A 65,978-nucleotide genomic window follows, 5' to 3' on the forward strand; every position below is an offset into this window, starting at 1 on the left:
GATACTTGATAGACTCGATTTTTTTTTATTTTGTCTTGGCTTCCAATCAGCGAGCTTCTCCTGAAAATCCTAACATGTATCTTCCTTTGTGTCCTGGTTTACGGTAATGTTCACACCAAGGACGCCCTCGTTGTTGCTTGGGGCCATTCATTTCAGGTCTAACACTTTGTCCAATAGGCCCACTTATGCTTGTTGAATTGCTTGGCCCATTATGCACTCTCTCAGCCCATCCATTTTTTAGATTTGAAGTTGACCCTATTAGCCCATTACCACCAATCGGTCCATTACCAAACTTGCCATTCTTCTTCAGCCCACTGTTTCTTCTTGACATTAGTCCACTCGAGATCAACGTTCCTTCCACTGCCATCTCATCGTTGTGGTCTTCAACATGATTTTTCGGTGATTTTCTTCTCGTCTAACCTCTGCAAACACATTGCGTGTAGTCGGTAGTGATCGTGGGCCCAAAATGCTTCATCTAACATCATCGACCTCGCGATTGAGATCGGAAAGGAACTCGAAAACCTGCTTTTTCTCAACCCTTTTTTGTATCGCACACTGTCGTCGAGGCATCCCCGCTCGAGGGCTAAGGTCAAGAACCCCGCTCGAGGGCTACGGTCAAGTTCTTGCCACAGGTTTGTCATCTCCAGGTAGTAATCTGTTACTTCTCTTTCCCTTTGTTTAGTCTGCCACAATCGAGTCTTAATCTCAAAAATTTGTGAGGCGTTTTCTCCATCCGAGTACGGTTCTTTTACTGCCTCCCAGACTTCCTCAGCCATAGGTAAGAATAGGTAAGTTTTACTTATGGAGGCATCATGGAATTGACGAGCCAGGCTCTTATCAATGCTCCAATTTCCATTTTGGTTTCTTGGTGTTGCTGGTGAGACAACCCAATTTTCCTTTGCCTTCAATTATTAATTTGATAGATTGGGCCCATTCTCGAAAGTTTCTTCCATTCAATTTTTTGACAATGAGTTGAAAGGAAGATTTTTCGGTGTTATTGGAGCCCATAAAGGAGAAGGCCTCTACCTCGTTTTGGAATACCTCCGTGGTAGATTCCTTATTATTCTCCATTATGGACTGCTAGGATAGTTGACGCCTAGCTCTGTACTATGTACAAATTAAAGAACCACACAATATTTTGAGTGAATTGTGTTATTTATTCATCTCTATGTTCATATATTTATATACAACCGTAAGAATTTAAGAAAGAAAGATAATTTTCCTTGTTCTTATTCATAGGAACGATACATACACACACACACACACAAAATTAGGATTCTATATTAGGTAATTATATAAACTAGGAATCTATATAATTAATCCCTATAATTAGGCATTGCTTTATTTACATCTCGTAACACTCTCCCTCAAGTTGGAGCATAGAAATTAATCATGCCAACTTGTTACAAATATAATCAACCCGAATTTCATTTAGAGCCTTTGTTAGAAGAATAATTCTCCCTGTCCTGGGTTGGGGACAGGGAGAAAGACAGGGGCACCACATGGCGCCCCTGTCCCTAACCCTGTCCCCAACCCGGGACAGGGAGCAGGGCTCTTGTTAGAATATCTCCTAGTTCTCCAGTCTTCACATACCCCGTAGAGATTAAATTCTGTTGCACCTTCTGACGAGCAAAATGACAATCAATCTCAATATACTTAATTCGTTCATGAAATACAGGATTAGAAATATGAAGAGCAGTTTGATTGTCACATCACAGCTTTGTTGGTATTGAAGCCTTAAGATCAATTTCGGTTAAGAGCTGATATATTCACATTATCTCACACACAGACTGTGTCATAGCTCTATATTTTGATTCTGCACTATATCGGGAAACAACATTTTGCTTTTTTTCCCCAACAAAAACACAGTAGCCATTACTAGATCTTCGATCAATCTTGGAACCTGCCCAATCTACATCTGAAAAGCATTGGATGTATGTCCTTGATTTTTGTACAGTATCCCATGTCCAGGAGCTACCTTTAAATAACACAGGTTGCTGTCCAATGGTGAATTGTTGGGGAACATATGAATTGACTTACAACACTAACAAGATACGCAATATCGGGACGAGTTACTGTAAGATAGTTCAATTTCCCAATCAGTCTTTGTACTTCTCAGAATCTCCAAATAAGTTACCATTTTTAGTAAATTACAAATTAGGAAGCATTGGAACATTGCTTGGCTGAGGTCCCAACTTTCTTGTCTTAGTTAATAAGTCAGTCACATATTTTCTCTGAGATAAGAAGCCTTTCTTCTTGTCACCTTAACTCTCAAGAAATACTTCAACACTCCTAAATCTTTTGTGATAAATTGGGCGTGAAGAAAGGACTTATTACTGCCAGTAATAACAATATCATCAACATACACAACAAGAAAATAATGTCGTATTCGGACTGTTTGTAGAAGACTGAGTGGTCAGACTTGCTCTTTTGCATTTCAAACTTTTCTACTACCTAACTAAATTTTCCAAACCAAGCACTTGGATTCTGTTTCAAATCATATAAAGACTTTCGAAAATGACACTGTCCCATACTTTCCTTGAGCAACAAATTCAGGTGTTGGTTCCATATAAACTTCCTCCTGAAGATCACCATGTAAGAAAGCATTTCTGATGTCTAATTGATGTAAATGCCAATTATAAGTAGCTGCCGTAGAAATAAATAAGCGAACAGATGTTAATTTAGCTACAGGAGAGAACGTGTTAGAATAATCCACACCATAAGTCTGAGCATTGCCTTTAGCCACAAGACGAGCTTTAAGCCTAGCTACTGATTTATTAGGATTGAATTTAACTGCAAACATCCACTTACATCCCAAGTACCATTGGCATCTACAACATATCTCCTCTATCATAGCATCACGCTAACTAGTATGAGATAAGGCTTCATGAACAGTTTTAAGAATCACAGAGTCTATAAAGGCAACAAAAGAACAAGAAGAAGAGGACAAGTGATTATAAAAAACAAATGATGAAATAAGATAAGTGCACTGCTGTTTACTTTTACGAAGAGCGATAGGTAGATCAAGATCACTAGACACTGGATCCAATGCCGAAGATGAGTTTGGTGCCGAACATGCATCAGGAGGGTTTCGTCGTATGGAATTCACCTGGTGAATAGGTGATGGTGGTGTGGGAGTAACAGGTGTAGAAGCAACATTATTTGACTGGTGACATGATAAATCAGCAAATCATCATCCTCCCCCTTACTGGAAGAAATATAAGTAGGAAAGAAAGGAATATATTCTAGAAATGTGACATCAACTGACACAAGATACTTGTTAAGACTCGGACAGTAGTATCGGTACCCTTTTTGTTGACCCAGAAACACACTTTTTAATGATTTGGGATCCAATTTAGTTACATGAGGATGAACATCACGAGCACAGCAAGTACTATCAGATATTCTAGATTCAATGGAAAACAAAGGTTTAGTAGGGAAAAGGTAAGGAGTCTCGCCAAGAAGAACAAATGAAGGCATGCGATTAATCAAGAAATAGGCTGTGGAGAGTGCATTAGCCCAAAATTGTTTAGGAATATGCATTTGGAAGAGGATTGCCTTGGCTGTTGCAAGGAGATTTCTATTTTTTCTTTCAGTCACACCATTTTGTGAGGGTGTGTCAACACACGAAAATTGATGAGGAATACCATTTTGTAGCATGTAAGACTGGAAAGAATCGAAAAAATATTCTTTGGCATTATCACTTCTCAATGTAGGTACCGAAACATTAAGATGTGTTTTAATTTAAGCACAAAAGGTACTAAAATGAGAAAATAATTTGGAACGATTCTTCATTAAATAAAGTCAAGTCACACGAAAAAATATCAACAAAGGTAACAAAATACCGAAATTCAGTTTTGGACACAACAAGACAAGGACTCCAAACATCTGAATAAACTAGCTCAAAAGGAAAACTAGCTCTTTTATTAATTCGAGGAATTGAGGACAGACGATGTTTCGCAAATCGACATGACGCACAATTTAAAGACGATGCATTCTGAAACTGAGGGCATAATTTCATCAATAACAATAAAGATGGATGTTCCAATCGACAATGTGCTTCAAAAGGAGTTTTGATACAATGGACTTGGGCACCTAGGTATCCAGAGTATAGAGACAGAGACCGTCTGGTTCATGTCCATTAATTCGAGGAATTGAGGACAGACGATGTTTCGCAAATCGACATGACGCACAATTTAAAGACGATGCATTCTGAAACTGAGGGCATAATTTCATCAATAACAATAAAGATGGATGTTCCAATCGACAATGTGCTTCAAAAGGAGTTTTGATACAATGGACTTGGGCACCTAGGTATCCAGAGTATAGAGACAGAGACCGTCTGGTTCATGTCGTTTACAAATAATTTTCTTCGTCATATGATCCTGAAAACGACAGTAATCAGGAAAAAAATGAGAGACAACAGTTTAAGGTTCGAGTAAATTTGCTCACAGACATTAAATTGAAAGAAAATTGTAGTAGACTTAATACAGAGGATGAAATTAACGAAGTTGGATTAATAGTGCCAGAACTGAGAACAAAAGATGTAGAACCATCAGCTAAAGTAACATTGGAAGGACATAGATGCGACTGAAAAGTGGAGAAGAGATTAGGATGACCTGCTATATGATTTGTGGCAACATAATCAATGACCAATTTTGAGGAAGATGAGAGAAGACATGTATTAGGTTTATCTGTCTCAGCAAGAGCAGAGATACGGTGAGATGAATTATTCAATGCTTCTTGGTACTGAGTGAATTTGGCAAATTCATCTATAGAAACTATAATGGTCTGCCCATAAGATGAGATGGGTATAGCAGTAGTAGCTGCGATATGAGCAGAGTGAGACTTATTGTACAATTTTCGACACGAGTATTTGGTATGACCCGGCTCATGATAGTAGTAGCATACAACTCTCCCTTCATTCGGACTTTGATTGACTCGACTACCTGTATCCCCGCCTCTTGTATTACCTTTACCACTGCGACTAATAAGAGCACTAGAAGGCTGAACAGATGAAGCAACAGAAGTACTAATATATGTGCGAAGTGCTCTAGTAAAAGTTTCTTGCAAAGATGAAATCTCAACATTGGAAAGAATTTGGGATTTAGCGGTTTCAAACTGAGGACTAAGGCCAGCTAGAAAACTCATCACAACCATTTGCTCCGGCTAAGCTTGGTGAACTTTCACATCCGGACTAAAAGGTAACAAGACATTCAATTCTTCATAGATTTTTTTGAAATTCATAAAATAAGCCTTGAGTGACTGTTGTTCAGCACGGTAAAAGCCCTTACAAATTTCATCAATACGTGACATTCCCTTTCTAGAGTACATAAATTCTAAATATTTCATTAATTCCTTAGCATACTCACAATGATTAATCAGACCGATTATCTCAGTGTCAATGGAATCACGGATTTGTAAGAATAATCTGGCATCATCTCGTAGCCATGTCTGGCTATTATTATCCTTTTGTGGATCTTTAATAAGACGATTGTCCATAGAGATACTCCGTAAAAAAATCCGAACTGCCTTGCATCAATCTAAGTAATTTGGACCAACCAACTTATGCTCTGTAATTTTAGACATTACTGGAATGACATCAATCCCAACTAAATTCTTTTCCTTGTCATCCATAGAAAAAAACACAAGATCCAAATAACAAATTAAAAGAAACCAACAAATAACGGGCCAAATCAATAGGCCCAAAAGAAACCACTACCTGAAATCACGACCCTTCAAATCCACAGAAGCCCAAATCACCACACTAATCACCAATTGCCAACAACAAGAGAAACCCCCGCACCAAATTTATTAGGATTCTATATTAGGTAATTATATAAACTAGGAATCTATATAATTAATCCCTATAATTAGGCCTTGCCTTATTTATATCCCGTAACAACCAAATACATGTAAATATGGAAACATAATCTCCTAAATTAGGAGAGCCAATAATTCTATCTAACTATGGAAATAATTAAATAAGGCACATCAATCATTCTAAAATAATCCCGAATTGATCAATCAGTTTTCTACAGAAATCAGTGATGAAAGATGGAACACCTCTTCAAAAACATTTGAAATGTATCTTTCATTGTTTGTTTGGTTTGTAAATTTGAATGTGAAATGTCATGAAAAAATTGGTGTTTCTCTAACCAGTAATGTAGCATAAAGAACTAACAAGATTTCTCCTTTTGCTTTTATGCAGATTGTATACATTCTAGATCAAGTGCGTGCCTTGGAGAATGAGATGACCATGAGAATCAAGCAGCAAGGACTGGACATTACTCCTAGAATTCTTATTGTATACTTGAGAAACTTTATATTTGATTTTTGTTAATACTCATAAATAGGATAAAAATAGGATATTTTGTTTGGTAATGTAGCCTTTTTTCCTGTTACTGTAAACATGTTTTTCTGTGATTCTGCAAGGTTACTCGATTAATCCCTGATGCAAAAGGCACCACATGCAACCAGAGGTTGGAAAGAGTTGGCGGGTGTAAATACACACATATTCTGCGCATTCCTTTTAGAACTGAGCTTGGAATTCTCCGTAAATGGATTTCAAGGTTTGATGTATGGCCTTACTTGGAAAAATTTGCAGAGGTAAGACCGAACTAACTTCGTCAGTTTTTAGAATTCATATTTGTAAAGTTTGTCAGCTTGTGTTTTAATTTTTCCATATTAGTTTTTTTGTAGTCCTAAGTTATGAATTAGCTACATATTTGCGCTGCACCTTTAGATCCTGCTTGAGATAAAGGATAACATTTGCAGCAAAAATGGTCAGGACTAGTTCTTTTTTCAAAGGCCCGATATGTCAAATTTTCATAAATCAGTGGCGGTGATGATGGACCTTTGCACACTCTAGTAACACGTAGATCCACCTTTTCTAAAAGCTGAATGTGTTAAAGAGAGGAGTTTAAATTGTTTACATTTATAATTTTGAACAAGGATTGCTCGATTTTTCCTGCTTTTAACACAGTTCTGGTATGAAATCGATGCCTTCTGTCCACACCCTGGCTGGAACAACTACACATATATTTTCCTCACTAATGTAACTTAATGATTTGTGTTATTTGGATCTTGTCCTGACTTCATTTTTTCAACATATCATCTTTATTATCCTGTTTGATCATCAGGATTCTGCAAATGAAATTTCAGCAGAGCTGCATGGTGCCCCGGACCTAATTATAGGCAATTACAGTGACGGGAATCTTGTTGCATCCCTTTTAGCTTATAAGATGGGGGTCACACAGGTGAATATTGAAGTTTTTTTCTGCCATAATTGATTGCATGAAATAATTTCCTGATAATTACTTTTTCCTTTCCTGATTCAGTGCACCATTGCACACGCCTTGGAGAAAACAAAGTACCCAGATTCTGACATATATTGGAAAAAATTTGAGGACAAATACCATTTTTCATGTCAATTAGAATCTCCAAATAAGTTACCATTTTTAGTAAATTGCAAATTAGGAAGCATTGGAACATTGCTTGGCTGAGGTCCCAACTTTCTTGTCTTAGTTAATAAGTCAGTCACATATTTTCTCTGAGATAAGAAGCCTTTCTTCTTGTCACCTTAACTCTCAAGAAATACTTCAACACTCCTAAATCTTTTGTGATAAATTGGGCGTGAAGAAAGGACTTATTACTGCCAGTAATAACAATATCATCAACATACACAACAAGAAAATAATGTCGTATTCGGACTGTTTGTAGAAGACTGAGTGGTCAGACTTGCTCTTTTGCATTTCAAACTTTTCTACTACCTAACTAAATTTTCCAAACCAAGCACTTGGATTCTGTTTCAAATCATATAAAGACTTTCGAAGATGACACTGTCCCATACTTTCCTTGAGCAACAAATTCAGGTGTTGGTTCCATATAAACTTCCTCCTGAAGATCACCATGTAAGAAAGCATTTCTGATGTCTAATTGATGTAAATGCCAATTATAAGTAGCTGCCGTAGAAATAAATAAGCGAACAGATGTTAATTTAGCTACAGGAGAGAACGTGTTAGAATAATCCACACCATAAGTCTGAGCATTGCCTTTAGCCACAAGACGAGCTTTAAGCCTAGCTACTGATTTATTAGGATTGAATTTAACTGCAAACATCCACTTACATCCCAAGTACCATTGGCATCTACAACATATCTCCTCTATCATAGCATCACGCTAACTAGTATGAGATAAGGCTTCATGAACAGTTTTAAGAATCACAGAGTCTATAAAGGCAACAAAAGAACAAGAAGAAGAGGACAAGTGATTATAAAAAACAAATGATGAAATAAGATAAGTGCACTGCTGTTTACTTTTACGAAGAGCGATAGGTAGATCAAGATCACTAGACACTGGATCCAATGCCGAAGATGAGTTTGGTGCCGAACATGCATCAGGAGGGTTTCGTCGTATGGAATTCACCTGGTGAATAGGTGATGGTGGTGTGGGAGTAACAGGTGTAGAAGCAACATTATTTGACTGGTGACATGATAAATCAGCAAATCATCATCCTCCCCCTTACTGGAAGAAATATAAGTAGGAAAGAAAGGAATATATTCTAGAAATGTGACATCAACTGACACAAGATACTTGTTAAGACTCGGACAGTAGTATCGGTACCCTTTTTGTTGACCCAGAAACACACTTTTTAATGATTTGGGATCCAATTTAGTTACATGAGGATGAACATCACGAGCACAGCAAGTACTATCAGATATTCTAGATTCAATGGAAAACAAAGGTTTAGTAGGGAAAAGGTAAGGAGTCTCGCCAAGAAGAACAAATGAAGGCATGCGATTAATCAAGAAATAGGCTGTGGAGAGTGCATTAGCCCAAAATTGTTTAGGAATATGCATTTGGAAGAGGATTGCCTTGGCTGTTGCAAGGAGATTTCTATTTTTTCTTTCAGTCACACCATTTTGTGAGGGTGTGTCAACACACGAAAATTGATGAGGAATACCATTTTGTAGCATGTAAGACTGGAAAGAATCGAAAAAATATTCTTTGGCATTATCACTTCTCAATGTAGGTACCGAAACATTAAGATGTGTTTTAATTTAAGCACAAAAGGTACTAAAATGAGAAAATAATTTGGAACGATTCTTCATTAAATAAAGTCAAGTCACACGAAAAAATATCAACAAAGGTAACAAAATACCGAAATTCAGTTTTGGACACAACAAGACAAGGACTCCAAACATCTGAATAAACTAGCTCAAAAGGAAAACTAGCTCTTTTATTAATTCGAGGAATTGAGGACAGACGATGTTTCGCAAATCGACATGACGCACAATTTAAAGACGATGCATTCTGAAACTGAGGGCATAATTTCATCAATAACAATAAAGATGGATGTTCCAATCGACAATGTGCTTCAAAAGGAGTTTTGATACAATGGACTTGGGCACCTAGGTATCCAGAGTATAGAGACAGAGACCGTCTGGTTCATGTCGTTTACAAATAATTTTCTTCGTCATATGATCCTGAAAACGACAGTAATCAGGAAAAAAATGAGAGACAACAGTTTAAGGTTCGAGTAAATTTGCTCACAGACATTAAATTGAAAGAAAATTGTAGTAGACTTAATACAGAGGATGAAATTAACGAAGTTGGATTAATAGTGCCAGAACTGAGAACAAAAGATGTAGAACCATCAGCTAAAGTAACATTGGAAGGACATAGATGCGACTGAAAAGTGGAGAAGAGATTAGGATGACCTGCTATATGATTTGTGGCAACATAATCAATGACCAATTTTGAGGAAGATGAGAGAAGACATGTATTAGGTTTATCTGTCTCAGCAAGAGCAGAGATACGGTGAGATGAATTATTCAATGCTTCTTGGTACTGAGTGAATTTGGCAAATTCATCTATAGAAACTATAATGGTCTGCCCATAAGATGAGATGGGTATAGCAGTAGTAGCTGCGATATGAGCAGAGTGAGACTTATTGTACAATTTTCGACACGAGTATTTGGTATGACCCGGCTCATGATAGTAGTAGCATACAACTCTCCCTTCATTCGGACTTTGATTGACTCGACTACCTGTATCCCCGCCTCTTGTATTACCTTTACCACTGCGACTAATAAGAGCACTAGAAGGCTGAACAGATGAAGCAACAGAAGTACTAATATATGTGTGAAGTGCTCTAGTAAAAGTTTCTTGCAAAGATGAAATCTCAACATTGGAAAGAATTTGGGATTTAGCGGTTTCAAACTGAGGACTAAGGCCAGCTAGAAAACTCATCACAACCATTTGCTCCGGCTAAGCTTGGTGAACTTTCACATCCGGACTAAAAGGTAACAAGACATTCAATTCTTCATAGATTTTTTTGAAATTCATAAAATAAGCCTTGAGTGACTGTTGTTCAGCACGGTAAAAGCCCTTACAAATTTCATCAATACGTGACATTCCCTTTCTAGAGTACATAAATTCTAAATATTTCATTAATTCCTTAGCATACTCACAATGATTAATCAGACCGATTATCTCAGTGTCAATGGAATCACGGATTTGTAAGAATAATCTGGCATCATCTCGTAGCCATGTCTGGCTATTATTATCCTTTTGTGGATCTTTAATAAGACGATTGTCCATAGAGATACTCCGTAAAAAAATTCGAACTGCCTTGCATCAATCTAAGTAATTTGGACCAACCAACTTATGCTCTGTAATTTTAGACATTACTGGAATGACATCAATCACAACTAAATTCTTTTCCTTGTCATCCATAGAAAAAAACACAAGATCCAAATAACAAATTAAAAGAAACCAACAAATAACGGGCCAAATCAATAGGCCCAAAAGAAACCACTACCTGAAATCACGACCCTTCAAATCCACAGAAGCCCAAATCACCACACTAATCACCAATTGCCAACAACAAGAGAAACCCCGGCACCAAATTTATTAGGATTCTATATTAGGTAATTATATAAACTAGGAATCTATATAATTAATCCCTATAATTAGGCCTTGCCTTATTTATATCCCGTAACAACCAAATACATGTAAATATGGAAACATAATCTCCTAAATTAGGAGAGCCAATAATTCTATCTAACTATGGAAATAATTAAATAAGGCACATCAATCATTCTAAAATAATCCCGAATTGATCAATCAGTTTTCTACAGAAATCAGTGATGAAAGATGGAACACCTCTTCAAAAACATTTGAAATGTATCTTTCATTGTTTGTTTGGTTTGTAAATTTGAATGTGAAATGTCATGAAAAAATTGGTGTTTCTCTAACCAGTAATGTAGCATAAAGAACTAACAAGATTTCTCCTTTTGCTTTTATGCAGATTGTATACATTCTAGATCAAGTGCGTGCCTTGGAGAATGAGATGACCATGAGAATCAAGCAGCAAGGACTGGACATTACTCCTAGAATTCTTATTGTATACTTGAGAAACTTTATATTTGATTTTTGTTAATACTCATAAATAGGATAAAAATAGGATATTTTGTTTGGTAATGTAGCCTTTTTTCCTGTTACTGTAAACATGTTTTTCTGTGATTCTGCAAGGTTACTCGATTAATCCCTGATGCAAAAGGCACCACATGCAACCAGAGGTTGGAAAGAGTTGGCGGGTGTAAATACACACATATTCTGCGCATTCCTTTTAGAACTGAGCTTGGAATTCTCCGTAAATGGATTTCAAGGTTTGATGTATGGCCTTACTTGGAAAAATTTGCAGAGGTAAGACCGAACTAACTTCGTCAGTTTTTAGAATTCATATTTGTAAAGTTTGTCAGCTTGTGTTTTAATTTTTCCATATTAGTTTTTTTGTAGTCCTAAGTTATGAATTAGCTACATATTTGCGCTGCACCTTTAGATCCTGCTTGAGATAAAGGATAACATTTGCAGCAAAAATGGTCAGGACTAGTTCTTTTTTCAAAGGCCCGATATGTCAAATTTTCATAAATCAGTGGCGGTGATGATGGACCTTTGCACACTCTAGTAACACGTAGATCCACCTTTTCTAAAAGCTGAATGTGTTAAAGAGAGGAGTTTAAATTGTTTACATTTATAATTTTGAACAAGGATTGCTCGATTTTTCCTGCTTTTAACACAGTTCTGGTATGAAATCGATGCCTTCTGTCCACACCCTGGCTGGAACAACTACACATATATTTTCCTCACTAATGTAACTTAATGATTTGTGTTATTTGGATCTTGTCCTGACTTCATTTTTTCAACATATCATCTTTATTATCCTGTTTGATCATCAGGATTCTGCAAATGAAATTTCAGCAGAGCTGCATGGTGCCCCGGACCTAATTATAGGCAATTACAGTGACGGGAATCTTGTTGCATCCCTTTTAGCTTATAAGATGGGGGTCACACAGGTGAATATTGAAGTTTTTTTCTGCCATAATTGATTGCATGAAATAATTTCCTGATAATTACTTTTTCCTTTCCTGATTCAGTGCACCATTGCACACGCCTTGGAGAAAACAAAGTACCCAGATTCTGACATATATTGGAAAAAATTTGAGGACAAATACCATTTTTCATGTCAATTCACTGCTGATCTACTAGCCATGAATAATTCAGACTTCATAATCACAAGTACATACCAGGAAATTGCAGGAACGTAAGTCTACCTTCTGCATTATCCATTGATATAATAACAACCATATCTGATGACTTTTTTTCTTGCTATGATAAAGTAGAAATTGAGACTATTATGATCGTTCTTTTCCTTATCTTCATTCCAAAATAATTTAAATGAGACAAAACTAAATTAGAGTTGATTGAAAACTAACTGTATCTCTTCTTTCAGTTCTTCTAGAGCTATTATTTTCCATTTTTGAACAGAGCAAGTTGGTGCTCCTTCGCTTCTTCACTTGGTTTTCTATATAGTACTAATTTTTTATATTGCGAAATATCACAAATTTAATTGGGTCCTGATCCAACGTTCCTTCTCTGAATAGACTGCACAAGTACTATTGTGCAATGCGTTCCAATTCTGCACTCCAGAGATTGCTCTCTGGTCATATTTTAGAGATACCACTCCAAGAATTCTTAGAGATGAAACGAAATCCAATGTTTTCTAGTGTAGGTGGGTGGAGCCTAATGGAACTGTACACCATTACATGGCTATATCGTGCATTCATATCTCTCTCCCCAGTAAGGAATTTTCTTCTTCATGTTTTTTTTTTTGGAGGGGGGGTAGGGTGTTGGGGAATTTTCTTGAATAGACAAGACAAAGACGTGAAAACTCTTGTAAGAACATTCTTCAATCTTCATTAGGGTGAGAAATTTGCAGTAGCCTGTTATCATGGCTCTCACATGGCAGGTGAACCACTATAATGCTTTTGCTTTGTGTGTTCATGATTTATTTGTTTACTACTGACCTTGGTTTAAGGGATAAGGTTTAATCCATAATGTATAATTGTATATATGACCTCCTATTGCAAGGTCTTGTAACACGATTGTACATAGTACTTAAACTACACTTTGGAAAAAATGAAATGTTCTTGATCAACTTTATTTTCATGTTATTTTTGCTCTGTTAATGCAGATGTGTTTAGTAATGGTAATTCAATGTCTCATTGGTTCTTTTTGATGATTTATTTTCAGGAAGAATACTGTTGGTCAGTATGAAAGTCATACGGCTTTCACTCTGCCAGGCCTATACCGTGTTGTTCATGGCATCGATGTTTTTGATCCCAAGTTTAATATAGTTTCTCCGGGAGCAGATGACTGCATTTATTTTCCATATTCTGACAAGGAGAAAAGACTTACTTCTCTTCACAGTACAATTGAAAAGTTGCTATATGATTCCGAGCAGAATGATGAGCACATGTAAGTGCCCGGTTGATTAGGCATTTTCTTCATATTACAAAAAATTGATTGGAAGAATGGAAGATATATATGTGAGTGATTTGATAAACTATCATGAAACTTTTCTGTGATTGTCATCCTCCTTGCATTGGTGATGAGCAAGAATTTTCCATGCAATCAAAGTTTGATATAAGTAGTGTTTTTTATTGATTTGTAGTATAATTTTCAGTTACTAAACTTGCCTAATTTTATGACATGCCCTGTGATTTTATGTTTAATGTGCTGCACTAGATTTCAATCTCGAAATTGGTACTCCTATCAACTGTATATGTGTAGAGACATACAAGACATACTATGTGGTTATTGTTTCAAGACTGGAGTCTTAAAATCTGTGCTCTGACCCCACAGACATTATTGTAATTATGCTAAATAGTTTAAATATTTGAATTTATCGGATGTACATTTCTGCTCTGTGAAAGCAACGTAATGGAGGATGTTATATGTTGATAGCCTTTTTACTTTACCTTCAACAGTACCCTGCTTGTTGCAATGTCTGATATACATTTCCTCTCCATGAAAGCAAGTAGCATAATGGAGGATATTATTTGTAGATAGCTTTCTCACTTTACCCTTCAACTGTACTCTGCTTGATGCAGCGGTATATTGAAAGATCACTCGAAACCCATAATTTTCTCCATGGCAAGGCTCGACCGGGTTAAAAACATTACGGGATTGGTGGAGTCTTATGCTAAAAATCCCAAGCTCAGAGAATTGGCGAACTTGGCTGTGGTGGCAGGTTCCATTGATGTAAAAAATTCAAATGATAGAGAAGAAATTGCAGAAATTGAGAAGATGCATTCTTTAATTAAGCAATACAATCTAGGGGACCAGATAAGATGGATAGCAGCCCAAACAAATCGAGCGCGTAATGGTGAACTGTATCGCTACATAGCCGACAAGAGAGGGATTTTTGTTCAGGTATGATTTTCGCATCGATTTCTTTATTTGCTGGAGAAAATTGCATCTAAATTCACATCTTCTCATCGATAAGGAATAGTTTTTAGAGGAGAGACAAATTATTCAAGTTGTTTATTTGTTAAGAGGAGAGAACTTATTCACCACTCATTTCTTTCTATTTATAATTTAAACCATTTGTAAACACTTCCAAACATGCTCTCTATCTTCAAATCTCCCCCTTCATGTGTAGGTTAAATTTACATTTTTCACCACAGCTGACACGTGCACAATTTTTATAAATGGGTGATGAAGGGATTTGAGCACGAGAGCTTTACTATAATGATGCCATATTGAAACACATCATCTAAAAATTTAAGCAATTATGGTTGGGGAGGACGCACTTATTTATTCAATTAGGCATGATATCTATGTTGATTTCTTAATTTGCCGATGACAATTGCATCTAAATTTGTGTTCAATGAATAAATTGTTTTACCAAACAAAAATTATTTATTTTCCATTCAGCCTGCCTTTTATGAAGCTTTTGGACTTACGGTGGTTGAGGCCATGGCCTGTGGCCTTCCAACATTTGCAACTTCCCATGGTGGTCCTTTGGAAATAATTGAAGATGGCATTTCCGGTTTTCACATTGACCCATATCATCCTGATAAGGCTGCTGAACTAATGGCAAATTTCTTTCAAAAATGCAATGAAGATCCAAGCTATTGGGTTAAGATTTCTGAAGGATCTCTTCGAAGAATTCAGGAGAGGTAATGTACTTTGTGAAGAACACCATCTCTTGAAGTTGATTTATAACTGGATTTTCTGCAGCTGGATGATTGAGAGCTTGTCTACATAATTAGGCTTTAAAAATAATGTCATAAGTAAATAAGTTAGTTTTAAAATTAATAATTTATTTTCTTGGTCAAAGTTGAAAATAAACCTTTAATTGTATTGACGTTAGAGTTACTTTCAAAGTAAGTAATTTTCTTACTTAAATCAAAGAAAAAGGAATATTTCCAAATATTTTGAAACAAAGAGATACTTGGGTAAGCTAAAAACCCCTTAAAAGGGAATTATTATTTTTTAACAATATGAACTGTGTAAACCATATTTTCTTTTTAAAAAAAATAAAAAAAAATGCCTCCTTTGGGCATCGCTAAGTATGTTAAAGAAGTTGCTTAAAGTAACTTGGTAATTTTTCAAAAACTTAAGCCCAGCATTTTCTTTTTGAATCATAGAGTGAATGGATGTCAATAAATGCAATCTTAAAATTTGAAAATCAAGACAGGTGAACTTACTTTGAATATATACAGGGGCTTTATTCAGAAACACAAAACCTATCAAGGAGACAAGAAGTTGAACAGACAGATCGCTATTTATTTTTACCTCCTTAACATTTTGTTAAAGCTTAGAGAAACATGTGAATAGTAGGTTGCAGTTTTTAAAGTTGGCGCATTTATAGAAACTGTTTTGCATTGTTGAGCTTTAATACATGGTTGTCAACCATTTTGGTGAAGGTATACGTGGAAAATTTACTCCGAGAGGCTGATGACGTTGGCGGGAGTCTATGGCTTCTGGAAATATGTATCAAAACTCGAGCGCCGTGAAACTCGACGTTATCTTGAGATGTTCTACATTCTCAAGTTTCGTGAATTGGTAAGATTACCTATCATGTTGCGAGTAGTTTTAGCATTGAAAAGGCAAAATCTATTTTTGCCAATATACATTCTGATGTAATAGATTGCATGAATAATAAATATTTTTTGAACATCACAAAGTAATTTATTTTCAGTCTGCTCGGGTATACGCAGTTTCTATAATGAATTGGCCATTGCGTGTTTCAGGTAAAATCTGTTCCTTTGGCGGTTGATGGTCCAAAGTAGAAAGGGTGCAGAGGAGGCATCTCGATCAGCTGATCCTAAAGAAATGATCAAATTATATGTAGAAGAGTGATGTTTCTGTTGTAGGGATTTAAGGAAACTTGAAGGTACTTAGACATGTTAAACCTCTCCAATGTAATAAATATGTTGAAGTTGTCCAAGATTTAGTCGACTCATTTCTTGTATATAGATCATGAAGTGTGTTATTGATCGTGAAGTGTGTTATTGAAGGTACTTAGACATGTTAAACCTCTCCAATGTAATAAATATGTTGAAGTTGTCCAAGATTTAGTCGACTCGTTTCTTGTATATAGATCGTGAAGTGTGTTATTGATCGTGAAGTGTGTTATTGAAGGTACTTAGACATGTTAAACCTCTCCAATGTAATAAATATGTTGAAGTTGTCCAAGATTTAGTCGACTTTTTTAATTTTTTTTTTTTTTTTTTTTTTTTTTTTTTGTGGTGATTTTGTCTGTTGGAAGACTGTTCGGTGTATGCTTTACATGGTGGCAGCTCATAGGAGATCCAAGAACTATATAACCAGCCACAGGTTGTATTGGAGTTGAAGGGAATGATAACATTATAAAAGTCAAAATTAGATTCAATGTAACACGATAAGATTCTCCCACCTCAAAAGAAATGTGTGCGCCATGAAAGAGAGTTTATTCTCCAGAATTCAATTTTAATTCCCTTTTTTTTTTGTTTGAATAATGTTATTTATCGTCGTGATGATAAATCATAGGTGATGTGGCAGTTTATGTGTTATAATGGGATTGGGCAATTGAAAATATATGAACCGGGGGGGGGGGGGGGGGGGGGGGGGGGGGGGAGGGGAGGGGAGGGGACACGCTTCAGTAACCTCCCCTTCGGTACATATGGTTTTATCCTAATTATATATAGTGAAAATCAAAATTGTTATCACTTAATTATGCAAAAAAGAAAATCTTTCAAAAAGGACTGATTAAATAGTTTGTAGACCGGAGGGTAAGCTTTGAAAAATTAACTTGAAGAAGTTCAAGCGAGCTTTCGGCCTGAAGAGCCTAAATCACTATAAATTCTCTTTCAAAATGCTTTAGACTGGGTAGTGTGAGGCTTTTAGTCAAGTTATTGTATCTCTAACTTTTGATTCACCCATGAGATTCGAGCAATTTGATGAGATCTAGTCGAGTTTAATTATATTATTCACGTCTGACTGTTGATAAAACGAGGATAAATGTGAGCATCTTTTGTGTAGAGAAAAAAGAGATAAATAATGTAGAACTTATAATCATCATTTTCTTTGTTACGATGAATTTTTTTACAACGGTAAATGTACGTTACTTGCTTCCTGCTTTCGTATTTATCTCAATAGTACAAGATCACATGACTCGATATAATAGTAATTATCAAGGAATCCAACATCCCTTGTATAAGTTTTACTTTGACCTCAATATAAAGAGAAAATAGAACCATCCTCACACTAGAAGGGTAAATTGGAGCACATCAAACCACCGAAGTTGATTTTGAGGTGGTTTGTGTTTTGTCACCTTGTGATCCAGTCGATCCTTCTTATCAGGTCGACACATTTGGACACTTAATTACATAATGAGCTCGCTATCTCCATCTTTAGAGCATTTTTAATTTAATGTGGATTGCAATAATCACATAAGAGAAAATAGACAATGTCCACAAAGATTCTTTTATGATGCTACATGTTTTGAACCATGTCTAGTTGATGTGATGGGGAAAAAAAAAAAGAAAAAAGAAAAAAAGATACTGTCAAGAAGACCATCTAAATATTAAGGCTATTTCTAGGTCGTGTGTATCATGATAATTAAACATTTCTATCTATTTCATTCTCATGTTCGTTATCTTTGCTCTTCCTTCATTTCTTATGCATATATTAGAGTTGAAATTCCTAAATTAATATATTAGATTAAGAATACTAAATTAATATATGTTGGAATTATAAATTTTACTTATATTTTTCCTAATATGATTACTGTGTCATAGGAAAAACTGGTTTCAACATAGATGTTTACTGAATAGCGTTAGTCAGCCTGTGTTGTCGAAGTAGGTGTATTAGGGTGGTCTCATTGTAAACTTGGTAAGAGTCAGTAATCATGTATCATTGTATCTATAGTGATAAGTTATTATATCTTTACTTTATTTAATTATGTCTTTAATGTCAAATTGGTTTGCAAGATCAAGTAGTAATAGAGATAATAGTGTTTTAAACACTTTTCAAAATGATGAAGAAATGGATCATGCATCACTTGAATCAAACGATTTCATGAAACAAATTGACCAAAGATTGCATAATTGGATTATTCCAAAAGTGGACAAAAGTTCCATCTATGAAATAGAACTGTTAGATTTTCGTCCAAATAACGTTTTCAAAACTTTTAAGCAAACTCTACCTATCAAAAATCAAAATGTTCACATTAATTTATTTTCAAAGGATGTTATCCAATCTCATAGGAAGAAATTTAAATATTTTTATGTGGGATTAGTTCAAATTGCTGTCAAGTCATTATTTTGACCTGGTTTAGATGTTCCTATTCTTTTAATTCTTATAAATAAGAGACTTTTCAAAATTAAAAACTCATTATATATATAATGAGTTTATTAACAAAAAGATATATTAAATAAGAATATATTACGAAATTAAGAGAAATTATACTTTTAACAAGAAATTTGCCTATAAATTGGAGGAAAAAAGGAATGTTACCATAGATTAAAATCATTTATATTTAATAGCCTGGTGTATATCATGGCATACACCGAGTTTTGCACTAATGTGATAATACACTATTTAGACAGCTTAAAAAATAATTTTTTTCATCCAATTATTTGCTGACAACAATGATAATGTTAGTTATGATAAGTACAATGTTTTCCTATAACATTGTTGACAATGTTAGTAGGTGGTAAAAATGTGTTGGACAGAAGAAGAAATAGCTTTTTAAAATTTCCAATGAAAATATGTCACGACATGCTGTCAACAATATTGTTAAAAATATTAGTCTTCGGGGTATAATTCAGTGGTGCAAAGGACAGGAGGAATGTAATCTCAGCCTTGCTAGCAATCGCAGTGTGAGAGTTCCGATTCCTGAGATATTGAATTAGACTCTTTGTATGCACCAGTATACAGACAAGCTCTTGTTCCTTGATCTGTTGTGGCACATCCCACGATTTACCTCCCTTACGATACTCTAGGGACGAGACAGTGAAGGCCCTCAAGATTGAGGTTCAACCTTTTTTTTTTTTAACAATATTGTTAAAAATATTGTACACCAAACGTGATTCTTTAAACAATTAATCTACTCGTACATAGTAGATAGACAAGGTTAGTTGACAAAATAGATGTTAACAAGATCTTGACAATTTATTTGTTTTGATTTCAAAATCGAAATGAGTGACATAAATTTTATTAACTCATGATTTGTCAATTTTCTTTATCAACCGTTGGCATAGCATCACTCTTCTTAAAAACACCTAGATAGCTTCTCTTACTGTTGTAGTAGAGTGGAGACGAATTGGCATGTGACACATGTAAGATTATCTTAATTTTTCCAGTCAAATTTTCAAATCTGCACTGTCTGCAGCCTTTAGACCACGTGACTCACAATCCCCCACATCACATGCTGTATATGATGTAAATCATTACCCGCCAAATTTCATCCCACATATCCAACGGTCAACATTGGGACCCGAAAACAACGGTAAATTATTCAACAATCGTACTTAAACGTATAAGAATTTTTACCAAATAATTTGACAGTTTGTCAACTAGCACAATTTGATCATATATTAGACAAAAAATAATGAATAATTCCATGGATACGTGGAATTATCGACAGAAATGATATAGGTGTCTACGGTGTATTTTCTGTGTTTATTGTGTCAAAAACTAATGAAAATTGTCAAGCAATTTTTTGTAAGAATTCTGTCAAATTTTTTTTTACTTGTAGTAAAATTGAAAAATAACTTTAACCAGTCAATTCAATGTCGAATCTCATCATCTGTAAAAATCATCTATACAAGAAACTTAATTCGTAGATATCATTCTTCTTTTTCTTTTCTATCCATGTAAAATAAAAAATAAAAATAACGTTGATTTTCATTCTTTAGGTTTGAAATTTTAATAAATTAATAAAATGTTTCTATGTTTTAAATCTAAAATTATATGGTTGAAAATGAGAAAAAACTTTGTTCAACTAAAATGTCGACAACTCAAAAACATTAATACCATTAAATTCTCGAAACATGCTATCATTATAGCCCTTGTTTGAGTCCCATTTTTTTGGGAAGAATAAATTTTTGAATAGTGTATTGATGAGAAATGTATAATTAAAAAATAAGAAAAAGATTTAGATTTGCGTGTAATATTATTTTATTTAAAAATGTATGATTGAAATGATATCAAAATACTGTTGAAAAATGAATTTTTCTAAAAGAATGGAATTCAAACAAGGGCATAATATTAAAGTCACAATCCTCCATTACTCTATAAAATACTATAACACATCCTTAATAATAAGGTATACATACATCATAGACCGTGCAACCTTAACAACTGTGCACATATTAATATTTTATGGCTCCAAAATTCTTTAGTCACAGTCACGCGACCCAACCCGAACCCAACAAATTAACCCGTTACAGTTGTGGAAAAACATAAGAACCACAATTAGCACTAATCAACAATAAACTGAAAAAGGAAATCTAAAAGAAAAGGGCTGTAATTTCATAATTTCTTAGAGTTGGCCAAATGAGTGAGCAAGATATGCCAAGGATCCAACAAGGGGTGCATTAATATAAGTGGCTGGTTCCGATTGCTCGTAATCTGACCGTTGATCCGGGAAGCAATCGCGTTGATCGGGCCCACCGACAATGGCCCCCATCAGGATGTTGGGATTGGGGGACGGAGATTTCATTACACTGAACCCTGCGGAGCACTGGATTTTTGCTGGATGTGTGGCTGTGGAAGGGAGTGATGATCCCCTGTGGTGGATCCTCAGTGGATACCTTGCACCGTAGCCCACCATGAAGGACATTTTCAAGGGATTGTCTCCTAGCAAATAGTCCACCTGTACAGAGAACATTAAAAGATTATACAAAAATAAGTTGTTAAACAAATAATTTTCTCAAAAGTATCATAGCATGAAACTTTGTATACCTGTCTTTTGGCAAGTGTTCTAAGCTTCTTCGGTGTGACAGTGACTCCACCACATTTAACCACCATGTGGGCAGAGGTTAAGTACTTGGCATAAGTGACCAGCAGGAAAGAGGTAGAAGTTACATACTGCATATTACTGTCATTCATCTTAAACAAAAGCCCACCTGATAACATTTCCCTCCACTTGATTAGAATCGGTCTAAACTCTTAAGGACTCGTATTTGGCATGCAGTACTAGAAAAGAATCTAAGTCGGGTAAAGGGATGGACGGGGGTAGGGGGGCCAAACCTGGGGTGTACTGAGCTGAGGAGTAAGGGGTCCCTGGAATTAGGGAACAAATGTAGTTATCTGCATGACTTTTGTAATCATGGAGGGATTGAACCTTCTGGACTAGAAATGCCTGAAAATTGTAACTTGAACCATCAATTGATCGTACAAAATGACTAAAAAAGTAGTTATTTAGAATGAATGTGACCTTTGAAAGAAGGATTCTTGCCCCAACATGCTTGTTGTCCCAACCAAATGTATTGTCAGATTCATCGGCACCAAGGGTCAGTCCATTTGCTTGAATGTAGTTAAGGTACATTCGATTCTTGGTGGCCTTGTGCAACCAAGCAGCACCCCACAATAGCTCATCCTTGAATGATCAGAATCAGTGACAAATTCACGGCAAACTATCGTGTTCCCCATAAATTTAGGGATGGCTACTAATGCAAAATGCAAGAAAAATAACACATGAAAAGAATCACCTGATATCCAGAAAAATCACAATAATAAGGGCAGACATATGGTTTCAGACCATTGCTATAAGAACCTCTGTACTTATCAGCAAACTCAAACACCTACAAACCAAACTTAAAAGTACATTAAAATATAATAAAATAACTCAATCTTGTTGAATTAAATTGTTGGTATTTAAATTATACCCTGATGGCCCTTGTGGCAAGGAGCTTGGAATAAGTGGGGTCACTTCTTCTAAAGACTAAAGAGGCTGCTGCAAGAGCTGCAGCAGTTTCAGCTGCAACCTCAGTACCTGGGGTATTTTTGTCTATCTTAAACACACTTCTTGGAGTGTCCATATCCTCAGGTCTCTCCCAACAAGCATGGTCCTTCCCTGCATCCCCCACCTGCCCAAAACACAACTCAATTTCACATACTATTGCTGAATAAGATTCGATACGGCTTTGTTTGGGATAAAAACGTAAGGATTTTGAGAAATGCCTGAACATAAATGGTGTCAGGTTGAGCAGTGGCTTTGAGAAGATAATCTGTAGCCCAGCGAATGGCTTCTTTTGCATTCTGCAACTCTCCTTTCACAAGACCACCAAACTCAATGACACTCCAAGAAAGCATGGTGGTAGTGAATGCCATTGGAAACCCAAACTTCACATTATCCCCTGCATCATAATACCCACCCACCAAATCAACCTGCATTGTCATTTAAACTTAAAAATAAGCAAAACCCAGTTAAAATAAAGCAAAAAATCCCAAAACTGATCATTTTTTAGCAAAAAAATAAGAATAAAAATAAAAATAAAAGAAAAAGGGAATAAGAATACATGAGCAGCAGAGCCATCTGAAAGCCCAGAGTTTCTCCTCCAAGTAATCCTTTGATTAGGAGGAAGTCTCCCCGATCTCTGTCCCTCAAAGAACATAATAGATTTGGTTAGTGCATCTCTGTAGTTGTGAGAGGCAATATGGCGGTGGCGGACAGGGTAGTGCTTGGCGGCGGCGCCCAGAAGTTGAGTGGAAAACAGAACAAGAAACAACAACGTAAAATAAGTAAACAAAGAGGAGGAGGAAGAGTAAGCCATTTCTGTGCTGCCTATAGTGTACACAAAATCCTAACCAACCAGTGAGTTTTTGCAGAGACAATGCAGAGAGGTCGATGCTGTATTTATAAAGCAAAAGCTGCCCCTTCAACTTCCTGCTTGGCAATAATGATTAAAGCTTCTTCCATGGTTTCTTTTACTTAACAATAATTATTTTCTAATAAGTAAAATTATTGGGTTTTACATTTTTCTTTTGATTGTTGGTGAACCATTTATCATCTTTTTCTTTTATTATTTTTTAATTACAATACCTCTCTCTTTTACGTAGTGTCAATTCAGAACTCCTCCTCAACGGTAACGATCAGTGTGACTTGTCACGTGAAAGCTTTAATCAAAATGACTCTTGGATAAAATTGCATTGGACATGAAGCTTGTAAACCAGTTCTATCGGACTTGATTATCAGGTGGTTTATACTATGCTTTAGTAAGACATAAGTAAATTGGCCGATACGGCCAATTTTGAACTTGTCCAAGTCTGACTATTGAGTTTGAAAAGTGTTAGAATACGGTGACTCGAATTCTATTTGTCCCGGCTTGAAAAAATTGCAGCGCGACATATATGGTGAAACCAAGACTAAAAGAATTTTTGGAGTCTGCGGTGGTAGTGGAGCCCAATCCCATTTTATTATTCTATTGGGTCTGTGGTAAAACCAAAATGTATGACCTGTTTTTATTATATATGAATTATATTAGTGTTTCATTGCATTATTCGATGTAGTCATCAAAACGCTCATCACTCGTACTCATCTTTCATATAGTAAATTTCTTTGTCCGTGGTTTTTTCTCATCTTGAATTTTCACGTAAATCCATGTGTTCTTCTTACCATTACTGTTTTCTCACTTTTTCATAACAGAGTCCAAAAATTCTATTTACATTAGGATAAAACCAATTTTTTGTTGGTAGCCCGTAGGGTTTGTCGCTTGGAAAGTGGGCCCCTACACGTTGGCTTAGTTCAGTTGTGGCTTGCTAATGAAAAACCAAAAATGGCCATATTTTCTTCTGCATTGCAAGGTGGTTCGCACAACACACATTTATGTTGAGACCTTCCAGAAAGTTAAAAGAGTGAAGAAGTTGAAGTATACATGATTCAGAAATCAGAATGCTGTCGGGCAAAAGACATGAACAAAAGCATGGGTTATATTGGCAAGATTTTGAGTAAATTGATTTGGTCAAAAGAGGACCATAAGCATGTGGATTTCTGCACTTGAATCAAGAGGATATATGGATAGGTGTAGGCTTACTTGTGGAAACTATCCACAATATGCCATGAAAGCTTATCACCTTCTATCTCTTGTGGTCACCATCTACAAGTGAACTGATTTAAACCTAGTTTGAGTCCTATTTTTTGGGCAAAATGTATTTGAGAACATTATTTTGTCAGAAAACGTGTGGTTAAAAAGTGAGAAAAAGTTTTCAATATACATGTAAAATTATTTAATTAAAAAATGTGATTGAAAATGAATTTTGAAGAAATGGAGACCAAAAATAGGCTTTAATTACCGGAATATAATCGTCATTCATATATTTTATTTTATTTTATTTTTGTAAAAGGGTGATCATATCTTTTGCACATTGAAATGAAATATAGTTTTTGCTCGAGGATTAATAAAAAGGTCATGTTGGGTGAATTTGATCAATTTGATCTTTTGGTCTCTCTTTTAGGGTCCGTTTGATAGCATTAAATTCCATAAAAAAATGTCACAACAAAATTCATGGAATTGGCCAAAAAAATGTTTTAAGTATTTGTACCTTAGAATTCGAACTTCATTTCCACTTTCGTATCAAACAGCCAAAGTAGAAAACGAATTCTTTAGATATGACATTTTCCATTGAATTCGTTTCAATCAAACGAACCCCTAGTTCATTTTTTTCTGGGGCATTCCCCACATATATCATAGTCATTCATTCTAACATGAGGGAAAAAAATCATTTTAAGATGAACATGTAGTTGTACTAGAATGTATTATTAAATGAAAAAAAAAATGAAAAAGGGATCATATTAACAAGAAATTAAAGAAACCACGTCTTAGTTGGAATGAATCTTACACATACAAAAACATTCCTTATTTCGTAAACATGTTAGAAGAGAATAGTATACATGAGTAAATTCGGTATTGCTGCTAGAAAATTAACTTGATTTTGTTAAATTTTTTGGTAGATGTTACATAGAATCGAATTGATAGATTAAGAATAATTGACATTACCTATTTCTTTCATATGCTTAAAATCAACAACGGAATGTCATTAGAGATAGTAAATGCGAAAAACACATACCTTGTGAAAACGCAACCTATGATTCTATGGCATTACGACAAAGCAGTCAACAATTTGCAGAAATCCTTAATTTTGCTGTCATTGTACATAATTTAGTTTTAAATCTCTTTACTTTGCCCTTTACATCTACGCCATGTTCTTGTGAGAGTAATCTAGTCTTTGTAACACATGCATGATTGAGAAATTGTATTATTTGAAACCATCATGTGAAAAAAATCTACACAGCACATGTTAAAAGTCTTTTTCTCATGATTTTCTGTCGTGTCCGTTACTTATAACTCTCATATTAAATAAAGAATTAAATAATAAATAGATATATAGGACTCGAGTTATTCTTATTAAGATTAATCTTTAAGATGAAATACTAAATCTTAATATAATATCATAGCTCATTAAAGCTAATTAAACAATCAATTTGATCTTATCAAAACTCAAACGACCATACAAATTTTAAGATACACACAAGCTACTATCTTGCGAAAACATATTAAGGGATAAATCCTACATCAAATAAAAATACAAACAACAAGCAAATAAGGATTTTTGATGACTTTTAATAAAGTTGGGATTTTGAGATGAAATACGAGTCTTAATACGACTCGCTTACTATTCAAGTAGTTGAATATTTTGTATATAAGGTATAAAAATTATAAGCCGGCTTTTGATTAAAACATAAATCGAGTCTACACATAATAATATACATGTTGAAAATATGATTCCTTGATAAATATTTTTCATTTCAAAAAGTTAAGCTTTTAATGACATAATCACTTGGTTTGTGGGCTATATAAAAGAAATCAAATTTTGTTTTAGAATTTTATCTTGAAATAGATAGTATTGAGTGAAAATATTAGAAAGTAGACAAGTTTTGTCTTCCCCCAGTTTACTTTGCATTGAGAACATAGGACGGAATACAATGAAAGAATTTACATTTCTTTGAAAGAAATATTATATTTGTAACTTACATGGATATATGTCAAACTTTTGAATAATAAATTTGAAAAGTTCTATCCACCAAAAAAAAAAAAATTATTTTTATTTTTAATTATTTCGTCTAAAAATTTAAGTTACTCCATAGAAAGAAAATTAAATAATTTATTTATATACATAACATGATTTTCAAGTACAATTACATGCATGTTTTATTCAATTGTTGTTCTAGTATCATGTCGATTCACATTGTCTAAGAAGATGGAATTATTAAAAAATAATTTATTTATTCACAATCTTGGAGGAATTGCATCATTGGTCTACATTATATTGCACCGTAGCAGGTTGATGATCCCCAAGCGAGTCACTAATTCACTATAATGAAAGATTAATATAACTTGATTTATGTTGACAATTGATATTCTTTACGTGTTGTTTTTCTCTTTCGATATAAATTAATCCAATTTTTATGTACGACCCAACTATATGTTTATGAATGTCAAACAACTCTTTTGGGCAATGATGTATTAATCATTGGACTTCAAGGGTCCTTTAGCCTATAATTAAAGAATTTATAAGCCTAGTTATTTCACACGCGTTCATCCATTGTCCCGACCCAAGTGAAAAGGTCACCATTTTGAGACTCAAGTATTGATCCTTAGAATTGTCTTCCATAAACGTGAAACTACGGTCACATCACGAAACAATCACTTCGATACTTTTTTCCAATTAGAAACCATTTACATCACATACAAAAGGCAGGAATTTTTATTAAAAATAGATTGTTCAGTAACGAACACATACCTTTTTGTTTGAGCTCAGTTCTGAAGATGTCTTCGGGGAGAGAGGTAACAGGAGAATCCAAAGAAAATCAGTAGTTGGGAAGCGATTGTATAACGGAGATTGTGTATGAACAAAAATTCTTCCAAAATCTGTTATTTTTACCCTCGAATCCAAAGAAATTACTTGTTGGAGAAGATGAATGTATTCTTCCACAATCTGTTACTGTTTCATTCGAATCAAAAGAAATTACTAGTTAGAGAGGACGAATGTATAATAAAACTTAACGATGACATGATAATAATTAGACAACCTATCGTAATAAATCATATTAACTCTGTTTGGATAGGTGAGTTACATGGTAGATAATTAATCATGTCAAAGTTTGTTGTGTATAGCAATAACTGCCTTATCCTCAATTGAACTGTGGAAGAACAAGACAGGGAAACAAAACCACCTCTAAAAAGAAAGGACAACTTGTAAAGCAACCTACCCATGACCATGTTTCTCATCTAAGACATACATACATTTTACATTGCTTTACCTATATATATAATAACTCTGGCTATTTGGGGTCGAAACCACTCCAAGCTCCACGAATCACCAAATTGGGATCAAAATAATCTCCTACTCCATCAAAATAACGTCGATTTGAATCTTTAGAATCTTTGAACCCCTTAGAATCAAACTACTAAATGCAAGTTGACTTTCCTCCATGCATTTATGCTTCAAGAAATACGATACTCTGTGTGTGTGTGTATATAATTTACAAGTTTTCATATTCATCAATTCATTTGTTCATCACTTGTCAAAATGATTGAAAATAAGCTACTTCTCTCTCTGTTAATTATTTTTGCATTCTTTTAGCAACTCTAACGTTATCTGCACAATCTTCAGCAGATAACGTTTCGCCAGCAAATCCTGTCCCTCCTTCAACTATATGCAAATCTACCACTTATCCTACCTTCCGCAAATCAGTGCTCGTTCCAAATTCCAATCCCTCGTCCAATGCTTATGATTACAGCCTGTTTTCCGTCCGAAAATCCTTATCCGCAGCCTAGAAATTTCTTACGTTGATTAACAAGAATCTACAGAGGTCGAGAGTTTTGACAATAACTGCAGTCAGGGCATTGGAAGATGGCAAATTTTTAGCTGAGCTTAACATTGATTATCTGATGAATTCTTTCATCACAGTCAATGGAACTTTGTCGAAAACTCTTCCCGTTTTGAAAGCAGACGATGTTCAGACACTTCTGAGCGGTGTTTTAGCCAACAGTCAGACTTGTGTCGATGGCCTTCAGGCAACAGCCTCAGCCGGGAGTGTAAGAAAATGGATTTTATCTCCATTGACTAATGATACAAGGTTGTTCAGCGTTTCTTTAGCCCTTTTCACAAAAGCCTGGGTTCTTAAGAAGAAGAAGAAACCTTCACAGCCGACAGGGAACCATTTGACATTCCAAAATGGCAGATTGAACCTTAAAATGCAAGAAATCTTAGACGCCGTCAGCAACAGAAGTCGAATTCCGACGGCAGCAGTGGCTACTTTCTGATATATACCACTGCTGGTATTTATGAAGAATATGTGTCGATTGCCAAGAACTATAAATATTTGATGATTATTGGCCATGGAATCAATCAGACTAAATCATAGTTTTGTTGATGGATGGATTACATTCAACTCGTCAACCTTCGGCGAGTCCATACAATTTGAACAGTCTTGAATTCCTTGCTGAGTAACTTTTTTCCCTTTTTCTCTTGTTCGTGCAGTATTAGAGCCAATATGAAATGTGAACTACAGAAATATTATTCATCTGAATCACGTAAAATGAATGAGTGTACAAAATATAAATAGGCGCCAAAAGTAACTACCAATACAACTAACATCCAGCTGGCACAACTAACATGCTAACTGCCTTTCAACTATACAAACAGCATCGTTTCTAATACTCCCCCTCAAGATGTGCTGTAAATGTCTTTCGCGCACATCTTGGATAGCAAAGGATTAAGGCTGGATGGAGGCAAAGGCTTGGTAAAGATTCTGCTAGTTGATGTTTTGAACGGATCGGCAGAAGTTCAATGATCCTAGCATTGATTTTGTCATGGATAAAATGACAATCGATTTCTATGTGTTTTGTTCTCTTGTGAAAAATCGGGTTAGTGGCAATCTGAATTGCAGCATGATTGTCACAATATAGCATGGCAGGGGATGAAACATTAAGCTGAAAATCTTTTAACAAGTGGCTGATCCAAATGATCTCACTGACGGTGGAGGCAAGAGCTCTATACTCCGCTTCAGCTGATGGTCGATATATGGTTGGTTGTTTCTTTGACTTTCAAGAAACTATAGAGCTGCCAACAAAGATACAAAAATCGGTAGTGGACTTTCTTTTATCAATGCATGACCCCAATCAGCATCCGAAAAACCTCAAAATTGAATGACTAGATTAGAATGCAATTATGAGGAAAACAAAAGACCCTGTCTAGGATTGCCCTTCAAGTTTCTCAGTAGGTGATGAATTGCCTTTAGATGTGTCATCCTTGGTTGAGACATGTATTGCCTCAACTTATGTATCGCAAAAGTAATGTCAGGTCGTGATAGTGTCAAATATATCAATTTCCCAATTAATCGTCGATAATGAGAGGCATCTGGAAGTATGTCTCCTTCATGCATGCTGAGAGCTGATTTTGGTTCCATAGGGCTGTTGACTGGTTTGCAATCTAGGTTATCGGTATCTTCGAGTAACTGCATTGTATATTGTCTTTGTGATATTACAATTCTTGATGATGACCGAGCAAAATCAATCCCCAAGAAGTACTTCAAGCAGCCTAGATCTTTGAGCTTGAATTGAGAGTGTAAAAATGTCTTTAAGGAGTTGATAGCCTGAACATTTGATCCAGTTATAACAATGTCATCCACATACACTAGCAAAGCCATAAAATTTTCTCCAGAGCCCTTAGTAAATAGGGAATAATTTGCCTTAGACTGAGTGAAACCATGTTGTAGTAGGGCATGAGTAAACTTCGAATTCCATTTTCTAGAGGCTTGTTTAAGACCATATATGGACTTGTGCAGCTTGCAAATGAGCTTTTCCCCTTTTTGGATGGTTTAAGTAATTCATAGCCAAGTGGAAAATCCATGTAAACTTCCTCAAACAAGTCACCATTTAGAAAAGCATTATTTACATCTAACTAGACCAAGTGCCAGTTATATTGGTCTGTAAGAGTGAGTAACACTTAGACAATAACAGTTTTGGCCACTGGAGAGAAGGTGTCAAAGTAGTCTAACCCTTCTTATTGTATATAGCCTTTTGCAACAAAGTGTGCCTTGTGCCTTTCGAGTGAACCATCTGATTTGTACTTGTTTTTAAAAATCCATCTGCAGCTTACAGAGTACTTCCTAGGAAGTAGAGGTACAACAGACCAGGTGTGATTGTTTTCCATGGCATCCAATTCAAGCTTCATTGCTTCACGCCAATGAAGGGATTTGACAGCTTGATGGAAGAATTGAGGCTCAAACTGAGATGAAATGGATAATGTGAAATGTCTGTAATGTTCAGACTGATTTCGGTAGGAAATGAAATTACCAATGTAGTGTGGGGAAAGCGGAGCATAATGATCAGTTTGAAAGATCAGATTATAGTGATAGTCATGAAGGTATTTAGGAGGTCTGGTGGATTTTTTGGATTTTCGAATGTCATGATCTAAAGGTCTGATGGAATGTGATTGGTCAGTGGAATCAGAATTATGAAATTATGTAAAATGATTTGTCTCAGTAGATGAAATGAAATTAAGATTTGTAGGCTGTATATTAGGATCATTTTGAACAGGTTTTGGTTGGACAGGTAAATCAAGATGAGGAGATAATATAGGAGATGACAATATTAGATCAGGAAAAGGATCTAGCATTTGATCAGATTCTACAATGGTATGAAAATGGAATGCTTCCTCATGAAAAACAACATTTCTGGATATAAAAATTTGTCTCGATGTAACATGACGTAACTTATATCCTTTTACACCTAAAAGGTAGCCTAAGAACACACACAACTTGGCTCGTGGTTGAAATTTATTTCTATGTGCCATGAGTGTAGACGCAAAGCCTAAACACCCGAAGACTCGAAGGTTGGAATAATCAGCAGGTTTGCCATATAAGATCTCATGAGGTGTTTTATCGTGTAAGATAGGAGAAGGGTTCTATTGATAAGAAAGGATGCTGTTAATACACATTCAGATTAGAAATGGATAGGGATTCTAGACTTAAAAAATAAAGTACGAGCCACATTTAGAAGATGTTGATATTTTCGTTCCACAAATGAGTTTTGTTGGGTCTTTCAACACAGCTAAACTAATGTAATATCCCTTTTTCAGCAAAGAACTCTTTAAAAGACAACTCATGGTCATTATCTGACTTGAAACTCTTAATACATGCATTAAATTGTGTAGCAACTATACTAAAGAAACGATGCACTGCACTCTCAGCATCAAAATTTTGACGTAACATATATATATTTGTGCCCCAAGTGTGAAGGAATATGCTATGGCCCTCATATATCACAATGTAACAGATCAAACGGCTTGCTGGACAGTTTATTATTTGATTTAAATGATAGTCTTTGTGTTTAGCAATAGGACAAATGTAACAAGGAAGCTGACTATTTAACTTTGAAACATCAAAAGCTGCTAGATCTTTTAATACATCTAATCGTTTAAAGGACAGATGTCCAAGTCTATTTTGCGATATATGAGCAAAAACGTTACCAACAAAGTCATTTGAAAAGGAATCAAGATCTCTTGTATGAAGTACATATAACCCATGAATTTATCACCCTAGCCAATCATCCTCTTGGTTGTAATCTTCTGAATGAGAAATCGGTCATGAGAAAAATTTAATGTGAAGTGTGAACCAATGGTCAATGCATTGACTCATAACAAATTTAGTTTGAATTGTGGCACAAATAAAACATCGTGTAGCACCAATTTAGAACTTAGTTGGATATCACCACATAGGTTGACTATTATTCGTGTGTGATTTGGTAGAGTGATACTTGCATTATCAACTTTTCTTGGTGTCACAAAGGCATCAACAGTACAACATACATGCTTTGTGGCCCCTGAGTCTACTATCCATATCTCTTTAGTAGCAAAGACAAGATTATCAGATATGGAGTGACAAATACCTGTAGATTCTGAATTATTCTATTTGTCTTGATCAATGGAAGTAGTATTTGAGCATGAAGCTAAGCGCTTGACAACATATTCATCAGTTGTTGATATTGACTGGAATTCAGGTTTTGCATAAAATTATCCATGATAGGCTACTGATCCATTTGATAATTGATCGACAACTAATTAACATGATTAATTGCAGAGTAGTTTTGGAAATTATCCCTTGATTTTGGCTTGTATCGTGGTGGATACCCATGGATCTTGTAACATTTATCAACTGAATGTCCATGGTACTTATAATGAGTACAGTAGGGCCTTTCCTTCTTTTTGACATTTGTAAAGTTACTAATCCTAGTACCATCATTACGAGAACTAGAATTCAGCACTGGTTTTACATTGTCAGATCTTACGACAAATGCAGCATTACCATTTACATCATTTCCCACCGATTGTGCACTCAACTTCCTTTGTTTATCTTCCTGTACCATAAGTGCAAAAACTTTATTAATGGGTGGTATGGGATCCATAAACAAGATCTGGAATCTAGCTTGGGAAAATGACTCATATAACCCCATGAGAAATGACATGATGTATTCCATCTGATAGTATTTGTTTATCTCCTCAACTCCACCGCATGTACACTTTCCACAGTTGCAATTTGGTTGAAAGTTACTCAACTCTTCCCATACAGTATTCAATTTTGTAAAGTACGCGCTTATGTTACTTTGATCTTGAGTTAAACTCATTAGATCTTTCCTCAACTGAAAAAATCAAGGTCCATTGCTTTGCTAAAATCTTTCTTTGAGATCATTCCAAATCTCATGAGCTCTAGATGCATAAATGATGCTAGCTGAAATTTCCTTCGAAACCGAATTAAGTATCCATGATATGATCATATTATTGTTTCGAATCCATGAATTGATCAAATCAGGACTCACATCTTCCGGTTTCTTGATAGATCTATCGATGAAGAAGAGTTTGTTCTTCATCGAAAGTGCAATTGTCATTGCATGGCTCCATGAGGCGTAATTTTCACCTGTAAGCAGCTAAGACACAAGCACCAATTCAGGACTATCTGAATGGTGAAGGAAATACGGACTTGATGGTTTATCAACGGTGGACTTGCTCACGGATGAACGCACATCAGAAGTGACTTCAGACGATACTGATTCCATTCTAACAGAATTGTTGATGTGAATTTCACGAATGATAAACAAGAAGATGAAAGCTGGAAGGTCTTTGCTCTGATACCATATTGGAGCCAACATGAAACGTGATCTGTATAAATATTATTCATCTGAATCACGTAAAATGAACGAGTGTACACAATATAAATAGGTGCCAAAAGTAACTACCAATATAACTAATATCCAGCTGGCACAACTTACATGCTAACTGTCTTTCAACTATACAAACAATATCATTTCTAATATGCAGTTGCAGTTGGAAAAGGCTTTGTTGCAGTTAACATTACATTCCGAAACATGGCAGGAGCAATTAAACATCAAGCTGTTGTGGTCCGAAATGGGGCCAATTTGTCCACATTCTATTTGTGCAATTTCGAAGCATATCAAGACACATTAAACGCCAATTCCCTCTGAGAATTCTACAGAGAATGTGACATCTACGATACAGTGGACTTCATATTCAGCAATGCTGTCGCTGTTTTTCATAACTGCAACATTTTTCCCTGTCTCCCAATGCTCAACCAATTCAATGCCATTACCGCGCAGGGCAGAACAGATATGAACCAGAACATTGGCATTTCCATTCAAATCTGCACGATTCAACCAGCAGATAGTATTTAGACATATCTGAGGAGGCCATGGAAGGAATTTTCAAGGACAATTTACATGAAAAGTTATAGAGATGGATTTATAAATCCATTGGGGTGGCACGAATGGTTAGGAGAATTTGCACTGAATACTTCAGATTATGGTGAGTTTAATAATACAGGGGTAGAATCAAACACAAGTGGGAGAGTAAATTGGCCTGGATTTCATGTTATTCATTCGACAGATGCTACTAATTTTACTGTGTCGACGTTCCTGCTTGGAGGTGACTGGTTATTTGATACTGGAGTTCCATATGAAGGTGGATTATTATGAATCATTTTTGTGACATTTGGTCAGAGGAGAAATGAGTCAAAAAGTTAAAACTCTTATCCTATTTCAGTTGCGATTACTAAACATATCTTGCTTGTATTGGGAATCTACTTAACATGCACAGCGAAAAATTAAAACATATTTCGATTTCCACCAAGAATCGCCTTTGTGTTTAGATAGAAATTGTGATAAGATTGTACCTTTTTCAGACTTGCAAACCCAACAATCTTGATTTGCCACCCACAGCTTTCAAATTGTCTAACCTCCAACGATGATCCACACAGAGAACAAGATTGCAGCTACCGGAATTTTCTCCTCTTGTGCTAACATGAATAATTATGAGAAAATTGTATGGATTGAAAACCCTAGCCATGTATTTATATAAGCACAAACGTGCCTGGCCTAGTCCGGTCCAATATTTAATTAATCCATTTAATTAAATCCGGCCCGTGAATTAAGTAATCCAATTAATTAATTCGAGCCTATAAATAACCAACCCAATTAATTAATTTATCCAACGATTGTTAAATTAATTAATTGACAAATCTCAATCTTCCAATTCTCTTTTGTGTGTGACCCATCAGGTTCCCGATCACGATACCTAATGACGTGAAATATTATTTTGATCTAATCAAAATTGATAAATTAAAACACCTTTTTAATTTATCATCAATTCACACTCGGCGTTCCAAATTGACATCTAGCAATGTGTCAGGGCAATACATGTGATGGGAAATGTCACATGGTATGACAAAACCAAACTTGTTCGTTTACCGTGAAACTATAATCCCTTCGTCAATATGATCCGATCAATTACGAGATATGGAAGTGTGTCAATTTCGATTAATGATCATATCTTTCACTCTACTATTAAATCAATATAAGTCGAAAACTCCTTTTCGACTTATGAGTACACCTTGGCCAAGGATTTCTTCATCGACTTAATTGAATGAAATGCAGATCATAATCTCCTACTATCTAAGAGCGATGAATCCTTTATTAGTCAATCACAACGTTCATACGATTCTTGATGTACCCAAACGATGTCGTATTAGCGGTCATTTGCAGAGCAACATCCAACACCGTCAAAGTATGACTGTCCTCATATAAGGTACCATGATGACCTCAAGTCAAAGGACCAATTTCACCACCGAACGTTAGAGATTAACCACTGACACTCAGATAGTTATCCATGTGGAATCTCTCGACGGGCCTCCAATATTTTGTTCTATAACAAAACATCTACGTGTTCATTTAAGTGTCACCACACTTTAGCTTGTGAGATTATCTACTTACTTCACAAGTAAGAAATGCCACACGTGATAGTCTATCTGTAATAACGATATTCGTATCTCGTTATTACTTACGACCACGGACGATTTAAGATTTAATCAGATGTAATTTGTATCTCACAGTCACAACTCCTTGTGATTAACAAATTACAAAGATTTGAATCTACGGACTCTATTATTTATTTAATTGTCCATTAATTAAATAATAGATCTGCCATTAAATTGCATTAATTATATATCAAAAGTATTTATGTCCAAAGTTGATTGGACCTAGGGCATAATACTTATAAACTCTCACTTGCACTAGATCCAATCACTTATGTATCCAATATCATAAATCTACATGACGATCATGTTTATGCTACGACAACTCTTTGTCAGTGGATCTGCAATATTGTTAAATGTGAAAATTTGTTCTTCTCTTTACGTCATTTCTATGTATTATCTCTCTGATGAGATTATACCGCCTTAATACATGTTTGGATCATTAATGAGACCTTAGTTCCTTCGCTTTCGCAATGGCTCTATTGTTATCACAATACAATGGCATGTGATCAACAATATCAGGAACTACTCAAAGTTCATTTATGAATATCATGATCCAGATTTCAACTCTTTGCTACTTCTGAAGTAATCATGTATTAGGTTTTTACTATTGAATCAACGGTTGCTTTACGTTTGGAACCTTTCCAACATATCGCTTAAGAGTAAACCAGTTTCTCCATATGAAATCTTCTGAAGATTTCATCTATGTAAATTGAGATGAGTTAAGCAATCTTCTAGATCTACCTCTATAGATCAAGTTGCTTCTCCCATATCGTTCATGAATAAATATTTTAACAACTATTATTTCAATGATTGAAACATAGGGATGTCGTTTTCTATAATATTAGAAATACGACAATACTTTCACTATTTTCTTGTGATCACACAATTCGTCTTCAAATTTGATAAAATCAAACACTTTGATTTTTTCATTAAATCGAAGATTTCAGCTCCATAGAGACTTATCTTAACCTATAGTTACGATATGCAACTGTTGATATTCACATCCATATCAACCTTTCCCTTGTAAACTATTTACAAAACCTTATGGGTTATATTCCATCAGGAGGCTCGACCAACGTCCAAACCTTGTTTACATACGTCGAGTTCATCTCGAGTATCATGGCCTCTTGCTGTCTTTTTTAAGTTAACACTTGACTTTATTTTGGTGCAATTAGTAGGTTGATCATCCTGGATCAGTAATACATGATTAGTAATCACGGATTCACATCTCCTTGAAGGTCGAATGATCCTACTAGACTCACATAGAGCTAACATGTCCTTAGGAGTCTCTACTTCCTGATTAAAAGTATGTCCCATATCAGATATGGGATCAAACTCGGATTCATCTACCCGGCTAACTATATTTGTGGACTCTTGAACTCTTTCATGTTCTATTTTGCTCCCACTATCCTCCCATAGAGTAAACATTTTCTCTAAGAAAATGATATGTCGTGAGATGAAGACTTTCTTCACAATAATAGAATTTATATTCAAATATCTGTTTTGAATATCCCACAAATATGTATTTATCGGATTTAGTCTCGAACTTATCCGATTCAAGGCACTTCAAATAAGTGTCATGGCCCCAAACTTTCATATGAGATTAATTGGGACTATTGCCTTTCCATAACTCATATAGAGTTCTGTTAACCAACTTAAGTGTGACATGATTTAGTGTGTTACACACTGCAATCAATGCATGACCCCAAAACAATTTTAGGAGATTTGCATGACTTGTTATTAATCGCACTATATCTAATAGTTAACTATTTCTCCTTTCAGATACACCACTATGCTGCAGTGTTTATGGAGGAGTCCACTGCAAGAGAATCCCATTCTCTCTTAGATAATCTAGATTTTATTTTTAAGATACTCTTACTTGATCGAATCTTAATGTGAGGGTATATTTACCTATTTGTTTCTCTACTTCTAGTTTGAATCCCTTGAATTTTTCAAGAGTTTCATGTTTGAGTTTCATCAAGCACACGTGATCATTGATGAAATAAGAGAAACATTACCTGCCATCAATTGAAATGAGTCCATATGCATCACTATGCATTAGACTAGTAATTATGCTGACCTTTCTTCTTTTCAAGTAAAAGAAGATATGGTCATTGTGCCAAACGTGCATAATTTGTACTTGTGAAAATCAATTAATCCCGAGTATACATCTTTATGTAACTTTGAAATTGCATTTCATCTATATGACAAAGTCTCCCATGCCAGATTTTGATAATAATTAGCTTTTCGCATTTATGCTTTATAATTTCTATACTCATTATAGAATCCTTAGTATTAAAGAATATAAACGTCGTTTTGTTATTTGCCATAGCCATTAGGATCTTTATCAAGATAAACAAGAACAACAATTGTCCTTAACATTAAAATAATTCATGTCCGAACATGAAATTCATTTTAATGTTTTAGCCATGGTTGGTATGAAGCGACATTTCTCTAATTCCAATACTAAACCAAAAGGTAATGGCAAAAAGTATTTTTCTACAGACAATGCAGCAACCTTTGCTCATCTTCAACGTGTAGGTCAACTTCTCCCTTTCATAGTGGTCTACTTCTATTTAGTTTCTTCATATTTGTATAAATATGAGATTTACATCTGGTATCGAATACCTAAAAAACTAGTGAAGTAGATATAAGCCACGCTATATTCCTTCCAATGACCTTTCATTCTATAATGAAACCAAAGGTCGTTAGTTTTTGTATTGTCCTTCGCTTAGACTGTCTTAACCATATTGGGTGCTTTTCCAAAGTCCCTTTAGACTTCCTCTTAATACCTTTAGAGGAATCAATGGCTTGCACACTTCTAACTTTGTTATTGGGCATAACAGTCCTAAGCATGTTAAGCAACTTGATGAGTATGCATTCGAGCTTATTCATATCATAATTCATAATTAGTTGTGAATAGCTCTTTCCGACAGAGATTGCAAAACAAAGTCAATACTTAATTCATGGTTCATGATTGAACTTAATTGAGATATTTCTCAAGGTCAATCACCTCCAGTACCTTTGCACTGACTGAAGATCGCTCTGTCATTTTGCATCGGTATAGTTGCTTTTGTAACTCAGGTGATATAGTTGCAGGTATCACATACGTTGCAATACTATTGTCATCACTTGTTAATTATAGCAGTCACTTTTTCCTTAATCGAGTCATCACCAGATGTCTCTAAAAATGGCTACTTAAGAACAACCAACCTTCTTATGCTTGAGAACAATTCTCAAATTGCAGTGTCAATCAAGAAGATTTAATTTGGTTGTTGGCATCCAATATGCCTCTCAAATACACATGATTACTCACGATTCAATAAATATAAATGACGAAAAGAAAAAGGATAATATATAAAAGGCATCAATTAATTTAACATGGACTTTTATTAAATTAATTATGCTCCCACTGTTTAATACAAATTTATGACCCCCTCACATAAATTTATGGAGTCCATACTCGACTCCCAGTGGGCTGGGTTCCCATCTGTTATACTAAGACCTTGAGTGTACGCAACAAGCCTTAATATAACATTTGAGTAGATACTATTATCAATTGTATCTCCATACAACTTTCAGATCATTAAGCTGACAAATCTTTATCTTCATACATCTTATGTGTTAGCTTAACATGTCTCTAAAATTTATCTCCTTGAGTGTACTCAACAAAAGATAAATTTTAGTTAAGGCGAACCCATCATTCAGAAATTTCTAATATTTCATAGTGTCAAACATATCCCTAATAGACCAACCTTGAGTGTACTCACCAAACTGAGACATTTGGGACTCTAGTTTTTCACTATAACGATGGAAGACAATTATAAATGTGACTTAATATTTTGTGGAGGGATTTTGCATACAAAAGTCTCATCGTAACAATAATATATATTTTATTATACATCTACCATGCAAATAAATATATATATAACATAATATAATAGTGTAGACGATTATGGACTTTACTATCTAATCTTCCCGAGCCATAAGGAAGACTAGTTGGTCAATTCCTAGGGGGTATTTCACTGATCAGTATCAATGCGCCATCTCTATGTCTCCTCCTCTTTTTGTTTCTTCAATTAGTCTAATTACAACATGTATCATATACTAGTTGGTACGCAGGCCCATAGCAACAATAATAATAACGGACTCGCAGGTCCAAAATGATTAAGAGCTCGCTGGCCCAAAATATTAACAATAATAATGGGCTCGCAAGCCCAAAACAATTAAGAGCTCGCAGACCCAGAAAATAACAAGAATAAAAATTAATCATTCAACACGTTCATATGGTCGAGTCCATAATGGTCTATTAATAATACATTCATCACATAAATGTATACCTATATAATATCTAATATTATATACAAATTAGTTTCAAATTTCCAGCAATTAAGATTATCTAAACTCTTTTAGACAAATGGATTGGAATAATTAAATAATCATATTAATCAATTATTTAATTAGCGGCCATATCTAATTAAAATTCAATTTTAATTAAATATCGAATTAGAGTCTAATTTCATAATTATAGGGCGGAACTATTTAATTAAAATCACATTTCAATTAAATATCAATTTAACGTCCAACTCTAATTTCATAACTTAAGGCAGTTGAATTTAATTAAAATCAAATTTTAATTAAATTAACAAAATTAGAGTCTAACTCTAATTTCAAGATTTTAGGGCGAATTTATTTAATCAAAATCATATTTTAATTAAATACCAAATTAGAGTCCAACTCGAATTGCAAGAAGAAATATAGGGCGAGATAATTTAATTAAAATCAAATTTTAATTAAATGTCAAATTAGAATCCAATTCTAAATTCAAGAAATGTTAGGGTAAATTATTTAATTAAAATCAAATTTTAATTAAATATTAAATTAGAGTTCAACTCTAATTCCAAGGAAAATTTTAGGGTAAGATAATTTAACTAAAATCAAATTTCAATTAAACGTCAGATTAGAATCTAATTCCAATTTCAAGAATATATTCGGGTGAATAATTAATTAAAATCAAATTTTAATTAAGTATTGAATTAGAGTCAAACTCTAATTTTAATTGAATTAATATTTTAATCTAGAACAATATCCCTAAATAAAATAAAATTTAATTTGGGGTCAAAGTTTTAATATTTAAGTTAAAATCATATTTTAACGAAAATATAAAAAGTCGTCAACTTTAAATAAAATTTTAATTTAGGTCAAAAATAAAATTATGGGTCAAATCCATTTGAAATTCAAATTTAAAACCGTTTTAAAATTCAAATTTAAACACTTTCAAAATTTGCAATTTGACCCAAGTTTAAAACTAAAAATCAAACCCTTCCAATTCGCTAATTGCAGAACATGTCCTCCTTTTAAAAATTGCACATTGACCCCTCTTACTTTAATTGCGGGTGCCACCCCGAAATTTCCCAAATTGCAGGAGAAGCCCTCGTCCCAAAATCACCATACCCGAATCTGAGAAAAGGAAACCCTAGAAATTCGCCTTTATTCTTCTTAGTTTTTAGGGGGCGGCCACCTTCCCTTTTGTTGCCGGAAGCCGCGCGTAGCCGCATAGGGATGTCAATTGGGCCGACCCGACTCGGGTCGTGAAAAAGGGGCTCGTGGGCAGTTTGGGCTTGTGAAATCATGAGCCTGAGCACAAGCCAAGGGCCTCACCCGTAGGCTAGCCGAGCCCGCTCGGCTCGCCGTGTAGACGAGTCGCTTGTGGGCGGCTCGTGGCTCGTGAGCCTGTTCAGTGACCGTTTTGTAGTGACCAAACGGTCACTGAACTTTTTTTTTTCTTTTTTTACCCCCCCTCCACATTTTTTTACTATAAATACCCCCCTCCCCCAAAATTTTTTTTCATATCAATTGCTCTTCCAAGATTACAACTCTTTCAACTCTCTTTTATTATATCAATTATCGAGTTTTTACTTTCTTGTGCTGCAAAATATACAATATCAATTTAATTTTTCCAGTTTATTAGCTACAATTTCAATTCATCCAATTTTCAATTCTCACAATCTCACTACATTTATATTCATCTAGTCAAGATTTCATCATAAACAATCACAGAAATGGATCAACGTTCATTTGTTGAGAGCTTGTTCGATACAGGATGTGAGCCATTGCCACATCATGGAGAATCGCCTAGTACGCCGCAAAGTCAATTTTCAAATGAATTTGCCGGTCTAAATGACATACCAATACCTGAAGATGTTCACATTCACGGTCAGGGAAGCCACATTCCAATTGATTTGGATGATATTAACGTTCCCGAAGCGGAACATGAAGATGAAGATCAGCAATTAAATATCCCAGATGCGAGGGGAAAGCGAAAGGCCAAAAAACAAGCAAAATGTTGGGATCACTTTAAGTTGATTTCAACGGGAAAAGTCGTTGATGGTCTTGCAGAATCTAAAGCAGTATGTAAATACTGTCAACAAAGATTGGCATGGCAAAAAGGAATTGGTACCGCTCATCTCAACCGCCACTACAAATCATGTGCAGCCAGACATGGATTTCTTCCAGCTGGTCAAACACAATTACAATTTGGCAGTCCAGGCGTCGGTTCTACAACTTCACCCCTATCCACGTGGGTGTATTCGGAGGACGAGACTCGAACTGGAATGGTGAAATTTGTTGCCGCCACTGAGTTGCCTCTGGCTATTGCAGATAACCAACACTTTGTCTCGTTCGTGAAAGAATATATACAACCGATGTACGTTGGGGTAAGTCGAAACACTCTTCGTGCTGATACAATAAATTATTTCAATAATTCAAAACAACAATTAATTATGGATTTACAACAATATGGGGGTGTTATATCCTTAACTTCTGATATATGGAAAGAGGTTAATAAGAGAGTATATATAGCTGCAACCGCACACTATATAGACTCACTTTGGTGCATGCATAAGAAAATTATTGCTTTTAAAATTATTGAATTTCCTCACAATGCTAATAATATATATAATGTTATTATCAGTATTGTTAGAGAATATCATTGTGAGAGTAAAGTTCGATCTTTTACTTTTGATAATGCTAGCATTAATAAGGTAGTCGTCGATAAATTGTGTAGGACACTTCAACCTGATTTTGGTGGGTATTTGTTTTATATTCGTTGTGTGTGTCATATCTTGAATTTAATTGTGCAAGATAGTTTAAAACATATAAAGGATGAACTTCAAAGGATTATGAATGTATTAGTTTATATTACGATCTCTCCTAATAGAAAACAAGCATTTGAAAATTTTTGTGCCGAACTAGGGGTGATGACTACTAAAACATTTATTAGCGACGTAGGTCATAGATGGAACTCTACATACTTGCTATTAAAATCATGTGAAGGTTTCGAAAATTTAATAACTGACTTTTATAATAATAGACATGTTAGAAGTGATGATGATGGTATGTTAAATGAATCCGATTGGATTTTAGCTTTGAAAGTTAAATGATTTTTGACATCTTTTTATGAGACCACAAAAATTTTATCCGACGTTTATTATCCTACAAGTTGTATGGTGCTTGAATGCCTTTATATAATTGCAAGAACATTCCATAAATATAAAAATGATCCTGCTTTTAGTGAAATTTTAATTGCTATGAAATTAAAGTTTAGAAAATATTGGGAAGAACTACCTATGTTATTTCTTTTAGCATGCGCAATGGACTCCCGACATAATATTTCGGGAACTAAATACGTAATTGATCAAATCAATAAAGCTTTAATACTTGATACAACTATCACCTATAAAAATTTAGAGCAAATATTATGTGGAATGTATGATTTATATGCGGAAAGAATGGGTGCAAATGTTAGTTGGGTACCCTCTGCTGCACCTACTCCTTCTGCTGAAACTGAAGAAGATGTTACGGAAATAATGAATTTATTTCAGTGCATTAATACATTTAGATATGATGCAACTGCAATGTGTTCATCTAGTGCTATGTCGTCTATATCTGCATCTCATCAAATATCGGCCGAAACTCAAAATGCGATGCCTGCCGAATTAATTGATTATTTCAATCATAATATGCCAACAGACAGAACAATTAAAAAAACTTCAGAATAAGTAATTGAATTATGGCGAAAGTATGAAAGACGTTGGCCAATTGTTTCTGCAATTGCGAAAGATCTATTTACACCTCCGGTTAGCACTGTTGCTTCGGAGTCTGATTTTAGTGCAGGTAAAAGGGTTTTGACTGATATCAGGAGCTGACTGAAAGAAGATATTTTGGAAGCATTAATGTGTGTGAAGGATTGGCAGGACACTCACTTTCAACTACAAGATAAATACGCTGAAATTGCATGTCGTCAGGTAAGTGATATTTGATTTAATTATATTAATTAAATTTTTTTTATTTTTTAATGGTTAAATTTAATTTTCTTTAAAAAATTGTGCACGTTACAACAAGTTCGTGTACAATTTTTAACTCCGCCTACTTAAAATTGATGTAGCCGGTCCCAAACCCGAATAAAGGAGGAGGGTTTACATTTTATTAACTTTAAAAAGAAAGCAAAAAAATATATTTTTTGTAAATATATTTCAAAAAATAATTCGTTTTCATTATATAAATATTTTATACTTTATAAAAAATATTACAAATTACAATATGATATAAATAAAAAAAATAAAAACTTGTTCTCGTTAAATTATTTGTATTTTTTAACACTTTTTATTTTTAAAACTCTATTCTTTATTAACTTTAAAAAGAAATAAAAAAATATTTTTTGTAAATTTATTTCAAAAAATAATTCATTTTCATTATATAAATATTTTATACATTATAAAAAGTATTACAAATTACAATATGATATAAATAAAAAAAATAAAAATTTGTTTTCGTTAAATTATTTGTATTTTTTAACACTTTTTATTTTTAAAACTCTATTCTTTATTTTATATATAAAATAAGAAAAATAAAAATAGGCGAGCCCACGAACCGAAGCTCGACTCGGCCCATGAGCGAGCACAAGCCGAGCTTGTGGCATTAAGGGCCGAGCCATTGCCAACCCTATGGCCGCAGCAACACCTTGTGCGGTGGTGCGACGATACCACTGTTGAGAATCTACTTAACATGCACAGCGAAAAATTAAAACATATTTCGATTCCCACCAATAATCGCCTTTGTATTTAGATAGAAATTGTGATAAAATTGTACCTTTTTCAGATCTGCAAACCTTTTTGTTATTCTTTTCGCTCCAGCAATCTTGATTTGCTACCCACAGTTGTCCAATTGTTTAGCCTCCAACGGTTATCCACATAGAGAACAAGATTGCAGCTACCAAGGTTTTCTCCTTTTGTGCTAGCAAGAATAATTATGAGAAAACTGTATGGATTGAAAACCCTAGCATGTATTTATATAGGCACAAACGGGCCTAGCCCGGTCCGGTCCAATATTTGATTAATCAATTTAATTAAATCCGGTTCGTGAATTAATTAATCCAATTAATTAATTCGGGCCTATAAATAACCAATCAAATTAATTAATTTATCCAACGATTGTTAAATTAATTAATTGACAAATTGCAATCTTCCAATTCTCTTTTATGTGCGACCCATCAGGTTCCCGATCACGATACCTAACGACGTGAAATATTATTTTGATCTAATCAAAATTGATAAATTAAAACACCTTTTTAATTTATCATCAATTCACACTCACCATCCCAGATTGATATCTAACAATGTATCAGAGCAATACATGTGACAGGAAATGTCACGTGATATGATAAAACCAAACTCGTTCATTTACCGTGAAACTATAATCCCTTCATCAATATGATCCGATCAATTACGAAATATAAAAGTGTGTCAATCTCGATTAACGATCATATCTTTCACTCCACTATTAAGTCAATATAAGTCAAAAACTCCTTTTCGACTTATGAGTACACATTGGCCAAGAATTCCTTCATCGCTTTAATTGAATGAAATGCAAATCATAATCTCCTAATATCTAAGAGTGACGAATCCTTTATTGGTTAATCACAACCTTCATACGATTTTTGACGTACCCGAACAATGTCGTATTAGTGGCCCTTTGCAGAGCAACATCCAACACCGCCAAAGTATGACAGTCCTCATATAAGGTACCATAACGACCTCAAGTCAAAGGATCAATTCCACTATCGAATGTTAGAGATTAACCACTGACACTCAGATAGTTATCCATGTAGAATCTCTCGATGGGTCTCCAATATTCTGTTCTATAACAAAACATCCACGTGTTCATTTAAGTGTCACCACACTTTAACTTGTGAGATCAGCTACTTACTTCACAAATAAGAAATGTCACACATGATGGTTTATCCGTAATAATGATATCCGTATCTCGTTATTACTTACGACCACAGAGATTTAAGATTCAATTAGATGTAATTTGTATCTCACGTCACAACTCCTTGTGATTAACAAATTACGAAGATTTAAATCTACGGACTCTATTATTTATTTAATTGTCTATTAATTAAATAATAGATCTACCATTAAATTGTATTAATTATATATCAAAATTATTTATGTCCAAAGTTGATTGGATTTAGGGCATAATACTTAAAAAGCTTGTTCATCATTCACATTTAATTCTAATTTTTTTTAATTGTTTATTTGCTTTACTGAATTTAAGCAAAGTTCTTTATGATAGAATGGGATTTATGGAACGCTTGATGGCATTAGCGCATGAATGGCTTCGGTTTGCAATCATTTTGTTTTTCAATAAATTTTATTAAAATAAAAAACAAGTAAATATACTTACGAAACAATAAGTTGCTCGGCCCAATTTTCATCCTTACTTTAAAGTTTTTTGCTTTAAGTAAATTTATTTTTATGAAATAAGTGGAAGAAAAGCAAGTTAGTTACAAAATAAGATAATAATTATTTTCAGAAAGAGAGCACAGCTGCCTTGCCGAATAGATAATTTGCTTGGGACATATGTACACAATCTATGATAATTAATTTAGTTGTCTCAAATTTTAGAAATAAAATTTTATTTCTCTAGGCTGGACATGCATATTTAGAGGGTTTTGCTAGGAGGAAATTACAGAATTTAAGACGTTTAAGAATCCCATTTAAAAAATGAGAGATCAACTTTACTATATCAAAATTCAGATCTATTATTAATTAATTAATCTATCTAATCTAATTTCAAAGTCTAATTTACTCCTACCTTCCTTTCTCTCTCTACAATCTCATGATTTCACCTTCAACCAGACAACTCTCTCCGTCGCCTCCCCTCTCAACCTGAGAGCATTGGTGCTGATGTCGGACTGTTATCTATATTCTCTTCGTCATCGACGATCTGTAATACCCTGAACTTTTTTGCTATTTTTCATATGGGCCTAAACTTAATATGGGTCACTTAGCAAATGAAAAAAATTCATGTTTAGATTTTTCGTCACACTAAAAGTCCAGAAATTAAAAGATAAGCTCAACCTGCTTATTCGCATAAAAGATTTACCCTTGCTTACGAGTTATTAGAATTTATCGTAAGTTATTTGGGTATAATATTTAAGTATTTTAGAAGTTTATGAAATATATCAAATATTATACTCATTTTGTAGCTCATATTAAATAATATAATTTGTGCTCAAGAAAAAGTAATTTTGAGTTAGTCTTATCTAAGTTATTCTAATAAAAAGAAATGTATTAACCTTTAATATTTTATTAATATAAATAATAATTAAAAAAAAAACAAAGAAAAAAGAGACGAACTTTCACGTAGGAATTTGAAAAAATATTTAACATGATTACCAAAATAATTAACCTAATTAAGTCAAAAGTAATATTATTGATTTTGAATTATGTCACCAACCTTTTCAATTTCTTGAAGGTTACGTGTGAGTGATTATATAGGGTGTGAGTTGAGAGTGTTTTGTGTTATAAATTTTATAAGTTCATTTTTATTTTAACACACATACTATTCACTTTCACATTACCATTTTAAACCACTTTTTTTTTTTTTTTTTGGTGTCAATTGAGGTGAGAATACATCGTGCAAAGTGGTAAATTCGTATTCTTTAATGTTTTTTTTATAATTTTTGGAATAAAATTCTATGAGGTCTTCGAGTCGAACTCTATATTAAATTCTTCGGGATAGACCGTTAGGTCAAAGATGTTAAATCGTTCACGATAGACCGTTTGATGGGATTCTTAAGAAATTCCTTAAGCTCTAAGTCTAAGAAATGTTGGTATGTTAAGTCAGTTTTATATTTATATCATGTGAATAGAAATGTGTACGTATTCTTACTGAGTGTTTTCAAAATACTCACTCTCACTAAAATTTCAGATTATAACAAGTCGTGTGAACGCGTGGAAGATTAATCGAGCGATGCTTATGGGGTTATCAAGTAAATTTTCTAGAAATGTTATGTCAGTTTTATATTTATATCATGTGAATATGAATGTGTACGTATTCTTACTGAATGTTTTCAAAATGCTCACCCTTACTAAAATTTTAGATTAGAACGGGTCATGTGGACGCGTGGAAGATTGATCAAGCGATGCTTATGGGGTTGTCAAGTAAATTTTCTAGAAAAGATAATTGTCAAACTCTTACTTGAAAAACATCTTCATATTGAATTTTGTGCACATTGTTTAATAACTATTTTTATGCATTTTCAACATTTAATGAAAGTGAGATTTTCGGTTAAATTAGACAAAGAAGATGTTGGTAACATCTCGAGCCTTTTTTTTTTTATAAAAGAATAAATTAATGAAGATGAAAAAGATCTTAAGATGTTAAAGAACGGTATCAAAGCACGAGTTTAGTCGATTCTGTAGACTCGTCGCTTTTTTTTTAAAGTATGCATATTTCTTCATCATGCTCAAATGTGATTTTTGTGTATAAAGTATTTTCTTAGAATGATAATTTTATTTCGAAAACTTAGTGGTCTGCGTGAAATATAAATATATAATATTTGTTTTGTCTATTAAATATTTATGATTGTGACATTAACAGAATTTATTTTGAATAAACTGTTTGAATGTTTAGTTTTTTTTATAATGATTAAATTAAAATTTAAAAGAAGCTTAATTGCATGGAAGTGTAATATAGGTACTGAATGGGCATATGCACTAGAAATCAAGTGTGTGTACCAAAAAATTTATAACTAAAATTGCTTGTCGGTTGCCAAATCTTCACACATTTATGGTGTTGATAGATTTAGTGCCTCAACATTTTGACCGCATTGTTTGAACACACAAATTTGAAAGTGTTCTAAAAGATTACAGTCCATAAAATATGTCCAATTCCGTTATGTACGCATGTATTAGGTGTAGCATGATGTTGAATGTTGGAAACTAAACCGTTCATTTGTTACTTGATGTAAGTCAGATACTCATACATGTACACCTTGCTGACAATTTTAAATTGATTCTTTAATATTGCTTCTACTTCTTGAATTAGAGACTCATAAATTTTATTTTCTCCCACTTCAAATTTTGGAACCCGATAAAATACGTGCTTGTTTTTTAGTTATTACAGTTTTCTAGTAAAAAAAAAAAAAAGGAAGGGTAATTTCTAAAATAAATGAAATGATTTTACTCTAATTATTTCAATATGACTATTCAACTTGTTAAAAAAATTATTTCTACTTATGTTGAGTACATGTCTACTTGTTTATATTACTTGTATGAAAATTTCATTAAAACAAGTATTAAAATAAGACTCATTGCATTTAGCGCTCGTCAATCAACTATCGTCCAATGAACCCAAGGTATGAACGAAAATGTTATGTTAAGCTTACTTTTAAGCATAATTTACATATTATTTAAGCTTGAAGTCAAGAAATGCTTACGATGTTTAGAATGAAATGCAAGTTATTATTTTTTTAATGTACATGAAAGTATGATGATTAGTCATTATATTAAAAGCCCAAAAGCATAATGTATAAGATGACTAATAAAGATAAAGCATAATTGAATATTTATGTGATAAATGTGACTGGAACTTATGAAACCACTAGAAACAAAAGGAAATAAAGGTAAAGTATTCAGAGCTTTTCGAATAAATAAGATAATTTCGAGAATAAAATTAATTTAAGGGGGAAGGGATGTAACACCTTGAACTTTTTTACTATTTTTCATATGGGCCTAAACTTAATATGGGTTACTTAGTAAATGAAAAAATTCATGTTTAGATTTTTCATCACACTAATAGTCCAGAAGTTAAAAGATAAGCTCAACCCACTTATTCGCATAAAAGATTTATCCTCACTTACGAGTTTTTAGAATTTATTGTACGTTATTTAGGTCAAATATTTAAGTATTTTAGAAGTTTATGAAATATATCAAATATTATACTCATTTTGTAACTCATGTTAAATAATATAATTTGGGATCAAGAAAAAGTAATTTTGAGTTAGTCCTGTCCGAATTATTCTAATAAAAAAAAGTGTTAATCTTTAATATTTTATTAATATAAATAATAATAAAAAAATAAAGAAAAAAGATACAAACTTTCACGTAGGAATTTGAAAATATATTTAACATAATTACCAAAATAATTAACCTAATTAAGTTATAAGTAACATTATTGATTTTGAATTATGTCACCAACCTTTTAAATTTTTTGAAGGTTACCTGTGAGTGATTATATATAGGGTGTGAGTTGAGAGTGTTTTGTGTTATAAATTTTATAAGTTCATTTTCATTTTAACACACACTATTCACTTCCACATTATCATTTCAAACCACCTTTTTTGGGTGTCAAATGAGTTGAAAAAACATCGTGCAAAGTGGTAAATTCCTATTCTTTAGTGTTTGTACAATTTTTGGCATAAAATGCCTTCAGGTCGAACTTTATGTTAAATCCTTCAGGATGGACCGTTTGATCAAATATGTTAAATCCTACGGGATGTGAGGATTCTTAAGAAATTCCTTGAGCTCTAAATCTAAGAAATGTTGGTATGTTATGTCAGTTTTATATTTGTATCATGTGAATAGGAATGTGTACGTATTCTTAGTGAGTGTTTTCAAAATTCTCACTCTTACTAAAATTTCAGATTAGAATGGGTCGTGTGGACGCGTGGAAGATTACCAAGTGATGCTCATGGGATTGTCAAGTAAATTTTCTAGAAATGATAATTGCCAAACTCTTATTTGAAGAATATCTTCATATTGAATTTTGTGCACATTGTTTAATAGCTATTTTTATGCATTTTTCTACTTAAATTAGACAAAGAAAATGTTGGTAACACCTCGAGCCTATTTTTATAAAAGAATAAATTAAAGAAGATGAAAAAGATCTCAGGGCGTTACACGATCTATCTCTCTCTATTCTCTCTTTACTATCTACTCTTCTAGAAACGCAGATCGCCACAGCCCAAGGCGGGAGCACAAAAACGATGCCGAGCATCATATTGGCGCTGCGAAACAAATTTGTGAGATCTATGCGAATTGTTACTGCCCGTCGCGGTGAAATGACGATTTGTTAATTCTTGTGGTTTGTTGATGAGATCGTGGTTGTTTGTTACCGATAGATTTATGAAGGATTGTGCAGTTTGTGGTGGTGGTTGTAGTGGTGATAGTGTTTGATAGGTGCTATTTAACGGTGGGTTGTGGTGGTGGATCTGGTGAGGTGCGGTGGTTGATGGCAGTTGCGGTACGGTGTTGGGTTGTGGCGATGATGGTGGATCTGTGGTGGGTTGCTGTTCGATGGATTTGTTGTAACGCTCCGACCCGCAAGGACTGAAACGTCGCTAGATTAATTGTACTTTTAGCCGTAAACTTAAAAAAATAGCTAAACTTTTAGAGGAAATCATAAAGATTTAATTTAAGAATATTTTTTTTAAAAGGACAATAAATGACAACATAACTCAATACAAAAGAAACTAATTCCTAATGTCTTCAGGTGACATCCATGCATAAATACATTTTTGTTGCGTGAAATTCTATGCAAGAATTTAAAAATAAATGTTGTTGTTTGACTTCCCATTTTTGCACAGTAAGTTTTAAAGTAAACTCGTTTACATAGTAATCTAGGTCGAAACTTTAAAAGAAAGTAGGGATCTTCTCATAAAATAACATATCCAAAATTCATCTTTCGTCGGCGACATATGAGATGTTAAAATATTTTTCAAAACCTCACAGCGACTCGATTTGGGAAGTAACCCAGCACGGCATACTTAAAGTGGCATATACAATTCCATAGATATTGGATTGACATGATTTTGAGTTTATTCAGTAGCTAATCCATGAGGATATTAAATTCCACTGGTTTTGTCCAAAAATCCCAAGTAACGATTGTGTTACGAATTTTTAAGTTCAATGATAGAAACTGGAATTTTCAGAAAACAGCAACACTATGTTTACTTAAAGTGACATATAAAATTTTACCGACATCGGATTGACATGATTCTAAGTTTATTCGGTAGCTAACTTACGAGGCTATCAAAAACCATTAGCTTTGTTCAAAAATTCGAAGTAACAAATTAGTTATGAATTTTTAAAGTCTGAGCAGAAACTGAAATTTCTAAGAAAACAGTAACATTAGCTAGTTGACAATTTTTTTTTAAGACGGTGTTTCGTAAGTAAATTCTAGATCACACACATATATATATATATATATATATATATATATATTTTTTTTTTTTTTAAAAATAACCTATTCATAAGAGATATTTTTTTTTTTTTTTTTAAACATAACCTATTCATAAGAAAATGTTTGTAGAAATAGTTTCATATACGATGTCCATAGAAAAGTAATTAATAGGAAACGCAAATATTTCATAATCAATTTAAAGTTGTTAATTCATCGGCTTTTCCATGTCAAATTGCATCTTTAACCACCATCATCCGCACCCCCAACAAAAGAACAAAATCAACCTGTAAGAAGAGATTTAACCCATGAGTTTGAAACTCAATAGATATCATCGGTGCATTTCGTAATCAAATTAGAAAATTTGAACCATGGGTTCATACCGTCGTACATAGATGGATTTTCGGCAAAATTCGATATCTATAGCAATATCATAACATATAGAGCCAGAGAATGATCATTCAAACTATAGTAGTGCCGAAGCACCATACTCGAAGGTACCATTTCATTCAACTTTTAACGAAAAATCAAATTTGAAAACGAAATAAAACTCGCACCTCAACCTACCTTGAATTTTCTTGGATATCAAAGAACAAATGTGTAGAAAGTCTTTCTTCTTCTCACCCTTGTTATTTTCTTATCTTAAATTGACATAAAATATATTTTTTGATAGAAAATAAGATGAAATTCGGATTTAAGGAAGGATGTAGTAAAAAAGTGACCTTCCACTTCTTGTAATCTTTCTTTTTAATGAAAAACTAAATGGGGGGAGTTGCATTATCATAAAGTTTGTTAAATTGGATTTTTAACTAAGAATTTGAAGAGTTTTTAAGCCTAAAAAATTCATAAAAAAGTTTTATAAAAACATCTACATGGTGATTATAACCTGGGTTGCCTATATGAAATACCATGTAGATGACCATTGGAGCAACCCAATTATTCATTAAATCTTTATAATCAAATTTACTTAAACTTAATCTCTTAAATTGTTGGGCTTTGAAAATCTTAAATGGTTTGAGCTTCCATAACTCGTTTCTTGAATGAGATAGGCTTGTGGTGCTAAATCATCACAACATAATAGCCTAATTTCATTTTATTTCTCGGGTTTCTACATCCCTTACACCTTAAACAAAATTTCATCATCGAAATTTACCTTATGGATTGGCAAAGAGTGTCGGATATTTGTCTTTAACTTCTTCTTCTTCTTCTTTCCAAGTAGCTTCTTCGACTCCATGATTATTCCATTGCACCTTGACCAGTTGAATCTCCTTGTTTCGTAATTTATGTACCCTTCGATCTAGTATTCTAATCAGTAATTCCTCATAAGATAAATCTTTACGTACATCTAGGGATTGATAATTGACCACGTCATCAGGATATGCATATACTTCTTGACCATCGATATGTGAAATACGTTGTGAACTGCTGATAGTTTAGGCGGTAAAGCTAATCGATAAGCCACACTTCCAACCTTATCAAGTATTTCAAAAGGTCCGATATAACGAGGTCGTAACTTGCCTTTCTTGCCAAACCTAAGTACACCCTTTATTGGTGCCACTTTTTAAAAAGACTTTATCTCCAACTTGAAACTCTAAGTCCTTTCGTCTGATATCTGCATAGCTCTTTTGTCTGTCTTACGTTGCCTTTATCCTAGTGCGGATCTTATTAATGGTCTCGACTGTCCTTTCAGTGATCTCTGGTCTAAAACTCTCTTTGCTCCGACTTCATCCCAATGAATAAGTGATCTACATCTTCTACCATAGAGAGCTTCATAAGGTGCCATTTCAATAGTTGCTTGAAATCTGTTATTATATGCAAATTCTACTAAAGGTAAATACGATTCCCAATTGCCTCCTAAATCTCAAACACAGGCTCTTAACATATCTTTCAAAGTCTGAATGGTTCTTTCAGATTGACCATCGGATTGAGGGTGATATGACGTACTGAAATTCAATTTCGTTCCCATAACCACTTGCAAGCTTTTCCAAAACTTAGATGTAAATCTCGGATCTCTGTTAGACACAATGGATACGGGGGTACCATGCAATCTTATGATCTCTTTAATGTATAACCGTGCCAACTGATCTAGACTGAATGTCATTTTCACCGAAAGAAAATGAGCAGACTTCGTTAAACGGTCCACTATTACCCATATAGCATGTGTCCTCCTGCCGATCTCGAAAATCCTACCACAAAGTCTATTGCGATATTCTCCCACTTCCATTCAAGTATGTCCAATGGATTTAACAAGTATGTCGGTCTTTGATGTTTTGCTTTAACTTGTTGACACACAATGCATTTTACCACAAACAGACCTATACTTCTTTTCATATTCCTCCACCAAAATGTATCCCGAAGGTCTCGATACATTTTCGTACCAGTACAGTGTATGGAGTGATATGAGCCTCTTCCAATATCTCCTTCCTCAAAACTTCATCCTTAGGTACACAAATCCTTCCTTTAAATATCAGAGCCCTATCCGAAGCTATTCTAAAGTCCTTTCTCTTATCAGTACCAATCTCGTTCTTGATCTTTTGCAAGAATGGGTCCTTACCTTGTGCCTCAATGATCAGATCTCTAAGAGGAGGTCGAACCACCAAAGTTGCTAAACGGGTGGTGACTTGCTCTGGTGTGGCAACCATTTTGATTCTTAAATTCTCCAAGTCCTTGATCAACTCCAACTGAGTAGTAGGTAATGACGCCAATCGTCCTACTGACTTTCTACTTAGCGCATCAGCAACAATATTAGCCTTACAGGGATGGTAATTGATAGTACAATCATAATCATTTACAAGTTCTAATCATCGTCTTTGTCTCATATTCAATTCTTTCTGTGTGAAGAAATATTTGAGGCTTTTATGATCCGTGTAAATGTCGCACTTCCCTCCATATAAGTAATGACGCCATATCTTTAAAGCATGCACTACTGCAGTAAGTTCTAGATCATGTGTCGGGTAGTTTAGTTCGTGTTGCTTCAATTACCTTGATGCATAGGCAATCATTTTTCCATGCTGCATCAGTACACATCCTAAACCTTGTTTGGATACATCACCATATATAATAAATCATTCCGAACCTTTGGGTATAGCTAACACGGTGCTGAAATCAATCGTCATTTTAGCTCCTGAAAGATCTGCGCACACTTATCTGTCCATTGAAACTTTACTCCTTTCCTTGTCAATTGTGTCTTTGGTCTGGCTATTTTGGAAAATCCTTCTATAATCTCCAATAGTACCCAGCCAATCCCAGAAAACTTCGAACTTCACCCACGTTAGTTGGTATATTCCAATTAGTTACTGCTTCCACTTTTACTGGATCCACCTTAATTCCTTGGGCAGTAACTACGTGATCGAGGAATCCAACTTTTTCAAGCCAAAATTCACACTTTTTAAATTTGGCGTATAACCTTACCTTACGCAGTGTTTCTAACGCCATTCTAAGATGCTCTTCATGTTGATCTTTACACTTGGAGTATATCAAGATGTCATCAATGAACACTATGATAAATTGATCCAAATACTGATGAAATACATGATTCATTAAATCCATGAACACTGCCGGAGCATTTGTCAACCCGAACGGCATAACTGTGAACTCGTAATGTCCATAACGAGTTCGAAAAGCTGTCTTGGGTATATCACTTGCCTTAACTTTCAACTGATGGTATCCAGATCATAAGTCGATCTTGGAAAATACCTTAGCCCCTTTCAATTCGTCAAATAAATCCTCGATTCTCGAGAGAGGATATTTATTCTTGACGGTCAAACGGTTCAACTAACAATAGTCAATACACATCCTCATACTTCCATCTTTCTTCTTTACGAACAATACTGGTGCGCCTCAAGGAGACACATTTGGTCAAATAAAGCCACAATCCAACAATTCTTGTAATTGAAATTTTAACTCCTGAAGTTCCTTTGGAGCCATTCTGTATGGAGCTTTAGATACTGATGCTGCTCCAAGAACTAGATATATTGTGAACTCTACCTCTCTATCTGGTGGAGTACCAGATAGCTCTTCTGGAAACATATCCATAAACTCTTGTACCACTAGTATGTCCTCAATCTTTATTGTCGTCTGTTTTTCTCCTGAGATGTTAACTAGAAATCCTTGGTACGTTTCTTTTCTCATCATTTCCTCAGCTTGCAAGGCCGATACTAGTTGGAGATAGGGTTTGGTCTTTATTCCGAGGAAAGAGAATTTTTCTTCTCCTAGTTTCTGAAAAAACACTTCTCTCTCTCTCTCTACAACGAATGGTTGCATAGTTACATTCCAACCAATCTATGCCCAAAATCACATCGAAGTCTTTCATCTCTATTAGATACAAATTAGCTTCTAATGTTTTTTCTTCGATTTCAAGATTTACCGACCTAGCTAACTGATCTGTATTTAATGTTCTACCTGAGGGGGCGCTAACTTCTAGTGTACTTTCTGACTTCTCATAAGTAATACTAGATTTACCAATGAAAGACGTTGATACAAAAGAGTGAGTAGCTTCCGAATCAAACAGTACATAAGCAGGTGTATTGAATATCAGTAAAATACCTGTTATTACGTTTGAGTTTTCCTCTGCAACCTTCTGAGTCAGTGTAAAGACTCGTACTTTTCCCTTTTTGTTTTGATCACTGTTATCATCCTTTTTTTGAATGAACATAGGACAATCCTTAGCAATATGTCGTGGCTTACCGTACCGAAAACATGCATTTTTCCCATACAAGCATTCACTACGATGAAGTTTACCACATTTCAGACAAGGCGCAACTATAGCTACTATGGCCTTGCTAGCACTAGATCTGATGTTAGCCTTCTTATTTTTCCATTTGCCCTTTCCTTTGTCTTGATCATTCCACTTCCTCTTTCCAATATGCGCTTTATCTTGCTGGTTGTACAATTGACAGTGTTGCTCCACATTAGCCTTCTGATACCAAATAGCGTAAGCTCATTCCAACATCTCACGATATGATGTGAAATGATGTGACATAAGAATCATGCTTAGGTCTGGGTTTAACCCTTGATCGAACCTTCTAGTCTTCTTAATTTCCGTGTCAACCAGGTGTGGAGCATATCTTGAGAGTTGATCGAACTTTCGTTCGCAATCAGTCAGGGACATATTACCCTGTTTGAGCTGAAGGAATTCGCTTTCCTTGAAATCTCTTAAAGACTAAGGAAATACTTGTCCATTACTTCATCTTTTAAATTGTTCCCATGTTAAGGCCAATTGCTGCTCCGGGGTTCTAGTCCAAGACATTGAATCCCACCGGTAACTTGCATCACCAATAAACATAAACTCAGCACATTGAACCTTTTGGGCGTCGGTGCAGTCTATGAGTCGAAAAATTCGTTCTAGCTTACGAAGCCATTCCTCAACTACCAGTGGACCAGATGCTCCATCGAAGGTAGGGCGCTTATGCCTTCGAAATAACTCAACCACCGAGGCATGAGTCAGGAGACTAATAGGAGCTGACGGTGTAGGTGGAGCTGGGTTCTGATTCAGCCTGCCAAGATCTTGAACCGCTTGTAGGAGATCCCTTATCAAATTGTTCTGGTTTGCACGAGACATTACCCTAGAAATAAGATATAATATCTCACATTAACTTCTTTTTCCAAAACCAGGAGTAAAATAGGGAAATATTTTCAGCTCGAACCAGAATTGATTTTTTTTTTTTGTATTATTAAAAGTTTTCTTGAAATTAGGATATACAATAGTTCGACGACCTTTACTTCCATAACATTAAGGAAAAGATAACACAAGGAAAATGAATCTAATTTCTAATCCCTATGAATCTTGCGAATTTTTCCAAAGTCATTCTCATACTCCCATTCGGGATCTTTCTCTTGGTCCAATTCAAACTGAGGTTCTGGTTCGAGCTCGAGCTCGGGCTCGGGCTCGGGCTCAGGCTCAGGCTCAATTACTATCTCCAGTTGAGGTTCTAAACTCTCACTCTACCTGTCTAGATGGGTTTGACAATATATACCGAATTCAATTGCATTTGGGTGCTCTGGAGGATTACCTTCTAGCATCTCATCCCTAACCATGACTCCCATGTTTCCCCATTGAGGTGGAAGTGAGTGTATGAAGTTATTTACAGCCTCGATATGCATAATCTCCAGTCCTGCATCTACCGTCGCCATACATCTCTCATAAATGTCATAATGTGTTCAACAAGCGGACGAGATGGGTTAATCACGTAGTTCTCATAGGATTGAATGGTAGACCTACGGTTTAACGCTGCTCTACAAGCCATGGCCTTTCTAGCAGTTTGATAAATTCTAACCATGTATGTCACATAAGTGTCCAATTATGTATTATCTCTATTAGTGAGATCAACTTATACATTATGCTTTTGGGGTTTTAATAAAATAGCTAATCATCATTTCTTCATGTATATATAAACAAAATATAACTTACATAACATATTTCATCCTAAATATCATTAACATTTTTATAGATTCGAGTTTAAATGATTTATAAATCATGCTCGAAAAATAAAGTGGAACATAATATTTTATTCCATACCTTGGGTTTGTCGGATGAGGTCAATTGATGGATGCAAGATGCCATGGAATGTCTTAGATGTTTCACTTTCTCATCTTTTAATTATTATTTTTTATAAAAAAAATACGCTAAGTCTACAGAATCGACTAAACTCGTGCTCTGATAGCACGCTGTATCGCCTCAACCCGCAAGGACCGGAACGTCGCTAGATTAATTATACTTTTAGTCGTAAACTTAAAAAAATAGCTAAACTTTTATAGGAAATTATAAAAATTTAATTTAAGAATATTTTTTTTAAAAGGACAATAAATGACAACATAACTCAATACAAAACAAACTAATTCCTAATATCTTCAGGTGACATCCATGCATAAATACATTTTTGTTGCGTGAAATTCTAGGCAAGAATTTAAAAATAAATGTTGTTATTTGACTTCCTATTTTTGCGCAGTAAGTTTTAAAGTAAACTCGTTTACATAATAATTTAGGTCGAAATTTAACGAAACTTTAAGAGAAAGTAGGGAACTTCTCATAACATAACATATCCATAATTCATCTTTCGTCAGTGACATATGAGATGTTAAAATATTTTTCAATGGAAAGTAACCCAGCGCAACATACTTAAGGTAGCATATCAAATTTCATAGATATTGGATTGATATAATTTTAATTTTAATCAGTAGCTAATCCATGAGGCTATTAAATCCCACTGGTTTTGTCCAAAAATCCCAAGTAACGATTGAGTTACGAATTTTTAAGTTCAATGACAAAAACTGGAATTTTCAGAAGACAGCAACACTATGTTTACTTAAAGTGACATATAAAATTTTACCGACATCGGATTGACTTGATTCTAAATTTATTCAGTAGCTAACTTATGAGGCTATCAAACACCATTAGCTTTGTTCAAGAATTCGAAATAACAAATTAGTTATGAATTTTTAAAATCTGAGCAGAAACTGAAATTTTTAAGAAAACAGTAACATTAACTAGTTGACATTTTTTTTTGAAAACGGTATTTCGTAAGTAAATTCTAGATCACATATATATATTTTTAAACATAACCTATTCATAAGAAAATGTTTGTAGAAATAGTTTCATATACGATGTTCATAGAAAAGTAATTAATAGGAAACGCAAATATTTCATAATCAATTTAAAGTTGTTAATTCACCGGCTTTTCAATGTCAAATTGCATCTTCAACCAACATCATCCATACCCCCAAAAAAAGAACAAAATCAACCTGTAAGAAGGGATTTAACTCATGAGTTTGAAACTCAATAGATATCATCAGTGCATTTCGTAATCAAATTAGAAAAATTGAACCATGGGTTCATACTGTCGCACATAGATGGATTTTCAGCAAAATTCGATATCTATAGCAATATCATAACACATAGAGCCGGAGAATGGTCGTTCAAACTATAGTAGTGCCAAAGCACCGTACCCGAAAGTACCATTTCATTCAACTTTTAACGAAAAATCAAATTTGAAAACAAAATAACACTTGCACCTCAACCTACCTTGAATTTTCTTGGATATCAAAGAACAAATGTGTAGAAAGCCTTTCTTCTTCTCACCCTTATTATTCCCTTAGCTTAAATTGACATAAAATATATTTTTTTGAGAAAAAATAAGATGAAATTCGAATTTAAGGAAGGATGTAGTGAAAAAGTGACCTTCCACTTCTTGTAACCGTTTCATTAATGAAAAACTAAATGGGGAGAGTTGTATTATCATAAAGTTTGTTAAATTGGATCTTTAACTAAGAATTTGAAGAGTTTTTAAGCCTAAAAAAAATTCATAAAAAAGTTTTATAAAAACATCTACATGGTGATTCGAACATGAGTTGCCTATATGAAATATCAAGTGGATGACCATTGAGACAACTCAGTTATTCATTAAATCTTTGTAATCAAATTTACTTAAACTTAATCTCTTAAATTGTTGGGCTTTTAATTAATTTATGGTTTGAGCTTTCAAAATCTTAAATGGTTTGAGCTTCGAATTAGACTCGTGGTGCTAGATCATCACAACATAATAGCCAAATTTCATTTTATTTCTCGGGCTTCTACATCTATGGTGGTGGTTTTGGCGACGATAGGATGCGGTGGTGTTGTTACTGTTACAGGTTATAGGGTAGTGGTAGTGGTGGTACGATAGTGTGTGTAGTAGTGGTGGTGGTTTGTTGTTGGGGATTTGGGTGGTTTTGGCATTGGTGAAGCTGGCGGCGACGGTGGATTTCATGAAATGGTGGTTGGAGTTGTTGCAGTGGGTGGAAAGAGTGTTTGTGACCATTATTTTATGATCAATAAATTGTTAATTTGTAATCGGTAAATAATATGTGGTCGAATATGTGACCATGACTAAATTTATAATATTCGACCTAAAACTTGCGACTATAACTTAAAATTGATTAAGTTGTGACCAAAAAAATAATCTTGACTAATTAATCTAATAATTTGAAATGAATATATAAGTTGTGACCAATAAAAATTTTGATTATGTGACCTATAAAATTTTTTATTCGTGATCGAAAAATAATATATGACATATAATTTTTTTGATTTAGGACTGAGAAATAAGTTGTGAGTGATAAATTGATAAGTTGTGACTAGAAATTAATTCGTGACTAATTAATTTTTTGATTTGTGATCAATGAACAAACTGTGACATGCAAAATTTTTGAATTGTAATCGTAAAATAATTTGTGACATAAAATTTTTTATTTGTGGCAAAAAATAATAAATTAGTAATCAAATTGTTAATTGATAACCAAATTGTATAGATTCATGACCTAAAATATATTAGATTAATTAAATATTAATTAAATCATAAATAAATTTTAATAAAAAACTGATTTTTTAATTTTGAAACTTGTTTTCTTAATCTTGAAATATATCATTTCCCTTTTGCTAAAGTGACAGGCCAGTCATTCCATGCCGGGGGTGCATGTGGCACCCTCTAGGCCCATATGGCCCTGGACAAATAGCAAAACTCATATTTAGAAGGAAGAATTCATTTTTCACGAGAGAAACCTCCCATCTTTAAATTGAGTGAGGAAAGGAGAAAAAAGTCAACCAACAGTAAGCCCTTGTTTGACAGCCTTTTATTTTTGGAGGGGGGATGACTTTTTAAATGTTAAATTTTTGGAGAATGTGTGATTAAAAAGTAAGAAATTTTTTTTTTTAGGTGAAATAATATTTTATTTTGAAAATGTGTGGTTGAAAATTTTAAAAAAAAAGTTACGAAAGAATGATTATCAAACAAAGGCTAAATTTACATTACCTAAAACCCGACCCGAACTCAATAGCGTAAAAATAATATGGGAAAATTGCATTGGGTGGACGGATTTCGTCCATTTTTTGTTAGTTGATCAAAAAATTAAAAATTTGACTTATTTTGATCAATTGCATGAAGGACAAAATTGTAATTTTATATTTTTCATATAAATAAAAAATAAAAAAATAAATTAAAAGTAATAATCATCTTTTGAGTTAATTGTTTCGATAATCACTTTACTTATCTGTGTTTTTGACTATTCACTAAATTTTCAGATATCGAATTTTGACCACTAAATTTATCAAAATATTGTTCGTTATTCACTCACATGATATCCGTTTCACACCTCTAAAGAATTTGGTGATATGGCAATGGAATGCATAGATGGTGCCCAAACATCGTTGAATATTTTGACTTAAATCATTATCAATGACGATATGTCATTGTTAATGAAATGTTGAATACAAGAATTAAACGAAAAAAAAAAAGTTATAGACATAATTATTATAATGATAAACGTTAAGAACCTTAAATGCAATTAACATGTGGTGCGAAAGATAAAAATCATAATGTAAATATAATTATCCTGCACCTAATAATTTAATTTGTAGAATTTTCGAGTTTTCAAAATTCAAAACCATCCGCAGTACATTTGAATATCAAGCCCAATTGAAAACTTGAAGCAATAAATATTACATTTTAAATTTAATCATCTCCTTCTGAATTGTACCTATATTGTTACGTGTTTCAAGTCTAAATGTCTTGACTATTCAATGTATACATAATATTCAACATTGTATTTTTGTTCATGAACTCATTAAACATAATTCTGCATATAATACGTAAATATGTCATAAACATCAAGAAAAACAAGAGTCGGGATATTCAATATTTTTGAAATAAAGAAGGTAGTCAGCCTTTTGTCTTCCATTTAAAATTGTTGAAAAGTCACATGATCGCAACGAAGATTTGAAGAGCTTGCTTGGATGAACTTTTATGTATAATAAGCAGTGTGTCTCAAGTAATATGTAATTAAAGGTAAATAAAAGTCATGCGTCTTACAAAATGTATAAATAAATAATAATTTAACTAGCTTGTAAACAATTACAAACTTTCTTGAACATAGGTGTACGCATTAAAGTGGTCATTGTGCAGAGGTAAGACAGGTTGAAGAAAAGTCAGAAATCTAGAACAATCCACAACTTTGAGTATGGCTCAAAATGCGTTTGTACGCAAGATTGTATTAAAGGAAAGAGTAACGTTGTACATAGAAAGTGAAAGGTGGTGATTCAACACCCTTCTAATTACCCAGTAATGTTTGGCGTTTCCACCACTCCGTCAAGTATGCAAGACCTGCAAAATGAAGGCGGGGCTTTCTCCCCCGTTTTACCTCCGGCGTGAGAATTAGTTTTCAGACTTGGAAAGAATATATTTGAAAATCAGATGGCTAAAAACGAGAATGTGAGCTAAAAAAATCATCCCTTACCTGCGTCTCATCCGGGGGTATTTATAGATATTAGGCACTAGGTAACCGCTGGGCAGTTGTGATGCCACGTGTCCCACGATGATATTCCCACTACACCCACGTTCTGAGTGATGAGTCCTTAACTTCCCGTCTGATAATTGTACCTGTATCAGCGGCCATGTAACCTTGTCGATTCGTTAAAGGTTTTATGGCTAAGTGTTTGGACAAAGGATATCATTCCCGTTGAAGATTTCGCTTAGTGGTAGAATGATTTCTTGGGGTAGCGGTAGAGCGCTCCCTAGACGTAGTGGTAGAGCGCTCCCTAAATGTAGTGGTAGAGCGCTCCCTGGGTGTAGTGGTAGAACGCACTATGAGGGTCGATGGCCTTGCATCGGTGTGCTGTGATCTGCCTTGCTCGTCCTCGGGGGTGTCTCCTTCTACCAACCTATATCATTAGCCCCTCTATCCCTTGTCGATGTTTTCGACAAGGGGTAGCAATTTTAGGTTGGTTTGAATTTTTTTTTTTTAATATATAAAGAGAAAAGAATAGTTCGTATTAGCAAATCGAATCATATAAGCACGATCGAGTGGCAATTGTACTGTACACATGAATCCTCATGAATGGCTTTAATATTGGAGGGAGATTTCCCTCCAATTCCCCCCCAAAAAATTTGAATTCTAGTGTTATAAAAAGGGGGGGTAATTCTCATTCCAGAAAATCACTTTCATTTTCTCTCAACTTCCTAGATTTCCTCTCTTCTAAGGTAATTTCCTCTCTTTATTTACATCCAAAGTCTTGCTTTAAATTTCTTCTCTTCATCATTTTTGTTGTCATGTATAAAACTATCCTTTCTTCTCCTTCCAATGAAAAAAGTGATGGGGGGTGTAGTGATTCGACCGGACCTTCGTCGGAGGATGCCGGCGGGAGTCCGACCGACCCACGGGGGGGTCGGTCGCCGGCCAACGGGGCTGGTTGCTCGACCAGCCCCGCTGGTCGACCGTCGACCAGCTTAACTGGTCGACCTACGGCCAGCCCGAAGGCTGGCCATCTACTGCTATCCATTAATTATCGTGGTTTGTCCGGTCCTTCGATTCGCCCTTGTAGTGACTCGCCCCCTTCATCCAGCAAATCCCTTTATGATAGTGATAGTGAAACTCATTCGGTTGACTCTCAGCCATTCGTTCCAAATCTCCCAAAGAGACACATTGGTTCTTCCAAATCTCCAGGCCAAAACTTGGAAATCGGGCGTGACCCGACCGGTGAGGTTGTCCCCTTTGATATCCCAAAAAGTTATAGTCTCTACAATTCGCCACTCAAGCTAGAAAAATGTCTAGGAAAGTATGACCGGGTTGATGATTACGTCTATAGAGCCCCTGGTCCTAAAGAAAGGCTCCCCGGGTCCGACCCCCGTGAGATAGCCATGTACAAGGATGTTATGGACGGGGGTTTTCGGTTCCCCATTCATCCCTTTTTTGTATCGATTTTCAACGAGTTCCACCTTACTCCTAGTCAAATTAATCCTAATGCATGGAGAAAAGCGTTATATTTTCTGTACGTCTGTCTCAAAAAGGGAATATCATCTTCCATGGATCTTTTCAGGTGTATCTTCGAAATGCATGAGTTAGTTCAATGTAATGCCTTTGTCTATTTTACCACTAGGGTACCTATGCAATTCCCCAAGTTTAGGAATTCGAATAGCGGATGGAAGTCCCGATTTTTCTTCGTCCGGCCTTCAAAGGGTCAGTTTTCTTTTAACACAAACTGGCGACACCCCCAAATTCGTCTCTTCAATAGCCAAGTAGAAGCTACTCCCTTTCTAGAAGCTCAAATCCAGGACTTGGTTGATGTTCCGCCCCTTGCACCTGACTTAGGGTCAGTCCTTACCATGAAGAACATGTTGAAAGTGGGGATGAGTCGTCCAATTGGTAGGTCGTTTATGTTGTTTTTCGTTTTCTCTTTCTTTTTTTTTTTTTT

The 65,978-nt window shown here is 34.5% G+C and overlaps 2 protein-coding genes and 1 pseudogene across 3 annotated transcripts in view; 2 read left to right on the top strand and 1 right to left on the bottom strand.

Moving 5' to 3' along the window:
* Positions 1-17,058, top strand: part of LOC111394205 (sucrose synthase 2-like) — a 22,486-nt gene extending 5,428 nt beyond the window's left edge. The window contains exons 7-15 of the mRNA XM_023019972.1: positions 6,212-6,307; positions 6,436-6,609; positions 7,143-7,259; positions 12,444-12,610; positions 13,600-13,824; positions 14,460-14,781; positions 15,286-15,530; positions 16,281-16,419; positions 16,608-17,058. Coding sequence (XP_022875740.1) covers positions 6,212-6,307; positions 6,436-6,609; positions 7,143-7,259; positions 12,444-12,610; positions 13,600-13,824; positions 14,460-14,781; positions 15,286-15,530; positions 16,281-16,419; positions 16,608-16,646 — 1,524 coding nt within the window. The 3' untranslated portion in view covers positions 16,647-17,058. The remainder of the gene's footprint in view (positions 1-6,211; positions 6,308-6,435; positions 6,610-7,142; positions 7,260-12,443; positions 12,611-13,599; positions 13,825-14,459; positions 14,782-15,285; positions 15,531-16,280; positions 16,420-16,607) is intronic.
* Positions 17,059-21,103: 4,045 nt separating this feature from the next.
* On the bottom strand, positions 21,104-23,813 carry LOC111394214 (endoglucanase 17). 2 transcript variants are annotated; one of them, XM_023019979.1, is made up of 8 exons: positions 23,364-23,707; positions 23,026-23,232; positions 22,731-22,931; positions 22,554-22,646; positions 22,280-22,441; positions 22,093-22,204; positions 21,805-21,968; positions 21,104-21,715 (listed from the first exon to the last, which is right to left on the bottom strand). In XM_023019979.1, exons 1-8 carry the CDS (start codon positions 23,616-23,618, stop codon positions 21,383-21,385), a joined length of 1,527 nt encoding a protein of 508 aa, XP_022875747.1. In that variant the 5' UTR covers positions 23,619-23,707; the 3' UTR covers positions 21,104-21,382. The 2 variants fall into 2 exon arrangements, with proteins under 2 accessions (XP_022875747.1, XP_022875746.1); XM_023019978.1 differs by having other exon boundaries at positions 22,093-22,441; positions 23,364-23,813.
* Positions 23,814-24,825: 1,012 nt separating this feature from the next.
* LOC111404435 lies at positions 24,826-34,895 on the top strand (annotated as a pseudogene).
* Positions 34,896-65,978: the final 31,083 nt, after the last annotated feature.

This window comes from Olea europaea, chromosome 1, assembly GCF_002742605.1.
Source record: "Olea europaea var. sylvestris chromosome 1, O_europaea_v1, whole genome shotgun sequence".
NCBI lineage: Eukaryota > Viridiplantae > Streptophyta > Magnoliopsida > Lamiales > Oleaceae > Olea > Olea europaea.

Excerpts from the sequence above, each read along its gene's own strand:
- LOC111394214 (XM_023019978.1), bottom strand. The coding sequence starts at position 23,618 with ATGGCTTACTCTTCCTCCTCCTCTTTGTTTACTTATTTTACGTTGTTG. Across the intron at positions 22,932-23,025 it reads CTGACACCATTTATGTTCAG|GTGGGGGATGCAGGGAAGGA; the intron begins GCATTTCTCAAA and ends TGTTTTGGGCAG. Across the intron at positions 21,716-21,804 it reads GAACACTTGCCAAAAGACAG|GTGGACTATTTGCTAGGAGA; the intron begins GTATACAAAGTT and ends TTCTCTGTACAG.